The 70,585-nt window shown below is 47.2% G+C and overlaps 2 protein-coding genes and 1 long non-coding RNA gene across 3 annotated transcripts; 1 reads left to right on the top strand and 2 right to left on the bottom strand.

Moving 5' to 3' along the window:
• Positions 1–10,282: 10,282 nt before the first annotated feature.
• NEUROG1 (neurogenin 1) lies at positions 10,283–11,505 on the bottom strand. Its single transcript, XM_061457245.1, has one exon. It carries the CDS (start codon positions 11,503–11,505, stop codon positions 10,987–10,989), a length of 519 nt encoding a protein of 172 aa, XP_061313229.1. The 3' UTR covers positions 10,283–10,986.
• Positions 11,506–20,831: 9,326 nt separating this feature from the next.
• LOC133271320 (uncharacterized) lies at positions 20,832–70,364 on the top strand. Its single transcript, XR_009744085.1, has 2 exons — positions 20,832–20,999; positions 70,059–70,364. It is a non-coding gene; the product is annotated as an uncharacterized LOC133271320 (long non-coding RNA).
• On the bottom strand, positions 27,010–35,101 carry CXCL14 (C-X-C motif chemokine ligand 14). The gene is made up of 4 exons (XM_061457041.1): positions 34,587–35,101; positions 33,660–33,765; positions 29,928–30,038; positions 27,010–28,151 (listed from the first exon to the last, which is right to left on the bottom strand). Exons 1-4 carry the CDS (start codon positions 34,648–34,650, stop codon positions 28,136–28,138), a joined length of 297 nt encoding a protein of 98 aa, XP_061313025.1. The 5' UTR covers positions 34,651–35,101; the 3' UTR covers positions 27,010–28,135.
• Positions 70,365–70,585: the final 221 nt, after the last annotated feature.

Below are 70,585 nucleotides of genomic sequence, written 5' to 3'. Positions count from 1 at the left end.
GCATCAGATCTGCTGTAAATCACAGGCCAGCAGCACTGGCATCGTGTTTCCACCTCCTCTCTTGAAACCTGGGCTTCCCCAACCTGTGTCCTCCATCCCCACTTGGATTCAGGCCTTGCTGCTGTGCTTCAAGCTCAGACACTTAACTCTCTGGGAGGGCACAGGACATGTCCTCCCTCTTTGAACAGGCGCTGCAGTGGGGTGGGTGCAGCTATGATATGACAGGGATAGGGAGGAGGTAACAGTGCAACACCTTCCCCATCCCGCTGGAGAGATGGAACGTGCCCCCTCCCAGCCCACCCAGCACATCAAAGCCTGGCTCAGGTGTGAGAGCATCTTCTAGATGCCAGTGTGTGTTTAAGGGTTAAAAGGATGAGTGGAAAAGTCCATGGCATGGGTGTTCCATCCCCTGACATGGGCAGGGACACCTTCCACTAGAGCAGCTTGCTCCAAGCCCCTGTGTCCAACCTGGCCTTGAGCACTGTCAGGGATGGGGCAGCCACAGCTTCTCTGGGCACCTTGTGCCAGCGCCTCAGCACCCTCACAGGGAAGAATTTGTGCCTAAGAGCTCATCTCAGTCTCCCCTCGGGCAGGTTAAAGCCATTCCCCCTTGTCCTATTCCTATAGACCCTTGTAAAAAGTCTTTGCACTCTTAGTTCCTGCTGAGCATTTTTGGACAAATAATCTTATAAAATCTTCAACCTGCTGACAGCAAACACTCAATCGGGTGTCCCTTATAAAATGCCCTTTGGACTTCCTGCTCCCAAAGGTGCCAGCCACTGCCAGGGATCTGTTTGCCCATCGTGCCCAGGCCAGAAGCCAGCTCTCGCCATGTGCCGGTGGGGAAAGAGCAGCGCAGCCCCTCCGCACTGAAGACAGACGGAGGAGAAGAAGACTTTTATCCCATTGTTTTTCCCTGTGATTAATCCATCTAAAGTGCTCCTCTGAGCGTAGCCAAGGGCAATGTAAGAAAGAAGCAGTTTGAGCTTTGTGGGGCTTTTTTTTTTCTTCCTCTTTTTTTCTCCTCCCTTTCCAAGTGTGCTTTACAAACATCCTCTCCACTCGCCCTCTGTATTTGCAAAACCGTCTCCTTCTGCCCATGGCTCCTGATGAAGTCCTTGCAGAGCTCCTTGTCCACCTCCAGTCTTTTCAGCACGTATTCAAATTAACCCTTTTGTCCCATTCACACCCCCTTTCTTTGGCGGATATTGTGGCTTTGCCAGCAGCGATCCAGCAGCGGCTATTCTAATGTAATTGCATTCTGGCAATGCCTTGAGAACCTGATCAAGATCATCCCGCAAATTTAATCCTTCCAAATTACAAAATGTTTACTATCAATCACCTTTATGCAGCTTTATTCCGTGGGCTTTCTTCAAGGAGCGAGCGGGACGTGTGTGTTGCCAGAGATGCCCCTTCACGTCTCCAGCTGATCACCTCAATGGGACCAGAGTCAAATGGTCAAGGCCATATGCGTATGAAAGCCCGGGCTGTGCTGCCAGCTATTCTCTCTCGCTCTGCATGGATTTCACACTTTCTATCCTGTTAGGGTGCCTACCATTTACTTTAGCGATGATTTCTTTTTCCTCCCATTTCTGCGTCCTGTGTCATCTGGATTTAATCGAGTTAGCAGATTTTATGCCTAAAAATTGCATTGTTAAAGGGAATTGTTTAAATGGGGACCGGTGGAGAACCCTGAAACCCTTGAAACCGGGGTATCCCCCCGCCCAAGGGCCGGCCACACATACCTCGAGTGCTGCGGCCCTTGGCTTGGTGCGAGGGGCTCGGAGGTGGCTTTGCTTTCTTGAAAGCATCCATTGCTATTTTCAGAAGCACAAACAGATGCAAATGTCTCTGCAAACATTGCACAATGAGATGCAGGGAGAGGACAGCCTTTCAAACCCTCTGAATAGCCCTTCAAAGCAAGTCTAATTAGGGTAAGTAGAGGTAATAGGCCCACTTGCGTTTTTTACCCTCGCATTTTTCCCCCCTCAAAGCCTCCAAGGCTCTTTTTCCCCTATGGCTGGGGGGGGAGGAGTAGGTATATACCCTGCTCGTTTGTTTGCGGTGACAAATGTAGGGATGGAAAGAAGGGGGAGAGGTAGGAGAAGGGGGGGGGGCAGGAGGAAAATCAATCATTGGAAAAGTCTCCTCTGTTAGTTTTTTTGCGTGGCTTTTCCTGGTGGGATAGATAGTGGCAGAGACAGCAGCATCCCGGCTGGGGCCGGGGAGCGGGGCAGGCACCAAAGCAGAGGCTGCAGCTCGTGTCATGTGGAACTTCAGTAAGTGAAAAAGAAAAGCAGAAGGTATGGGCTGAATACTTGGGTAAATCAGTAATAGAGCTAAAGGGCATATGCCTGTAGGGAATATGTTGGCATAAAAGAGCTTTAAGAGGGGCCATTCATACTGACAAAGGGAGATTTGAATTGCTGCCTTCACAATAGCATGAAAGGATGGGCTTGGGGTGTTCTGAAACAAAGTGGAAATCATACTGCCCTGAACGGCTCTAATAAGCTTTTAACTATTTTACATTATGGCATTACCTCTCCCCCCCCCCCCCCCCCCCCCCTTCTTCTTCTTCTTCTTGTGAGCCGAGTGCCAGGCCCACTTAAAAGTGTGATTTATACTTTCTTGCTTCATGGTAACTTTGGAGGAAAATAGATGGGGACTCAAAGGCAGTAATTCAGCTGTTTCAAGGCGAGGAGGGGGAAATGCCATCATTTCTGAATGTCCCAAAAGCACACCCGTGTGCTGAGCTCCCTAACCAGAGCCAGCAGCACCCTCATTGCCTAGACCAGCGCTACCAGCCCATTGCACCTACTACCCATCCCACTTAATTGTGCTCATTAGGGGCCATCCAATGAGGCCAGTATCACCGTTCACTCCACTCGGGTTACTTCACTGTGCAACTCAGGTGGGCACTCCAAAGAACTGCAGAAATTCCTTGGCACCCCCCCATCTTTCACCATCAGCAGAGGTTCAGCATCTCCGCCTGGATCTGGGGGTCTCGGGGGGCTGATGCTCGCACTGCCTGCCTGGGAAGGAGGCAGTTGCCTGGCCTGTGTGTTGAGAAACGCACGCTGGCTTTGTGTGTGCTGGGGCTCCCTCCCCGAGCTCCCCCCAGATGGTGCGATCGCACGACTGCACTGTTAAAATAGAGCTCGTATAGACAATTAGCCAATTACTCACTCTGTCATTGCACTTTCTTCTTGTAACTGAGATGCAAACTGGACTATGTCTTCTTTGGTAGCTTCATTCATTGGCAGCATTATTTAATGACACTTTTGTCAGCTTTGGGTCTGCCCAAAGATTTCTGAACGTAGCTTTATGAACCTAGAAAGGGCGCCCTGCGGGGTGAAAGCGGACTTTGAACCTACAGACGATGCTAAAGACAATGAATTTCCAAAGTCAGGGAAAGAAATCCAGAGCGTGGCTACCACAGGGCATGTGGCTCAGCCCCTCATTGTCAGCAGCAGGGGCTATGGAGAGAATAGCCCAGTAGCCAAAAAGGGGTGAGCATATGGATGCAGATATTCTCTGCTTGAATATCTCAGATAAAATAGTATTACAAGTGCTGCAGGGCCTTTTCTGGAAGGCTGGGTGGTTGGATCAGCTGTCCTGGACCAGCATCTCACTCAAGATCCAATTTAAGAGTGGCCAAAACGAAGTTTCCTTTGCTCTGATGGGTGTCACAGCCACAGTTCAGCGTTGGTACAGCTGTGCGGAGCCGCAGCCAGCAGGACTAATGTAGTGGAAATGGTGTGTGAGAGAGAGGTTCGGTTTTGCTCCTGGCACTTTTCAGGGAAGAACAAAAACCTGCCTGCTGCCTAATGAAGGAAACTCCATCCTTCTACATATGCTTCTTTGTAACAGGATAATGCTTTTATTATCCATAACTTTTGGCACCAAGCATCATTAGCGTCTCTTATTCACTTCTGAAGTTCAGCCCCTTGCAGGTGCAAGGATGGCTCCTGAGTTATCTTTAAATACACTTAAATAAATAAAAGAAATCTTTAATAAAATGAAATAAAGAAATCCCATCTGTTTCTTTCCAGAGGATAGAGTTTCTAAGAGGTTTATCTGCTAGCTCCTTCAAGCTTGGTTAGCATGAAGCACGCACTGGAAGCACACACAGCCACCACCAGCTTCCCTCAGCTGACAGTTCCCTTCCCTGCATCCCATACGGCTCTGTGCATCTCCCGGCATCCCAAACAAGCGCTTCCCGGGAGAAGGGTGCAGGTGACAGCCATGCTGATGACAGCCACCGTGGGTCAGGTAGCCCGGACCCTCCTTTCATGGGACCACAGACCTCATTAGCTGCCACTTGATTTATCAAGAGGGCATTATGGCTTTTGGAAGCTGACATCTTTTTGGATTGCAAATAGGAGAGGAGGAAACTGTACCCTGTGAAAAGATTGATTAAATACTAATTAACCTCTTTTCTTAGATAATGAAAGCACTTCAGTGAGCTGGATAAACACGATGCGCATCAGTTGCTCTCCTGGCGAAGCAAGGGGTAATTGAGAGAGCAATATCCATTACTGGTGTTGTGACAGGAAAGGTTTTCCTTTCAGATTACAAAAGACTTGCTGCAGGAGAGATGGCACTCAAATAGGAAGGAAGAAAAAAAGCCATATTCTTTTATCTCAGGAGTTAAGTCCCTTTGGTTTGAATCACCCTACCAATGGACTAGAGAAACCTGTGCATTTATATCTAGGGAGAGACAAGTCAGTAATAAAGAAGTAAACCAAGTTAGGTTTTGGAGGAGGGATTGACTCAGTTGCACGTAGTTGAGGGTCTTTATTGGTAAGGTCTCTAGCTTTTCTAGGTTCTGGGCAAAACAATCTCTAAATAATGCCTGTTTCCCATGAAATCCAAACTGGAAAATGACAGGGCGAGAAGAGATGCTCTTTCTGCTCCGTAATTAAGATCCTGAGGCCATGTGCTGTTCTGCTGGAGAGCAGCCTTGCCAAGGATCCCATTTGCTTGCTCAAAAGTGAGTATTTTCAAGGAGAAATTCAGGTGGAAAAGGACTCTTTAGTGCAGTTTGTTCAACTTTTACCAGCCACCAGTGATTTTCACTCTTTCTGAGCCTGCCTTTGAGCCTCTCTTTTCAATACATTGTCCTGCAAGTCAACATGGAGAATCCAATGTGACTATGATGGTGCTGGGAATTTTGTCTTCCTCCCCTTGCTTTTTAACGTTTGCCTTCTCTGTTTGGCCTCATTTATCTAAACTGAGGTGTTTATCGAGGACCTTTTAATCCCTTGGACCTACAGCAGGGACAAACTACTGAGTCCACAGTGTCCCTTGGGCTATATGTGCCCTTTTCTACCACCTTCAAAGGTGAACTAACACCATCTTAGGTGTGGAATTTTGTATTGGCATCTTTCATATGGGCAAATGCTGTGCTTCTTCAGGCTTTTCTTCCCAATGGAAACCTTCAACCACAATGATGTGCCAGATTTGCAGTGGGCCACAGATGCCAAATTTCACCATAGATGGTCCTGCCAGAGGTATCCCTGGATATGATTTGGTAAAGGTTGCTGGCATCTGCTATACAGAGAGAAGCAGAACAAGTTGTTTGTTTGTAGAAATAGTCAGATTAACTCCTACAGATGGAACTTAATCCATTATTTGTGCAACAAACCATTACGGTCCGTAATCAGCTTGGGTTGCCATTAGACAGCTTTAAAGGTTTTCCTAGAAGGCAATTTTGTGAAGCCTTCAGCTTAAATAAAAAGAGATTATCCTGGAATGCGCAGAATGTAATAATCCAAGAAAGAGACAGTGAAGTCCTGAGGACTCTGCCAAATCCTTGTTTGGGAAATAGAGGCGTCAGTCCCCTCACATGATTGGGTTTGTAATTGAGAACATCTCATGGGCACGAAGCAAGAGTGGAAAGGAGGCCGTGCACTGACACAGGCTGGTCTTTCCCTGAAAGACGCATCTCCTGGGTGGAAATTCAGGGAGCAGGGGGCTGAATGGTGCAAGTAAATGGATGAGCTCAGAGCATGGTTGTTAGTGAGACACCGTAAGCATTATCTTTCCAGTTACAGCATTTGCAAACCTACTTTCTGAACTCAGTGTTGATGCTTCCATCAGCACAGTGCCTGCAAGACCATGTCTTTGGACCCTTCTTCACAAGCTTTTTACTCTGTGCAGAAGTCGGCTGCGTACCCCATCCTACTGACCCTGGGCCAAAGTCCCACTGGCAGTCAAGGAGTCCAACAAAGGGGGCAGAAACCAAGTGAGAACCATTTCTTGTACCTGCAGAGTCATGCACATGCCATGGAGAAGGGTGGCACCTCTGTCCCAGCCTCTCTAATGTGATATTTCTTTTTCCTTTTCCAACCTTCAGTCTCACAAGGTTTCTGAGCAGCGAGATGGGAGGTACGGACAGATGCTGCTGCAGAGACAGTCAAACAGAGGCAAAAGCGGGAGACTGGAATAACAACGAGTGCTGTGCCATCCGCATTTCCACGCTGGCAGAGAAAAGCATTATCCATTGGGAAGAGTCTATTCACTCCTGCCTAGTGGATCTTAAACCGGAAGACTGACAAGTGAAAAATGATACTAACGATGATGAAAACAGAGGAGCAGTGCTCAGTATGTGGAGCCCTGAGCTGGCACCATCAATCCCTCACGTGAATCATTTGCCATCTCTTCCAAGAGGGTAGTAATATCGGCAGAGAGGCGGTGGGGGGTAAACCCTATTTCCAGGGCCACATCTGTTTCACCCCACTCATTGCCCTGGTGACTAACAACAGGATCCCATAGGCCTTTTGAAAGGATCTGCTACTTCACCAAAGCTGACATGACACCTGCGATTGTTTCATGTTGACCGTTATGCCTTTTGGTTGAGGATGAAGGAGGAAAAGGTGTTAGCTGTTCATGGGCACTACCACCAAGCTACTGGGCATAAAACTGGTTTTAACAAATCAGTTAATTTGCGAATCTAGATTAAGAAATTTCATTTGGCGACTGTAAGTGTTTAGCAAGGTATCAGCTGGAAGTATTTTATGCGGCATTTTGGCATCTCCATTCTGCAGTGCTCACGGATGGTACTGTCAGTAAATCTGCTTGGTCCTCAGCAGCTCTGCCCCTCCAGATGATGTCTTTTAATTGCATACGCCACCATTAAAAAAGCTCCTCTAAATTAGTCCTCACCTGCTTCTGTTCTGATAATCTCTCCCCACTATACAAATCAGCCTTAATGGGGCATTTGAGCCCCAGAGATGTATAATTATAGTATTAAGTTTCATGTGCTCACAGGTAGTGGTGCAGACTGTATTTTACAGATCATGTACAGAGTAAAAACAAAATCTACAACAGATTGACACCCAATAATAGAAATCCTTCTGAGGATGCTGTTGTTAGCAGCTAAACCCCAAGCATTGTCTGAGCCTCACCCCAGCAGGGACGACAGCACAACAGGGCTTCGAAGTGCAGAAAATGCTTGTTACTGAAGCCTGTACAGAGCTTTGGATTTGCAGCTATTCGCTCGCTTTTTGAGCACAGGTAACTCACAGAGATTCTCTAAAGCTTCAAATCAGATGGAAAGTACTGGAACAAAGTAGCTCCAGTACTGTGAGGATGCTTCGAGCCCTGTCACGATGAGCATCTTATAGTTGGTAATGCTCTTGTTTCTCCACAGTAAATCTCAGCAGAGAGAAAGTGGGATAAACTCAGTTGTTTTGAGAAAGGCTGTGCTGGAAGCCCATTTACCAGCTAGCAGGGATGCCCTATCTATGGGGCCATCACAGACTTTCCCTCCTAACTAAAGGGGAATTAAGTGAGACCTAAGGACTTGCAGAGCCTCCTGACAGAGGGTCCCTAATGCTTGCATGCCCTGGAGGTGGCTGTTTGGTTCCAGCAAGGATAAAGGATTACCAACACCTATCAGCAGGCATGAAAGAAATGCATATACGTGCATGTAATGTAGTGCCAAGGCTCAAAATCAGTTTATTTCAGTTATTTTTGAAGGCAGAAATGGGTTTTACCGCTGGATTCAGTGGGATTGGGACTGGTGCCTGCTTATAGATCTTTTTTACCATGTTGCTATGTGGTATTTCCAAAGATTTGCCAATGATTTAATCCATCCAAGCATTTCAGCCACCTATTTTTTGCCTCCCTGTATGAGTGCTAAGAGATTATTTTAGTGCAATTAGAACAATCCGCCTGCTTGCAGTGGGGGAAGCCTGTTCCAGCTCCCTGTCAATTCACCAAACTACTCTTTTGACAGACATAAATACAGACCCCCTTGTTGTAAACGGGGGTGCAGGTTGGTCCTGCAGCCTCTGAATATAGGCATTCCATCTGTCCCGGCGGCAGATTTGTTCAACTATGTCTGAACCTATCACCGCTCGGGGGAAAAACTGTTCTCTGACTCATGTTAATGTATGAATCTAATTGTATCCTCACGCAGTTTGCAGCTTTCATTGCCCATTTAGGAACATTAACATCATACACTGCGTCCTGGTAGATGTATGGTCTTTATAGACTGCATAATGTCCACAGAGCTCTGCTCGCAGCTAAGAAAACACAAAAGAATAGAGGATATTTTGAAGTTTGGAGGGGGTTTTCTTCTTTGAGATTGAAGTCCAGTGTCTTGGGACCCAGTGACTTTAGATGACCTTCCGTCTCCATGGACTGTACTAAATTTCAGCCCCTGGAGGCTACTCCATACAAAACCTCCTGGCTTTCAAGGGCAGGTGCAAGCAAAGCTTCACTGCGTCACAGATCAAGACCTGTTACTGCCAGAATTAGATTTCACAAATCTCTTTTCTTTAACAGGACACCATTAAGCAACTGGCCTGTACTGGTTGATGGTGTCTTTAATTAATATGAGAATTACTCTGCTATTAGGGTTTCCAAATAATGCCATTTCCTTTGCAGCATTTAGACTTACTGAGGCACAGAGGTATGTGTATAGAGAAGCATGCGAAAACTATGTTAAGGAAATAGAAAGACTGCAGATTTGGGCACTCAAAAATGCTGATATTGAGGTGCAAACCTAATTCACCTCCTTTCCTTCTCATTTTTGCAACAATGATCTGATCCTATGTTATAGTTTTGATAAGAACTCCACCTTCTTCATTACATGGGAGGGTTGACTTTTCAGGCAGAGGTTTTGCCTGTGTGATGAACAGCTTCTCAGGGCTTTGCCTAACACTTTCAGTGTTTGCAGCCTGCCTTTTTTCCCTGCACAGTAAATGATAGTGTCCTAAGGACTGAATCTCTTCTTGGGCTTTTACAGCAGCCCTGAGCATCTGAGTGTTCTGAAGCTCTGATTAATGAAACCACTACATTCACTGATGATGTGAGGGGATGGTGGTGCCCCAGTTTTACAGATAGGAAACTGAGGCATATTAAAATGGAAGCCAATTCATTCAGAGTCCCACCTGAGATGTGTTAAAGCTGGCTTATTTGGGCTTGTACAGCACCATATATCCCAGCATCCACCTTCTTTCCCCACAGATACCACATTAACTGCCCATACATCTCTGATTCACCAGTGTTTTAAAGGTAGCTGGAGCACCACAGCTGAGCTGCCTCATTCTCCCCATAAAACAGGGCAGAGAGGATAAAACTGTTACTTTTAAGGGTGTCTGTGTGCCTAGTGCAGTATGGGGGTGCTGATCAATGCTGGAGAGGGGAGACATAAAGAATAGAAGCCCTTCAGCCAGGTAGGATTTTGGGGGTCAGAGGGCTCCCCCATTGCACACAAATGCAGGGGAAAGGGAAGGTTGGGGTTTCCCAGCAGTGGAGCAGATTCCCTGGAGGCGAGGGCCTTTCTGGGCACCCCCAATCTCTAGCTGAGGGCCAGAGCTGTACCAGGGCTGGTGCCAAGGCCTCTGGCCACCCTTTCTCCTCTCCCTGCATGGAAGCAAATGGGCAGAGCTTCCATCCCACCATGTGCCGTGAGGAAAAAGGGCAGCTCCTAGCAGCTGAGTTCCCCTAACACTGAAGGTTTAGGCGAAGCTATGAGCTCTGCACCCTGTTCCGGGGTCCAGCATCCTCTCCTTGCCCCCAAACCCCCAACGCCTTCCATTTCCTCTCATGAACCATGGCAAGGGCAATCTTGAATGCTGGCACTGCTCTCTGCCCGTGCACCCTGAACGGGTGTCAAATCCCTTCTCTGAGACATAGAACCAGCTGATGTTTGCACATGTCTGTGGTCAGTGCGGTGTCCAAAACACCAGCTCATACTGGGGCAAACCCTTCCCTTCCACCCCAGCCTCCTTCTGAGGAGCAAAAGCCCTTCTGACGGGCTCAGGAAAAGAAACTGCAGAGGCACTGCTGAAGTTCAGTACAAACGTTAAAACTTTTATTTACAGGGTAAAGTACAATTTCTTTTAAAAACAAAACAAAACCCCCACTTTGATAAGAGGCATAATAATAGAATAAAGCTCTTTATGTACAAAAATACAATTTTCATATGAAAGAACATCTTGAATAAATTAAACCGCTCTCTGGCCCGGTCGCTGAATACCCCGTGTCTGCTCCTGCTCTAAAGCAAGGCCGCCGCGCTGGGGGTCAGCATCTATAATGCATGAGCCCCTCCGCTTGTCCGGCGGGCGGGGAGGGAGGGGGGGAGGTCGGGGGTCCCATCGAGGCCGGTGCTGAGGCCCCCGGTTGAGGGCAGGGGGAAAGAGGAGGGTGTGTGGGATGCGCTGAGCCCCGCGCTGCGCCCCGGGCCGCATCGGCCCCTTAAGCCTTTTCATGGCATTGTCAGGGCGTTCAAACCAAATTTTCATGCTCGTTTTTCTTCGCCGGAGAGCTACAAATTGTAAAATTGACTTTTCACCTCGTCTGCGGCAGCAAATCTGTCGCTTTTCATCCCGGTTTTCGGAGGCGCACGGGAGGCGAGGCGGGGGTCGGGGGGATAGGGATGGAGACGGGAGGGTGGTGGAAAGTGCAACGGAGGGAGACCCCTCCTCCCTTATCCATCACCCGCAGCCCTCGGGAGGGGAGAACCGGGCGGCACTAGCGGCAGGGAGCGCCGGGGGCCGCGGGCAGCCCGCAGAAGCCTCGCAGGGCGTCAGCGGGCGCGTAAGCGCAGTCCTCGGAGGTGGCGGGGCTGCTGGGGCCGGAGGCGGAGGCGCAGAGAGAAGGGGCGGACGGGGAGGCGCTGGACAGCCAGGACCCGGCGTCGCTGCCGGGGCTGGGGGGCGCGGGGGCCCCGCGGAAGGCGGGGGGCTGCGGAAGGCACTGCTCGGCCAGGCGGAGGGTCTCGGAGAGGGCCCAGATGTAGTTGTAGGCGAAGCGCAGGGTCTCGATCTTGGTGAGCTTGGTGTCGTCGGGGAAGGTGGGCAGGACGCTGCGGAGCTCATCCAGGGCGGCGTTGAGGTGGTGCATGCGGTTCCTCTCGCGGTCGTTGGCCTTCACCCGCCGGCTGCGCTTCAGCGTGTGCAGCAACGCTTCGGTGCGCGCCCGAGCCCGCCCGCGCCGCCGCCGCCGTTCCCGCGGAGGTTCCGCGCCGTTGCTGGCCGCGTCCGCGGGCATCCTGCGGGAGAGAACATGGAGCCGCTGTCACTGCGCGGGACGGGGCGGAAGGGTTGGGTGAGGGGGGGGAGTAAGGAAGGGAAAGGTGCGAAGCGGCCGGGGAAGGGGTGTGGGGAGAAGGGGTTAAAATAGAGAAATAACCACTGGGGGTGGCGGTGCTTGGCACGGCGGGACCGCGCCGCGCAGGTGCCGGCGCTCCCGTACTCACATGGAAAGGCTCTCCCCGGGATGCAGTGACAGCAAATAACGGTATAAAAATACAGAGATGGGAGAGGAAAGAAAGGCGAAGGTTGACGCTGCGGGGGGAGGCAGCGCGGGCCCCGCGCCTCCGCGGGTGCGGGAAAGCAAAAATGAAAGATAAAGAGGAAAGAAAAGCCCAGCGAGCGCCGGGGGGAGGCGGGGCGGGGGGGGGACGACACGCGACCGCTCTTGTCTTTGAAGTGCTGCGGGCTGCGATCCGCTCGTGTGAGCGGCGGCTTTGGCACACGACGGCGCTGCCGCCCGTACTTATAGCGCCGGGCGGACAATGGCCCCGTGGCCGCCCCGCGGGGCCGCGCCGAGGCGGCAGGTCGGCCCCGTGCGCCGCGCCCTCCGGAGCGTGCCCGCAATTACCGCGGCCAGCCGCGCATCTGCCGCGGCCCCGGGGGATGCGGGGGGGGGGGGGGGGGGAATGCTTGGGAGGAGGGGGACACCCCGACCCCCCTCCCCGCGCTTTTGTCCCCCTGTGCGGGAGCGGAGAAGGACGGCGGTGGCCGGACAAAGCGGGACGGGACTGGGGGGGGGGTGTCAGTGCTGTGCACGGAGGTGGAGGGGTCACTGAGTTAGCCCGGACTAACCACAAGGGGCTGGTCTGCGCTAACCATAGCAGTTATCCTGGGCTGACCACAAGCGCTTGGCATGAGTTTAAAAGAACGACCCGTATTCTGTCCCGCAGCCAGAATCTGGTGCAGGATTTCTTCGGGTTCTCTTTGCACCTCGCAGTTTGTTCTGCGCATCCTTCATCAAAGTGAATATGGTCTGAAGTGATAAAACTTTAAGTCACAAGCCTTCTCCCTCCGGTGTTTCAGAGGGAAGTATTTACACCTGCTTTGGCTTTTGGGCGCTTCACTGTGGAAAGGGTTTTGCAGGTGTTCAGAAAGCTAAAAATGGCAATTTACACTCATTTTGCAAACTTCAGTGGTGTGAATGTATACCTACAACTCTTCATCTCTGGATAAAAACAAAGAACCGTGTTGTTCTCATCGTGAAGTTCTCCTTCCCTCTGCTAATCCCCTCGAAGTGCCCAGGTATCACTGTTTAGCACTTTGGGAAGCCACAGTTTCATACGTGGCTAAAAGGTTTCCTCATTCTGACACTTAGAGCATCCCACTGTCAGTGCTGTAAGTGCACCATTGTCAGCCCTCAAGTGCTTGCCTCTCTGGAAGGTTTTCAGTGTCATCATCCATCAATAACCGTTTTTACACTTCTGTACCTGAACTCACACGTGTTTATATGATTTCCCCTTGCATCAAATGAAGGTTCATTTCCTCTCCTGTGATTTCCTCCTATGCCTTTGGTAAACAGGGAAAAGCAAGAGCGGAAGTTATTGCCTGTATCTCTGTATTTTAAGTTCATAGCAGCTACTCTTTACTTTAACCCAAGACAGGAGTTTGGGATCAGCATTATTCCTTCTGCTTTCCACCCTCCTCACTTCAGGATGATCCCTGACACCAGCAAACATCCCTGGTCAACCTCCTGCGTGCCAGGAAGATCACACAGAAGTGAGCAATCCTGAGAGCTCTGCGTGATGAATATTAAAGAGCCTCAAACCAGAAACAGTCTTCCAGCATCAGCTCACTTTGTGGGTTTTAAACCTTTATGCAGGTCCAGAGCTTGGATGGACAGTATAAGCACCTAATGGGGCTGGGCTGTTGGGCGGGAGGGACTGAGCTCTCTCCATCACCAGACCTGCAATCAGGCTGATGTTTTTAGGGCCCATGCATACATAAATGACTGTGCTAAGTAGTTCCACTTCACTGAGTCACTCATGCCCTTAAGTGATGGCACGGTTAGAGGCCTCGGCCGATCAGGAGGCAGACATCAGCAGTGGAGTATCCAACATGAACCAGGAGAAAGTCAGAAGGCAGCAAACCGTACAGGTTGTGGAAGCATATGGCAAAAAGTGTTAAACTTCTGTTACCGTGCTCTTTGGATATAGTGCTATAAACTCTGGTGTCGTCTGCAGCACTTTGATTGCCTTTTGTGGAGGTGTCTTTGAGCAGTCAATAGTTTATTCATTAAAATGTTTATGATTCCCTCGAGTTCCACAGACTTTGGCACAACCGATCACTTGTCTGCAGGTTTGCAGTGAAAGCGCATTATTCATTAGTCCTTATCCATCATTTGCACTTTGTCATTTGTTATTCTCTTGTTTTAAAAGTTTGTGCTCCAATCAAGGAGGGGAGAGAGCACCATGTGTCTCCGTGATCAGTCACAGCCATGAATAGCCGGAGCTGAAGTGACTGTTTCACAAACAACCCATAGGCTGAAATTTGTTTGCATAATCTATTCACTGCGTACTTATGAATAACGAATGCATTCACAGAACCAGAATTGTTTCAGGAAGCCTTCGCAAACAGAAAGAAGTGCTAAATATCTCGGATAATTTATTCCCGATGAATAATTCAACCCGTTCTATCGCAGGCAGTCTACTAATTTTGCAGATAAATTATTCAGCCAGCACAGATAATAGCTCTTACACCTTATGGGCCTGCTCCTATGGGAGTCAGCTGCAGAAGTTCTGTGAACTTTTCTAGGGGTGGGAAAAGAAAGAATTCCCAAAATGAAACAGGACCTTTGATTTCCAGGAACACAGAATGCGTTCCCAGCGTCTCACTGATGCCTTAGTCTGATTTTTAGCCTTTGATATTAGCTTCTCCACCTTGATGTAAGTGTGGCTAGGCTCAGATGGGCTCGTGGGTGTTATTAGTTTCATGTTTTGAGCCCTAAGGAAGCTTGCCGTAAATCCCATTTGTTTTGAGACACCTCATAGAGCTTGAAAATGAAAAAGAAGAGGGAAAATTATTCAAATGGCATTTTTGACTATGGAAACTGTAAAAGCACAGCTGGATCAGCCCATCCTTCACTACCTCGGATGACAAACTGCTCATCCGAAATCAGCGAACTACCGTGGGCATGTTTCCCTGCAGCGCATTTATCTCCTGAGCCTTGGTGGGGCCTCAAGCATGAAGCTGGCTCCTGTGCCCTTGTGCTGGGACATCCTGCCTTGGCTCCTGCTCATGGCTGGGCTCCAGAAAGAGGAATTAGTAAATAAAGGTGGAGGAAAGGCTGGTGAAGGAAAGGTGCCACAAGGCTCCCAGGTGTCAGCAGTGCTCACAGTGAAGGCTGTCAGTGCTCAGCATTGCTCTCTGGATTTCCATTTCCAGCAAGGAAGAAGGTGGTCCATGAGAAGATGCCATTCCCTGGAAGGGGTTTATTGTGCCTTGACAAGGTAAATAAATCTCTACATTAGAAATCAGATCAGCCTCACGTGGAAAAACTGACCAGAATTCTGATCATTGGAGCAGTGTTGGCACCACTCCTCTCCCCAGGGATGGAGGTGAGATGTTCACAGTAGAACTGCTCATGCAGAGAAGCTAGATATACTTCATTATTTTTCAAGGTTTAAGCTGCAGGTCAATACAACTCACCAAACTCTGTGTTTTGTTACATTAGCATGCAAGAGCTTAAACTAATGTTGTGGGTGTCAAAACAACATACCAATCAGGAGAATACTGCTTTTTTTGCTCCCTTGTTGTTTGAAAGCATGGCCAGAGTAAATAAGCATCGCTGCTTGGGGAAGATGCTTTGAACTGAATCTGGGGAGGCAGTGTGGCTGGTGGCAAAGCCATCACCGTGAGAGCAGAGAGCTTGACCCAGTGCCTTGCAGGAGGAAAGGTCGATGCTCACCCCGGGTCGATGCAGCAGGAATGATAAAAATAGATGGAAAACCAGAAGGTGGCTTGATGGCAGCTTGTCCCCGTGCTTGCATGGGCACTGTGCAGAGCTTGTCCATCCTGGGCTGGGGACAAGGCAAGCACTGTGAGTGCGTGGATGGACAGATGGTGCCGTGCTCCTGGGACCCGTGGCCTGAGCAGAGGCAGTTTACAGCTTCCAGCCCGAAGCTACCGGAAGGTTCAGGGGTTCACTCCTTGGTTGCTCACTGACGGACAGCCCTGGAAGTCCCATGTTTGAAAGGGATCTCAGCCAGCACGGAGACCATGAGGAAATGCCTTGGGAGCAGTGCAATGGCTTCATCTATAGAGGATTTGGCCTATCCTCTACCTGCCTGTGGTCAGTATGAGGCTTCAGGCCACATGCCAGGAGGGGAGCATGGGGGCATCACTGGGAGCATCCCCAAGTTCCAGGATGGGTCCTGGTCCAAAGGAGATGAATCCACTCTGAAATCCCACACAAGTGCCCGGGAGCCATGGCCAGGGCTCAATCCCTCCCCGTGGGCTCTGTAGAAATAGTGGGAATGTTTCATTTCCAGGTTTTAAATGGTTGATGCAAAGTTTTCCTTCTTTTTGGAAGGGGAAGGGGGGCGAGTAGGTAACCGATTGTTCCCCGCAAGCACAAATGTATTTTGTTTGTTGTAATTAAAATGTTTTAATGAGACAACCATAAAATCAACCATTAATTATGTTTTTTTCAAACACTTCTGCTTCCTTTTGAGCCAGGTCTATTTAGAAATAGTTTAGAGAGTAGCCTGCAGTTTTATTCTTTCTGCGGTATTATACACAGGAGTGGAGAAGTCATTTATAAATAATTACACAATGTTTTGGGTCTTTGGGTTTGTATAATATATCAAAGCGATTAGTACACGCATTGTTCCATTGTAAATGGGTTTTTTCCCCTTCCTTTCAGTTTCACTTGCCTTGTCTTCTATCTAAACCTTTTTCGTGAAATCCTTTGTCTTCCTCATTCTTTTAGCTTGTTACAGTGCAGGGACATTCTTCTTATTCAAACACTCACAGCATGAGCAAAGAAAGCTACTTCTGTCGCATCTTAAGTTTTACCATAACTTTCTGGCATTTTCTTTTCTTCCCCTTTTCCCAGACTACTGATAGGGTAATGAAGAATTATAACATACATCAATTATTGGTGCTCACGGTGTATTATGCTCTTGAATTCAAGGGGAGATAAAGAGGGGCGAGAAACCCCCCCCCAGCTCCACTTTCTGTGGTTTTGAGGCACATGAGAGAGGACTCGGCACAGATTATTTATAACATCTTTCTGAGCATCAATTATGTTTGACTCCTACAACCACTTCCTTGTCCCACTGGTTTTATGGCCAGGAGGAGTCATTTTGGTGTGTGGTAGCTGCGGCATTTAACTTGTTTCTTTTATGAGGAGCCCAAACAATGCATCTTCAGGCCAAACAATCTATCTCCCCAGATAATAGCCCGAGTGTCAGTCAAGCGCTCAGGGCTGGGAAATATATGATCATGGTAAAGGGCCACGGGAAGAAAGCGTGGAGAAGGAGGCACTTGTGAGGGGTCCTCGCGTTGTCTGCTCCCCCCCCCCCCCCCCCCGGGAAGCTGGGCTGGACCCAGAGTGGGGCGCAGGTGCCCTGGGATGCATCCGGTTGCTTGAGGATTCAACAACCCTAATCCGAGTTATCCAAGGAAAACGGGCGAACCTTCCCAATGCGGTCACGTTGCTGGGGCACGCTCCCTGCCTGGCCCTTCCCCAGCCTTCTGGCTACCACATTAACTGGGAAAAATGAGATTAGGATGTCACCTCCGAGAAACAAGCCCCCTTGCCCCCCCCCCCCATTGTACAGGAGCTTTTTCTTCCCTTTTTGCTCCCCCTCCACCTTCTCCCGCCCATTCTTCCCCCTCTTTGTGTTGATTTGTATTTTGTTAATTGAAGATAGAACACTTCTAAAAGAAAGGGACAAAATTCATTGGCTGCCCTGTGGGTGAAACAAAGTGCGAAGCAGGAAGCTCAACTGCATGCTGAGATGCTCGGGTTTTCCTTTATACCTTCCGTATCGATAATTCTGCTTAGCTTTCATGTTTAGTTTGTATTCACTGCTATAAAGATAACCTGGAAGTATTGAAGCACCGTAAGGGTGGGATGAAATTGAGCCTGAGCCTCTTGTGGGGGGAGCTCTGGGTATCCCCCCCTAGCTCTGGGTCTGTGGTCAGGGGAGGAGGATGCTCCAGGACCACCGGCAGCCCCCCGGTCCCCATCGCCCCGCCACAGGGGCCCAAGGGATTTGCTGCCATTTGCATAGCAGGTGTTGGATCCTGGGCCATTCTTCCTTAAGGGAGTTTTAATACGGGATAAATTACCGGGAATTAGGAGGAGGCAGGCGACAAGAAAAGCTCTCGTGGAGTCTTCTCCGGCCACGGCAGGGGGAACAGAGAGAATGGCTAAAGAAAAGGAATAAAACCCAAACGCAGCAGCTCCTGAGTGTGGGGTGTGCAGGGGTTGGGGGCAGCTCTCACTGAATTACCCCAAATTCAGGTTAGAACTCAGGAACGCAGTAATCCCAGGGACAGTAATACGATTACCGGCCAGAGGATCTTTGAGTGAGTAGGTCTGGTAGGGGAGTTTAAAATGTTAATCCCTGGTATAATCCCTTCCCTGGCATTGTATGTACAAGGGTTGCACCCGCAAGAGAATTCCCTGTTTCCTTCCCTGGGCTTTAGGGCGGGAGAGCAAGGCTGGAGAGCAACCCCGCTGCTGATGTGCACACACAACACGTGTATGAACGTGTGCACACTTATGTGTGCCCACCACATAGGTGCTTATACTGCGTACCCATGCGCTTGTGCACAGTCCCATGTGCACGCACACATGCATGCACATGTGAACAAATGTATTTAGCTCTTAGGCAGAAGCTCTTCCCTGTGAGGGTGCTGAGGTGCTGGCACAGGGTGCCCAGAGAAGCTGTGGCTGCCCCATCCCTGGCAGTGCTCAAGGCCAGGTTGGACACAGGGGCTTGGAGCAAGCTGCTCTAGTGGAAGGGGTCCCTGCCCGTGGCAGGGTTGGGACTGGATGAGCCTTAAGGTCCCTTCCAACCAAACCATTCCTTGATTCTATGATAGGTTCATCTTCACACGGCAGAGGAAGGCTGTGTCACTGGTGTTCCCAGTGTACCCTGATGAAGGTCAATCACTGTGTTGCTCTGTCAGTTAGAGTACACATCATATCTAAAATTAAAATGAGATGCTTCATGTGTTTTTAAGCAGGTGAAATGCACCCACCTGCAGGCTTTCACTGCAGGTAGGAAACGTTTGTCATTTCTGTACTGCACATCAGTATGAAACCATCCGGATGCTTTTCACATCGAAGGAGGTTGGCTGTATAAATCTGATGTATAAATATATTATGTATGAATGGAGGCCATCCATAGTGAAATATTCTATCAGTAAGGAAGATTCAAAATAATAATAAATAAAAGCAATGAATTCACCCCAAAAGAGCCAGGCAGGGACCTCTGGTGCTTGTGGGAGTCCCAGTGCCTGGAAGAGCGGGGCAGGTGGAAAAGGCAAACAGAGAACTCCAGGCACCAGCCCTGGGCCATGCCAGGCAGGACCCTGCACTACGGCCCCTGGGTGCAGCCTTTGGGGTGCGGTTTCCACTGCCCTGGCCATGCGAGGGCCGAGGGTGACACCCCAAGGCACAGAGCTGCAACCTCGGCTGTGCTTGGCAGAGGTTTACATCGCCTTGGCCTGCAGAGAGCTCCTGTCGATGGGGTTTATTTAGAGAAGGAAACCTGATCTGGGGAGATTGAGATGAGCTCTGAGGCACGAGTTCTTCCCTGTGAGGGTGCTGAGGCGCTGGCACAGGGTGCCCAGAGAAGCTATGGCTGCCCCATCCCTGGCAGTGCTCGAGGCCAGGCTTGGAGCAAGCTGCTCTAGTGGAAACACTCAGATGGTACCCAACTCTTGTTAAAGTAACCCTCATTTTTAATGCACTAAGTCAGCTTTTTGAAGGATATCCACTGTTTTTCAAATAGATTTCATTTAACTTAGCTGAAAGCAAATGATCTGCTCTGCTTTCTGGGATTTAAAGGCATACTTTGCAGTGGCTTAAACGGCCTCTATCTATCCATTTAACTGGGCTGCTTTGCAGCCTCAGTATTATAAGTGCAATATATCCTTTTAATTCCTGTTCTTCAGGGACAAAACCACAGGTATAAGTATCTTAAATTCCAGCCTGAATCCACCCCCTGTTAGTGTAAGCAGCTACCGTGAAGGTGAGGGACTCAGTCTTGCCCTCCCTCACACTGACAGCCAAGTATCTCTTTCAGCACCTCTTTACGATAATGTCTCATGGTATAAAGGGAAAAATCACAGCAGAGTGTTAAAGTACAGGTGGAATACCCCTTGCAAGCTCCCCTGCTGCATGTGGGTTCAAAGTGCTGGGTTTGCTGGGACTGGTACCTAATGATGCAGCTGCTGGGACTGGTACCTAATGATGCAGCTGCTGGGACTGGTACCTAACAATAGAACTACTCGGATGGTACCTAAATTGCTAAATAAATACTAGTTCTACTGGTCAGGGAATTAAAAAGACAGTGGAGAAGGGAAAGTAAATGCTGTCCTAGATGAGTTTTCTTTCCTTGGGGCTGTATGCACTTACACAATAACAAGCTTCTCTGAAACAAGTCCTTGCTAATAAGGGGAGACAGGCTGGGCTGATGTATTTCAGCTGAGCCTCTGCTGCAGGGATGCTGCTTTTTTTTCCAACTTAAGCATGTATTAAATTGTAGTAAATTCTCTGTTCACAGATAAACAGTAAAATAAGTGCAATTGCTAATTGTTAAGTGAACGTACTTCTTCTTCAGACTGTGGTCTTCCCTCGCTTTTAACCCTCTTGGATAAACCCCAAAGTATTGGCTTTAATTTCACGTCAGGTTTAATGTGCTGCAGGTCTGAAGCTTGTTTCCATCTATTCCAGTGGGAATTAGAGATTATTTCGCTGGAGCTGGTGCAGTTACACTTCTCCAGGGCAGGTGTCAAAGAAGGGTCCGAGCCTCCTACCCCACTGTGCAAACAGAGAAGGGGATCCGATGGGGCTATAATATCACAGAGAAACATCGTCCACAAAGTCACATCTTTATTGCTTGTCTTGTGGGCTTCATGTATATACAGATGGCACCTACCCTAAAGGATCTTTTTGTCTTTTCTTTATGGTTTTCCCCTAAAAATAAACAGGGGATGACGTTGTTTATTGTAGGGTTTAGCGCCTGTGGTTATTTATCTTCATTAACCTGTTAATGACCCCAGCCCCACTGATTACATGCCAGGTGCTGGGGATTCAGCTCATCTCTAACTCCACCCACAGGCCTCGCCAGAAAAAGCAGGAAACTGCCTTGTCTGCCTTGTAAGTGATGGAAACAGCCACAAGATGTCAACATCTACCAAGCTGCTGCTCAGAACCAGCTCTGCGCTGCCGGGATGGAGAGCCCTGCGAGGAGGCTCGGCCGGGGAGCACAGGTACCTGCTTTACATGGGGAAAAAGTCCTCCTAGGGCATGGAAAAGCCTTTGTTTTACCACTCTTCTTGCTTTGTGGCTTTTCTTTGTTTCAATTTGATTCCTTTTATCCTTTTCCACTGCAGGCTTTAGGCAAATTCATGATTCTTGTCCCTATCTGTAGGAAAGGACTTGCTACAAGGAGTGTATTATACAAATAAGGTCAAAGAACAGGAGTATTATCAATGCCATGTTATATTTGTGTGCGTATACATATATGTGAGTAGAGAGTTGTTACAGCGAGCTCCTATGGATGTTGGTATCCTAACCAGGGACTGGAGCTATGCCCCCAGCCCTCCTCTCTTGCAGGTTACAGCTTGCTATAATTGCCCTTAAAATAGGGGCCTGGCGTTCAGTCAGCTACTTGGGTTATCATGGCACAGAGCTGAAACTTAAGGAAAACAGGAAGCAGATTGGTTTTCTCATAGAAAACCCCATCTTTCAAATTGTGTTTCAACTCCAGGTTTCAGAGCTTGCTGCTTTCCAGCTTCTTTCATCAGCTTTTACTATAGAAGCAATTGAGCCCCTAGCAATGGCCCTTTTTAGCATGTGTGGCTGTGCCCATGTGCTGATGTGGGGCCAATAGGACCAGCAAGAGTTTTTCTTTGAGCTGGGACCCTGATGGACTTGCTCTAAGGTCAGACACAGTTGCTCTGACCAGTAATGCTGCTGGCATTGTGTTTTCCCTTTTGGGCACTGTGCTGGTTTTGTCTTTCTCCATCTTTCTCTCCTGATCTTAAAGAACATTTCCCAGATATGACAAACCTAAGATGTATTTTTAATTATTATTATTTTAAGGCAATATTTGACATTTTCCCTTTATTGATCACCATTTCCTGCCGTCATTCTTCAGGATGTTGCTCTGTGCAGTGGAAGTGTTAGGATTTCAACTGGCTAAAACCAAACCTCTCCCCCTTCCTTGTAGGGGCTCCCTTTAGGGATACAGCACATGGTGGTCCTGCACTCAGGTGTGCCACTCTTATCAAATGTCTTCAAAACATTGTCCCAGGTGCCTTCAGATTCAAAGCAGTCCCAAGGATTTGCCTCTTTTATCCCTTAGCTTTGCAGAACCCATGCAGCTTGGGCTGAGTGTAATGGCTGCGGTAGCTGGTGGCGTTTCTTGGAGTCAGGTGCAGTGATTTGACACTGATTGCTGTAGTGAAGACCTGGGTTTCCCTGGCAGAACTGCGTACTAAAAGGGTGAGGGAACACCCTGCCAGTCACTTTCAGTTAGAATTTAAGAGGCAACACTCAGCAAACTGGTTCTTGCTGGGGAGAAGGGCACTTGGCTGGGAATTACTGGCCCAAGGAGGGAGCTGAGGAGCTCCAGGGTAGTTTGTTTTTCCTCAAGTGGTTGCAGAAGTGTCGAGTTCTCTAGACTTGGAGAGGAAGCTGAAGTAAACCCAAATGGTGCAATTCTAAAGGTAATAGGAATGGAGTATTTATATGCAACACAATGGAATGGGCCGTAATGAGGCAAAAGTGCTGAGGGGCAAAGACAAAAGGCATTTCTTCCGGGATTAGAACTGAGCTAAAAATTGCCAAAGCCTACTGGAAAAGGAGGGGGGAAAAGAAGCCGGTTGTAGCATTTCTTTCCCTTTAATAAGCTTCTTTTTCTGGGAGTCCCGAGTGTTCAGATGGAGCACACTTAGTGCCTAGTAACCAACAAAGCTTCGATTGGTGGCTCTGCGGAAAGATTTGCTTTCCCTTGCAGGTTTGTAACCATGAAGAAACCACTGAGATCAGTTGCTTCAGAATCCTTAATTAAACACCACAAAGAAGGGCAATTAGAGCCGTGTTTTGCTTCTGTCGTCCAGCAAATCTTGCGAACCTCGGACCCCTTTTCTTGCGCTGAGATTTATGATGGGACTAAATCAGAATTATCCCTGTAATTATCAGCCTTAAGCGAGCACCAGCAGGATTTCTCTCCCCCTCTTTTTTGGGGGTCGGCTCTGAAGCCCATCCAAGAGGAGTTTGCTCCCCCCTTTTGTTGCACAGGAAGGGAAACAAAAACACAGGAGTGGTGATTTTTTTTCCCAGGCCTTGGCTGCCTGCCTCCCTGTCACTTCATGTCGTGTCATCCCTCCCTCCCAGGTCCTGTGTGCCCGCTTGCTCCTGTTGTGCTGGAGGCTCTCCATGTGTGTCGTCAGGCTGGTCTCTGCCCAAAGAGCTGGTAATAGGAGCAGGCAGAAGATGAGGGAGAAATCCAAGAGGATTTGAGTGCTTCAGAGGTTGGCAGAAGGACCAGAAAATACAGCCTGTCAGTCAGTGTTTGGAAAATGAATGCTTTGTACATGTTGCATCTCTACAAAGCATTTCCTCCAGGGATCTTGGCTTTGATTCCATGGTTGGATGAAGGTGTGCTCATACCCAGCAAGAGAGAGCAAGTTCTTCTCTCGGGCACTGAAGGTGATAGTGTGTACCTATGGCTTTTCCTGCTGGGAAGTCGGCCTGAGAACAGGACCTGAGTGCAGTACCTGGGGACCAGCAGCTGTGTGGGGTCCTGGGCCTGCTGGTGGCAGGAGGGAGAGCTGCGGGGCAAGAAAGCCACGTGGCTTGGTGTATTGGGCAGTTTCTAAAGGATTTTGGGCTTGGGAATCAGTCTTCCCGGGTTGTGCTGCAGCTCAGTTTCCGTGGAGGTGTGATGGATGCGTGACTCCTGTAGACACGCTGGCAGCTAGGGATCCTCTTTGCCCTTAGTGTGCATGCTCTGTGTTAATGGGATAATACAAGGAGTAAGACTCTGAGAAGGTTTCCCAAAATACAGCTGTTTGCTTTGGGAGGTTTCCCATACCCGGGTAAGGAACTACAACCGTTAAAGTTTTCCTTGCAGCGCTGGGAAGAGCATTCCCAGCATCAGCAATGCAATGAGCAGGCTCCACGCTGATTTATAGGGCAGACAGGCTCAGAGGGCTGCGGAGGTGTCCCCAGGCTGTCTGAGAAGGTTTTTGGTTGCCACTAGATGTCCTTTCAGCCCTGCTTTCCCCCACTGCTCCTCCAGAGCAGTCATCTGGGCTGGGATCGGCTGGCCATGGCCCAAGAACTGCTGAGCACCAATGTACTGTGAGGTTGAGGAGGGCAAGGAACAGGGCTGAACCCTGCACTGCTGCTGCCTCCCAAACGTCCCTTTGATCTCGTACAGCTTTGTCTTGTGTAGTGCTGGCTAATGGAAATGAGGATGCTTTGGATGCTCAAAACCCAACTTCTGGATCTGTGCTGGGTATTAAATACTTTAATTCCTTTGGTATGAATTGGGGGCTGTTAATGCATTGCTGTCTGTGCAGGGCTACTGATTAGTAGAGGTGATGGTGTGAGAAGGCAGCCTTTGAGGGTGAAAAAGGTGATGATTAACACAGTTTTGTGTTCACATTTGTTCCCATTCTATACACGTGTGGGTCCAGAAGGGACCTAACTATGAGGTTTAATTAGCTCAGGGAGCACTTGTGCTGCTGTAACACTGCCTTCAACTTCCCACCCAGGGCTCAGGGGTGACCAGTGCAAACCCTCAGGCCCCTCTGATGACTTTACCATAGAACCCAACATTTGGTCCCACAGCCCTGATGAAACCTCATTAGTGCAGGACCAGCTCTTCCACCTCATGGATGTGGTCAGGAAAGGTCCCTATGAGTGTAGCATCTGGCATGGCCTCATGCCTTGATTTAGGGTGGCTGGGGGGAGCTGGGGCACAGCAGGCAGCTGGACCTGCTGAGAGCGCTGCGCTGTCTCGCACAGACCACAGCTATTGCTGCTTAATAAACTTTCTGGCCATTGCTGACCTGGACCGTATATGAACAAGTGAAAGGCAAGTGGTGAAAGGATCTGTGTAACATTACTAATCCCACGTAACACTCTCACTGAAAAGGCAAGGCAGGTCTCCCTGCTATTGTCCCCTTTCACTGCAGCTGCTTGGGTCACCCTTATGCTGTTATTAAAGTCTGATAGTGATTGGGGTACAGCCTGTGTATACCCAATACCCAAAGTGTGTGTATGGGGGTCTCCTGTGCTCTGTCTGTGTTGCTGGATGGGGGAAAGCAGTTGCCTGCTGCTCTCCTTGAAGGCTCTGTAAAGGGTTTGCATCATTGTGGTGTAGCATCGGTGTGCGAGTAAAGGAACAGTGGGGTCTGCTTGCGCTGCTTCTACACCCCAGGATGAAGCAGGGCTCTGGCTCTCTGCAAATGTTCAAGCCCTTAAGAAGGGGAACTGGTAACTGGTGAGCAGTTGGGGCTGGCTGGTGCGTGCTCAGACCATGCTTCAGCGGCTTAATTCTTCAATCTCAAAGCACAGATGTATGGTCTGTATATTAGGGAGGTTGGACTGAACGGTCTCCTGTGGCTTTGCAGCCTGCAATCTGCTGGGGAAAACAAAAGCTAACTGTAAGGTTACTGCCAAATCTAGGTGGAGGAGGTACCTACTTATATGTATTTAAATGCTCTAGCAGAGATGTTTCCATCTGAAGTGAAGTTTTGTGTGGCAGTTACCTTCCAACACAGTATTTACCTTTACAGCTGCCGTATGGGTGATGGCAAAGGATGCTCCTCCTGTTTCTGGGAACAGCCCTGCCTGGAGATGCCGTTCAATAGCCCTGGGAAAACCAGCTCCGTGTCATTTACTTTTCTCTTATTGTTTCAATTGCTGTTTCCAGCGGTTGTTTTGTTTGGAGCACAGATTTCATGTCAAAGGGAATTGTGTATCAAAGCAAACGGCTCTTTTCTTCCTTCTTTTCCATTCTAGCAAGTGGAAAAAACCAGCTGCAGTTGGTTCCCTCTGTGCCCAGTTCTTGCTGGTGGTTTTGGTCTGGCAGATGAACTGGGAGTCATTTGTCCAGACTATACCCTGCGAGGTGTGAGTCACAGGCTACTGCGTTTGGGCAACTGGAGCCGTGCACAGCATTCCCAACGGAGTGTGAGCCACTCTTGTGCAACTGTGTCAATACTTTCCCAGGAAATGCATTGCCCAGTAGTCGCTAAATAAGCATAAACCATTTCTTGCAGCCTTTCAGCGTGTTGAAATCCAGTATCCTCAAGAAAAAAACTACTGGTTTTGTTAAAGTGTGACTTGAGAAAGGAGAGGGGCAGCCCATGGGCTAGGGTTTGCCTGGAGGTCAGGTTCAGATGCTCAGCCCTTGTGGCTGATATCCCCAGAGGTTTAATTTGTTAAACATTCTGGGATCTTTCTCAATGCTTTTTACTAATGAGCATCTAAAGTTTGTAGCTTCATCCTTGTGCAGAATGGGAAAATACTTGGAATTCCTGTTTCTCCTTCAGCTCTGACAGGGCATTATCACAGCAAATAATTACATATAGCATGTGTGTATGCAGATATATATGTGTGTGTGTATATATATATATAATTCTTCTGCCTGGAGGAAACCCTTGAGCTGAGGCTAGGCATGGCCTTGATTTTATCATACAGGGCCACTGTCACAGCAGTTGTGCTGCTCATGCATTTAAACTCTTGCTGGCTTTGTCCTTCCTATCTCTTCCTTTCCTTTTTAGCTGGGAAGGGGTTTAGGAGCCTTGTTGGGTGTAAAGTCCCTACCTTTGGGGGATGGCAAAAACTGCACAGAAGGAGAGGGTGGCTTGAAGGCCTTTGGTTGTGTGGTTTTTCACTGGGCAGCCTTCCCTCATCTGAGTGAGATCTTGTCTAAATCACTGCATTTTACTTGTGTTTATACGGACCTGGAGTGGTTGATTTACATGTATTTAATATAACACCAGACCAGTGGCATAGTCCTTCTTTATGTAACAAGATTCCTCAGTGTCTGGGTGCAATTCAAATTCCGAAATGAGAAAGGGAAGCAAATTAGTTCAGAATAACATTTTCTAATGTCCATGTCACCAAGAAGTTGTATTTCTGAATCAGCTTCTCTGACTCGGTGTTTTTTTCCCCCCAAACCAATTCATCCGATGAAAAGTGATTGGAAGTGGCTGAAGCTCCCTGATGGCTCCAGGAAATTCCAGAGAAACTGTCAGCTGGTTTTAAATATATTTTTTATTTCCTTTTTTTTCCATTTGTCTTAGAAAGAAATATGAAATCTGCATGCAACCTTCTAAATATTTCAACCATTTAAATAGCATAGGATAATTTAGCAGTACAGTACATTATACAGCGAGATAATATAGGGAGACTTCCTAGAGTATATTTACAAGTGGGAAGGTAGTTTTGTTATATTAAAAAGAGGAATGCACTGCTTAATGTTGAAGTATTACATTCAAAATAATGAATATGTTGTGACTAAAACATAGATAGGTATTTATATGTTGGCCCTATCATATTGTTCATAAAAAGGTACCTTTTAAAGGCTTTTTTTCATTGCTACAAATCTAGGAAATCATACACAATAGTCTTGAAGCTTAAAATGTCTTGGTACTGAAGCCACAAACCCCCTGTAAGAGCTTCAGGTGGAAACAAAAACCCCCAAATAAACATTTTCTTAGTAACAAAAATGAACTAGAACTGCATGGAACGTTAGATGGGAGATCTGGTATGCTTCACCTTGCAGCAAGACCTCGAGTCCATTGGAGAGGTGCACGGTGATGTTCACAGTCATTGACGATGGGCTGAGGGACCTCACTTCTGCTGTTACAGCTGTGGCATTCCAGTGGCATCTTCCCCAGCAAACTCATCTTTGGTCCCTGCTTTGCCTGGCTAAATTGGAGGCTGCAAACATGACAAAGAACCCAGCACCGAAGCTTTCCCACTGCGAAAGGGTGAGGGACATGGCTGTAGAACACCTTTACAAATGTTACTGTTTGTCTAATGAGCTTATAAAGCTCGATTGCAATCATAGTGAAGTATGAATGAATAACAATAAAAAAACCAACAACCCCAAACCCAACCTCTTTCAAATGAAAAGCATGAGGTTTCCCCAGTGTCGGTACAGAGCGGATGGGTAGGAAGCCCGAAGCGCGAGAGATGCGTGTGGAATCTGGGAGCCTTTTGCACGTGGCTATAAAATGTAAAAACTGACCCTTGGTAAAAAGTGCTTTATAATAATATAGAATTTGTGTCTTATGTCTGTGAGAGAGAAGTCGCCTTCTGCAGAGCCCAGTCCTATGCCAGCCAAGGGAGTCTGCTCTGTTCCTCATGCTGCTTCCTCTTATTCTTCATAAACCCTAAACAGAGGGAAAGCCAAGAACCAGGTGTTTTAAATAAGAATAAAACAAATCCCTTCCAACTCATTGATAATAATAATGAAAAAGCCACAAACAGCAGAACCCCAGACTTTAAGCCTTTGCTGAAGTAGATTGGAAAGTGAGTTATTGACTCCAGCAGTGATTGCTATCCATGAAGCATTTGGGAGGATGCTGCAAATCTCAGTCTCCTATAAATACATTGACATTTATGGTGAGTTGTATGTAAATAATAAATTCACAATATCTCTTATGTTTGGAATAATATTGGACTCAATGTTGTTTTTCTAACTTATGGTCTCCTGAGAGGACCACTTGATAGGCTTATCTGCTGGTAAACCCTACCTATGCAGGCTCCTTGGGTGAAAGCACGGCATGTGAAAAACCTTGGTAGGTGCTGTTCTGTGGAAGAGAATGAAGTCTGCATGGCTGAGCCCTGGCTTTTTCTGAGGAGCAGTGTGGTGGGATTGCCATTGCAGACACTGAAATATTGCTTATTTATTGTGAGGACTTGATTTAACTCTGGTTCTTTCTGTCTGAAATATTCACTTGGTGCTGCTTCAGCTGCAGTTTGGCTGCACTGCTTGCCCAGGAAGCCTTGAGCTGACCCTTATTTTGGGCTGTGGAAGAGAGCATGGGCAGCGCCGTTGTCTGCAGACAGGAGCCCTGGTCCTCAGCCTCGCACAGGGCATCCCTCCCCTTGGTCTGCTCGGGGAGCCCTGTGCGTTTGCTGCATGCACGAGCCTGGGGCTGAGCATCCCGCGTCATCTGAGCGACAGCCTTGTGAGAAAAACAAACCAGCACCAAGGGAAGAGTGTAAATATGTGGTTGTGCAATAGCCAGGGCTGCTCCCTGTGCTCTGCTTGGGAAGCAGCCGCAGGGAGTCAGGGAAACTGGCTGGGGGCTCAGCACCCACTGTGGTATCATCCCAGCCACCAAACACTACATGGCTCTGCTGGAGTCACTGCCACCCTTGGGCCTGCTGAGACATGGGGCTTGCTGGCCCCATTTGAGCTCAGTTTTGGGGAGCAAATTCCCCATCAGGTGAGGAGGATCAGGGTTTGGAGGGGCTGGACTGCTCTTTATGGCCACAGCTGCAGTGGTGGTAGGATTTGGGCAGCTCCCCTGTATTGCAGATGGGGACCTTGCCACTGGCCATCAACTATCAGGAATTCTTGCTTTTTCTTCTGTCTATGATGGATGCCTTGCAATGAAAACCAAATCCTTCTTGCAAGGGGGAAGGTGGCAGAGATTTGTACTAGCGAGTTACTGTTTTTCTGGGAATGATGCACCAGTTAAACTTGGCAAATATCTGCATCATGGGATATTGAAGATTTTGAGGTGGTGTGATTGAAGTGTGAGACAGGGAACTGTCTTCTCAGCTCTGCTGACTGCTTTCCTTGTGCCCATATGAAAGTAATTTAGCTTTTCATCTTGGCTTTTTACCCGTAGAAGGGAGATGCGTATGTAAATAACTGAGAATAGCTGCTGAGGAATAGTTTAACAGAAAATAATTACTTTTAATAGTTGGAACAGCCTAATCCTAAAATAGAAGTGAGGCTGCATGTGGCAGGAAAGAAGTACCGTCAAGAATGTTAATTTCTAACTGTGATTTTTTGGTAAGGAAATGCATCCTTTGTGCTGGATGGAGCATTTGCAGTGTGTGCATTTTCCTGGCCTCTCTCTCTCTGAATGCTGCTGATTGCCCGAGTTGTTCCCAAGATTTTCCCCTCACCCATTCAGGAAATGGGTACTTACCTGCCTTTCTCTTTCCATACTCTGTACCACTTGAGCAGTCTCACTGTGTTCTGGCGTTTGGGGTTTAAGCAGTGCTGCTGCTCACCTCTCACCCGTGTCCACAGAGTCACGCTGCAATGTAAGACAGCACAGGTTACTGGGGTCATAGCTCATGGAATGCTTTGGGTTGAAGGGACCTTAAAGCTTCTCCAGCTCCACCCCCTGCCACGGGCAGGGACACCTTCCACTAGAGCAGCTTGCTCCAAGCCCCTGTGTCCAACCTGGCCTTGAGCACTGCCAGGGATGGGGCAGCCACAGCTTCTCTGGGCACCCTGTGCCAGTATCCCACCACCCTCACAGGGAAGAACATGGGAATGCTGGCCCTCTTCTCCCACTCCAGGTAAATGCCCAGGTTGGTCAGGGCACTCTCACCCAGGTGGGCAGTGGAAGGGTTTTCATGCTCTGTGTTTTATAGCAGATACTTGAGTTCATTGTAATAACACCAGAGCAGATCTTCAGCTGCCATCACAGCAGTGCAGTATTGTCCACCGTTATACTTGGGTGTACCAGATGAAGACTTATGCACTGTTTTTAATCAATTGGTTTGCTCTGCCTGTTAGATATTATCTTTTGAATTTAATAGCCGATTTCATTAGGGCTCATTCAGACAACTGCATGTTCTTTGCATGAGGATATGGTTCCTTTAAGCTCGACAATCCTGCATCAAGAGGAAAGATCACACCCTCTTCATTTTCCTTTAAGGACTTCTTATTCCTTTAAGTCCACATTATTTAAATACTTGCATGTAGCAGGCTGCCTATGTGCCCCAGACTAGCTTGCTTTGTTGCCTGCATAAGCTTATGTAAAGGTCTCACCACCGTTTCGAGGTTATACAGGGTGTTCAGAGAGCTCATTCCATTCAGTTAACCTTCTTCCCTGCTCACCTTTCTGCTCCACCTCTACCAGGTGTCAGCTGAAGTCACAAAAAGATAAGATGTGATTTTCAGGTTGTTTCTTGGGGAGGATGTGGCCCTTTCTCCAATGCATAGGAAAGCAGTGGGAGACTTCCAAGAACTTCTGTGGCTGCATATGCTGGAAAGGGAAGGATTACTGCTAAGATCTGTGGACTGCCTCTGTTCTCAGGGTGTTCTCGGCTTCTGGAGATCAGTACATATGTAAGAAGAGGAGTTTTCCTGTAGCTTTGAGCGGGAGTGGAATCTGTGGCATGCAAGTTTTAATGGGCTTGAGGTTTGTGCAGTTTCTCCATCTAGCAGCCACTTTCTTGGCTGCTCCGTCTGATGCCAGACCTTGCCTGGGGCTTATTGTCTGGATCACAGAGGGTATTTCCAAGGGATGGACAAGCTGATTTGCAGGAGGAGAGGAGCAGGAGCACCTCTGAAAAGCAGCGAGCTCTGCACTGGTGCTGCAAGCAGTTGAAGGACAATTTTGGGTTTACTAGAACCTGCAGTTTGAGGAGAAGATGCATGGTTTGTTTCTCAGATGAACTGGGTCATTTCTCAGGCTGAAACGTGTTGCTTTGACATCACATGTAGGTTTTCAGCCTTGATGCTGGTGGCTGGACAGCAAAGAAAACATTACCAAGGCAGCCTCACGGTCTTCTGTGGTTCCTGTGTGGTTTCTGCACAGTCCCTGATGCTGTGGATGGATGGTGGCATTTTTGGGTATCCTAAGCTGACCTGGCCCTGCTCCTGGGGATGCTAGTCCAGCACATGTAAGGGAACATGCCTAAGCAGCTGTGGGAGCTGATGCCCTGAGTGAGGAGTTGCCTCAATGGGCTGCAAGAAGAGGTTGAGAAGGAGGGAGAAGGGACTGAATCCTCCTGAGTACAGCCATGTCTCAAGCTGTGACAAGCACCCTGGATCAGTCTATGACCTCCAGCACCTCATGCCCCCATGTATTTCATCTGCAGGCTTCTTAAACTGTGTCCCCATACCTACTACTTTGCCAAACATAGTTTATGTCATGTTTCTGCTCTATGCAAAGATATGAGAGCTTTTGAGAAGGGCAGGAGGGGACCCAGCTTCAAGAACTCATTTTAGATGGTCACTGCAGCAACAAAAACCCAGTTGCAGGAATTTCGCTCCTCTGCGCCTTGTCCCGACATTCCTGGATCAATTTGTTCTTGGAATATTAATTTCCGTTTGTTTTCAATGCTGACTTCAGACTGCATTAGGGGAGCTGTAAGGGCAGTGACAGCAGTGGGTTCACCCTCCCTGCCCCGCAAGCAGCAGCAGTGATGGGACAGCTCTGTCCCTGCAGCGAAACCCCAGGGCAACCCTCCAGGCTTGAATAGCATTGCTCGGGATCTGCATAACTATCCAGCTGGGAAAGCAACCGCTCTGCACGGCGTTCCGGCTTTCCCGACTTTCACGTTGGAAGTGAAATGTTGTATTTATCAGGTTTATTTTATACCCCGAAGCCACCAGCTGCTTTCGGGCATATCCATAGAGTGGGATGTGGAGTGTTACTGCTCGTCTACACCACAGTTTTGCTGTTAAAAGGTCAAAGTAAAGCTGAGAGGAACTGATTTAGGCAGCGACGTTCTGCAAGCGTTTCCGTTTAGGTCACCAGCAGCTTATTTGGGCTTTAAAGAGGTGGCTCCCCCTGAGCTGAGCACTGCTTACAGAGATGCTGGTGTAAAGGTGGAGGAAGCATAAGGAAGCTTGGCTCTCCGCTCCTCCTCCATACACCCTCTGCTGAGCCTGGTGAGGCATTTCTGCACAGGCAGGATCAGGCTCCTGTGGTATCTCCTTGTTTGTACCAGTCATCTAGGCAGGATTCAGCCCTGAGGGCATTACAGAGGTGGTGCATGGCAGGACAGGACTCGGATCCTGCTGTTAAAGCATCTTTCTAAGGTTAAGCGAATGGCAAATATTCAGTGGGGGTAGCACAAACAACTGCAGTAAATCAGTCCTTGGTGCTCTGGGGATGTGGCTGCTGTTGGGACCTTTTTCCCCCCTTTTAGGGGGCAGAGGGGCCCCGTGCAGTCTGCTCAGAATCTGACCTTCTGGTCCTTATATCCAGCCCCATGTGCCAGTTGGATGGTGCTTTGCTGGGAAAATCTTAAGATGCATCCAAAACTGGACAGAAAAAGTCCACAAGCCACCCCTATTTGAACTCTAGAAACCTTTCCTTTGAGCCAGCCATCAGATGTCAGACATCCCTGTGCCTGCCTTGGTTCAGCTGGTCACTACATCACTTTTTGGATCTCAAGGCAGCAATGGTCACAGCTTATGGTGAGGTGGGGAGAAAAGTGTTTTCTTTTATGCTTGGTAATCCCGTTGAATGCAAGGGGTGGCTTTGGTACGGCACAGGCAAAAATCTACCTCTGCTTGGGGTAACTTCTTCCTTGCAGAAACCACCATGGATCAAACTCTGCTCCTGCTCTTACTGTGCATGCCCAGAAAAACCTGAATAAATAGTTCTGGGGTTTACACCAGGCAGTGTGGAGTAGGACTTTATCCCTACCTTCAGCTGCACTAAGGATTATCCTTTTATTGCTTCTGTTCCATAAATACTCCTTTGAGCCAAAAGAATGTTGTGTCAAATGATAGCGGGGAATTTTTGGTCAGAATTGCATAATTTATTGCATCTGAGTCAGCAAATGACTATTCCTAGAAATTGGCATGCCAGGGCATGAGGAAAAAGAAGAACAAAGAAGGAACATGCAGTATAAGGTAAAGCAATTCAGCCGCCAGGGAAAGAGAAAGCAGTAAATGAAGGAAAACTTACATAATCATCTCTTCCACGCAGAACGGGTACCTCGGTTTTATTTCCAGCTTCCTTACATTAGAGAATCTTATTTTAGGACCTTTCCTTGAGCATTTGCACTTCACGCCTACAAGAGAAAGCATTTTCTCATGTGCTTGCAAAGCCTCCTGCATACCAAGCGTCCCTTCCCTGCGCTCATCCAAACTTCTCTTTGGGCTTTCGTGCCCTGGTGGGAAAAGCTGGGTTTTGCAATGCTGTTGAGCATAAAAAGTGTAATGTACCAGGAAAAGGTAGTGACTCCCTGGGAAATACCATTTATGTTCTGTGGCTTCGTAAATATGAGAGGTTCTAAAGTGCACCTGCTGAGATTTAATGTAATTGTATGTAACAAAAGGAAATGAAAGAGTCAGAACGCTCTTTAAGCAGAGCGAAATGCACGTCTGAGCTACTTTCTCATTCACTCGCATCTCTCCAGGACTTTGTGGGACTTTCAGTCATTTCTCTTCACGCGGGTGCTGCGATGTTTTCACAGCCAGACAAAAGCTGAGGGTTTTTTTAACCATCATCTTTGTGCACAGCAGAAAATACAGCCTGGCACTCAGTGCAATTCGTGCTACCACATCAAATCCAGCTCTGCTCTCTTTACCCTGTGGAAAGCACCCTCTGTTTCAAAGGAAGCATTTGAGCTATGTTCCTAAATAACAAGGATTGTGGCATGACACCGCGAGCAGAGCTGTTGGCCTCGCACTGGAGGCACAACTTTGGTGGATTTATTTTCTCTCTCCTTCCACCTTTAAAAACCTCTCGGTTACCCTACGCACAGATTCAGTGCATCACTCCTTCCCAACCTGCGGGGCACAGCTTAATCCAACCCAAGGCTCTCAAGATACAAATACCAATTACGAGAAAAGAGGTTTACACGGGAGAAAGGAGAATAAACCGATTTACCTTCTGCGCTGGCCAAGCACATCGCGATGAACAGCAGAAGCAGCGCTGCTGTCAGGAGCTTCATGGTGCGGCAGCAGGTACCTAAAGAGACGCCGGGGGTTCTCCTGCGTTCGGTGGCTCCGCGTTCGTCCTCCCGATTCCTCCGTCCCTGGGGCTGGAATTCACCAGGGAGGGGACGGCAGAGAGCGGCTCCCGGCGGTGCTGGCGCTGCCCTGGCGCTTTGCGCGCTGCCTGCGCTCTGCTTGCGCGCTGCCTGCGCTCTGCCGCTTGCCTCCCCTTGTCCTCTTTTAAGACGGCTCCCGCTGCCCTTGCTCCCGGCTCATTAATATGCAGAGCAACTCCACGGCTCCCTCCGCTTCCTCAGCCCCGGCGGGGAGGGGGGGACGGGACCGGCACCCGCTGCCGCTCCTGCCCCTCGGGGGGAGCCCCCCTCCCCGAGCATCCCGGGGGTGGGAGCGCAGCGATGGGGCGGCTGCCGCTGCCCCTGCCCAGCTGGGGCGTTCCTCAGCGGGAGGAGGTTTGCGGGGGGGGTGCTTGTATGAACGGAGCTGGTAGGGTGGGGAAGAAGCCCGTGCTCCTCGGAAATGGGATTGGGGGAAATCTCATCTGGGAAGCGGTGTTACCTATTGACTTCGATATGAGTTTATTAATACCAATGAGTTGTTTTATCTGTAACGGGTTTCTAAACCTAAAACAAAGCTCAGTGAGTTAAATGGGGGGAAAAGATATTGCTAAGAACATTGTTAAGTGGGTTTAGGATGCGGGATATTTTGGGAAATAAGATCAGTTTAGGGTTGTTTCAATGAGCACTCCCAACAACGTTCTGCTCCATGAAGAAAAGGGTGGCAACACACGGGAACTTCATGGGTGTAAATGTATGTTCCATCTCCCTTGCAGAGCCTGTTTCTGATTTCGGGAACAGCTAAAATAGCATCTTTAATACCCAGATTCCAAATTTTCACCTGTGTCACTGGAAGTGGGTGAAGATCAGAGTGAGGGCTCCAGTCTCCTTCCTAGTGCTGTATTCAGAGCACATGGTGGACGAACCCCTCTGCTGACCCCCGGTTCATCTCGGCCCCTTTCCAGTACACCGCTGCCACGCTCCCTACTTGCGCACCCATCTACCTTCTCAAACCTACCCGACCCCCGCCATCCTGCCAGTGCAGGCAGCGCTCGGGAAGGACGCTCCATGCACTCCCAAGCTCCGCTTGCATTTTAAGCTTCCCACATGGCTTCGTTCCTGCCTGCTCCCATTGGCAGCGGCCATCCCCGCTGCGTTCCCGGCCCGGGTGTTGGCAGGCTGCGAGTACAGCCCTACCACACACAGCCTGCACGTTGTGCACAGGCAGCTGCCTTGTTCATGCGAGACGTGCTGACACGCCGGGAACAGCCTGCCTGCCTCTGCTGCCCTGCATGGGATGGGGGAGCAGGGCTGAGGATAAGGGGGGGGGGGTGGCTGATGTGGCAGGGATCTTTTGGGGTGAAAGACCTGATTTTAAGCAGGCTTGTGTGGCCGGTGCAATGGGTTGGGGAGGATGGTGTGTTAGTTTTTACTGTGGTTTGGGTGTTTGTGCTGCACAGCTCCTGAGGCTTTTATTGCATCCTGGTAGGGATGTTTTGAAGTCCGAGAGGACTCGATGAACAGTTTGGTGATAAAAGCAGGGAGCTGAAGTACGGCAGATCTCAGCTCAGACCTTGGAAATAAATCACCATTATCTAATTCCAAGGGAAAACCACTCTGCAGGAAAGTATAAAAGGGTGATTTTGGGTGCCGAGGGTGCCTGCTGGGCACTTGGGAGAGTTGGCTTAAACTGATCCGCATCCCATCCGGGACTGCTGCACCTTGGGGACATTCCCTCCTTGCAGCCTCCCCTGCTGTGTGGGCAGGAACAGTCCCAGGGGGAGCTGTGGGAAGGCAAATGCATTTCCCCCCCTCCTCTGCGAATAAAACTTCGGGTGCAGCTTTAGCTGACGCCGATTTGAACGTCCCTCAAACCAGGAAACTCACGTCCAGGCTGGAGAAAAATGGCAGGAGATTCCCAAGCTTTCCAAAAGCAAATCCCCTCTTCTTGTATGCCCTTTGCTCATGTCGAAAGAGCCACGCTTATTAGCTAGTGAATAAGGAAAGGGCTGCTTTAATTGCGGTTTACACGCGGAAACGACCCTATTTGGGGCGTGTGTGAATACAGGAACTGCTCACTCTGTGCCTGAGCATTTCGGTGTCTTCATGCCAAGCGTTGGCTTTGATGGTAATGATTTCTGAGCGCTTAAAGGTGTCTCTTGCCTGGTGTGACAGGTTTTGGTGGCCTTGTACGGCTGCATGTGATGCCTGCTGTACCTCAAAATGACAGTGATGGAAGAGGGATAAGTTTTAGCAAGGAGAAAGGGAACGCATCTGGAATTCACCACAGTCTGCTCTGAAAGCAAACCTTGATAACCCAGATATATCTTATTTGTGTAAGCACGTGCTGAGCTGGGTGGCATATGCTGGCGCTTCATGTGCCTGCAGTGCCTACAGCAGGTCTGCTCAGCCTCAGCAAGCGTGTTTTGGCAAGCAGGTGATGATTCATGGGGCTGGGGAGGGCAGTGCTGGTGGAAGCATCTATTTCAGCCCTCACAAAGCTACCTACCACACAGGAATTAACCGGGGCTCGGGTTTTGCCCTGCACAAAAGGAGCGTTTCAGAGCAGGGCTCTCACCGAGGTCTAGCTGTTATCCTCGGCTCTGCAGATGGGATGTGCTCAGAGAGCTGCGCCTGTCCTCAGGGGAATGGAACCATACCTGTGCGTGCATGCAGCACCCGCTTTGTCAAGCTCATTAGGGGGCCATTGTCCCTGGTGCTAGGGCTGTCGGTTCACCTCATTAACCATTCTTTTCAGCTCTCTGCCCCAGCATAAAGCTCCTTGACAAGCTAAGGCTGAAGCCTGGCTTGGCGTCTGAGGGTCGGATGTGGTGGGACCAGGGGTGATTTGCCAGCCCCAGGAGGATGGTTTGCAGCACAGAGGATGGGGATGAGTGCTTTCCTCCTCCTGAAATAAGAAAGAAGAGGTTTAGCAATGGGGTTACCCTTTGAAGTGAAATCTTCACCAGTTTTTGCCACCTGGAAGCAGAAATATTCCAAGCTGAGCACAGTGTGTAGCTGAGCTGGAGCAAAAAACTTGCGCTTTAAGACATGGAGACAACCCCCAAATACTCCAAGCAGGAATATTGGAACAGAGCAGCTCACCCCCAAAATAGGTAGTGTCAGTGTGGAAAAGGGAGGGCTCCAGATGAGCCGATGGGCCTTTCAGGGAAAGGACTTTTACGTCTATGCCAAAACAAGAATTGGATGGGGTCCATGCCCTGACCTGTCCTTAGGTGAGGCTTTTCCTCCTTCTGTGGGTGTGTTCACGACATCCTAAGGCAGCACACAGAGAATCCCTTAGGTATTCCTCTGCATCCTAGGGATAAGAAGATATACTATTCCAGTTGTCACCATTATTGGAAGTATTTCAGTACTGCTGCCTTCAGTTATGCAGGTTATTTCGAGTGCGGGGTGAGCTATGGTTTGGATTGACTGTCCTTCAAATGTCAAAGTGTTTCGTACAGGGAAGGTGAAGATGCCAGTCATCGTGAGAAATCTTTGTAAAACGGCCTTGAAACTGAAGCTACTTATTCCTGCGGAGGCAAATGATGTGAATGGCTCATCTGAATTTAATGTATACCTCAATCAGCCCATCAAGGAGAAGATTAAGCATCTGAAGTGACGTGTGACGTGCCATAATCCCTGCGTATCACGTCAGGAATTTGGGAGAGGAATTAGACCGAAATGCTCCCTAAGAAATTCAGCATTAAGGTGGAGGTGCACAGATGCAATGCATGGTGTAGGTAGCTGCTTTTTTCCTGGATGCCTTTTCGGTGCTGTGACCATACAGTGTTCAGCACCAGTTGCAATGTGTTACATGGGAGGGATGCTGTGAGCCTCCTGTAGTGCGTAGACCCTCAGCCCTTGCAACAGGGCATATATAAAACTCTATTCCAAGCTTGGAGTGAGGGGAAAATTGCCTCAGATTGCGGGTGGGTGTCACAAGTCTACTCCCATGGTGCTGTCCTTACTCAGCAGAGGATGTGCTGCAGGCTGTGCTCAAACCCCTGTTTTCACCTTTAGCTCGAAGCGGCCTTTTCCTTTCCTCAATAGCCCTGCACAGTAGTTGTGTCACCTTTGCATGGGTTTGTCTATCGTAAGTTGAAAGTCAAAGCTTTGGATTTCATCTTTGGTCTCTGGAAACACAAAATATATTTCAGGGAAAACAGCTGTGTTCCCTTCCGTGGGGTTTCACAACAGATGAATCCTGCAAAATAAGGCTCATATTGTTATTACAGTCACTGCTTGCTTTTGATAGCTTCTTTTTATTTCCATGATGAGATTAAATTCTAGACTCTGCTCCTTCTCCTGGGAATAGCTTTAAGGCAGCTTTCTTCATAGGCCTAAATTATTCACCAAGAAGGATTTTCTTTTGCCGAGATGAGGATGAGTAGGTCAGATCTGGGACTGCTGTTGTGGTTTGGAGCCCTTTGAAGCTCTTTGTCATGAATCATTAAAAAGGGCGGCAATAACATGGCAAAACAGAGCTCCAGCTCTTTGTGTAGGTGATCCGAGAATCACCTTTAGATATGCACAAAAGGATTAATCCTGCCTGTGGCTTTTTACATTGAGAAAGTAGCAAGTTGTGTTTCATTTCCTACTGACTCATTTCCTTGCGTGCTACAACTTACCATTGGTTTTCATGTACAAGTACAGTTTACACTTCATACCATTGTCTCAATAGGCATCTGAGAATGGTTGTAGGTATTTATTTTGTGCTTAATCACCCAATGAGTTGGGTTTTTTTTCTCTCCACTATGACGCTTGCTGTATTCCAGAGGGAATAATGCGAAGGAAAGAAAGGCAATTTGCTTGATGTGACTCACTCAGATTACTGATAGTGCTGGCCAGAGCTACGAGAAGCCTCCACTGTGTTAGGTGGGTTGAGAGCTGCTTGGCACAGGGATGGAGATTGTGGCAGCCCTGTCCTTGCCATTGTGCTCTCCCTTCCCCAATTGCTTTTTAACTAAAAGCTCAAGAAGGGATGCTGAGTTACTCCCTAGATGTGCAGTTAGAACATTACCCTGGCTGAATAAACCAAAAGCAATTGGATGGAAAACTTTCCTTATTGCCCCAGGATTGGAAACAAATTGTGCTGTCCTGATTTGCTCATCACATCTCTTTGTGTGGGTAGTTTTGGGTAATCTGTGGGTGCCAGGGCTTTTGGGACAGAATAGGGTGTTTCTGTATGTAATAAACTACAGGCAGCCTCTCTGTGTGCTATTAGTGCTTTTCAGAGAAGTGGCTCTGCTGCCAACCCATCCGTATTCAGGAGCTCATGGAAACTGAAAAGTGACCCCTAAGGTGTTTTATTTTAGAGGAGAATAGGACCAAATGAGATCAGCACCTGCAGTTTCTAACCCGGTCCCAGGTGAGCTCTTACAGAGATGGAGGGTTGTGGCAGCAAGACCCACATCCAGGCATGAGAAAACCCATTCCTGACACTTCCCCTGTTTACAGCTTGGCAGAGCTGGGCATAATTCCAAACCCTTCCAGGGATGGCAGGAATGTGCTTCAGCATCTGCCTCAGGGCCTTAGCATCTCCACCTTTAGTGCTTGTCCCTGAGTGATGAGAGTCCCTGGGGAGAGAGCACGGTCCTGCTGCTGGTACCCACATTGCACTGGTTTTATGTGCCTTCACTCAAGGAAATGGAGATTGTGTGTGTGTGTGTGGAGGAGGACAGTGATACTTTGAGCCCTTTGTGATGTAAGGGGCTGTTTACCATGAATTACAGTGGCAGGAATTGTCTTCCTGGGCAGGAGGTGCAGTGCCTGATGCAGAGGTGACAGCCCTGTGCCAGTGATGTGGTGGCTGGGATGCATCTGCATCTCTTTGGGGTCTTTTGCAAAGCTCTAGAAGTCTGTGGCTTTTCTATTGTCTTTTAGGAGGGCTCTTGCGTCAAATATTAAGGCATAAAATGATGGAGAACATGCAAAATCACAGAAGCAGAGTCATGCAGTGATGTTGGATCCACCTCACTGCTGCCTTCCCTGCCTGCTGCCTGCACCCCTCTACTTGCAAGGGGTCTGTCCACATCTCCCCTATGCTATGCACATCTCTCTATGGGCTCCCAACCTGCACCAAACCCCTTTGCAAGGTCACCCTGTGCCATTTCCATGCAATACTGGTCTGTGATGGGGCTGGTGGCATGCAGGGAGGGAGCTGCCCTGGGCACCCCATGTACAAGGGATTGCTTAGGAAGGGGGTGACTTCCTTGCTGCGATGTGTTTGATGGTTATTCTGTCTCTGGTAGCTCCTGGCTTCTTTCCTTGGACTTGAGGCTTCACCTTTCCAAAGAATCCACCCCAAATCTCTGTGTGGGTGAATACAGCCCTCAGTGGAGGGTGTCTGCAGGCTTAGAGGGGTTTCTGTTAGAGCTTGCTCCCAGGTAACCGTGGGCTGTTTAAACTTGTCCAGTAACCACAGCAACCAAAACTCCCCAGAACCCAGAATTAAAGCCATTAGATAAAAATGCCCATCATTTGGGGTGATCAACTATGGAGACAGAGGATCTCACAGCATGCCCTGTGATGGCAGGATGAGGAGGTGTGCAGGAGTGCCTCAATGCAATCAGAGGAGGGTGCATGGGACCAGGCACTGTGATGGCACAGAATTTGCCTTGAGCACAAAGCCACAGCATCTATAGGTGCCTACAGGGCTCTGCAGGGTTTCTCCCACCTCCTTAGTGCTCGCTGCAATGTGCAAAGAGCCCTTGCAAGCTTAAGGAAGCTCTTTCTCCTGCAGGCAGGATGGGAGCTCCCCATTTCTGTTTTCTGATGAGCTGTGTGTTGGTAATGATGGGAATTTTTCATATGCTGATTTCCACCTCCCCTTTGAGATAGAAAACATATGTAATGTCTTTAAAAATAAGTAAAATGAATGACTTAATGCGGGCTTAGACTATTTGATGGAAGATTAGTAGGCTGCAATCAAGCAGAGGGTTTTCTGAGTAGTAAATACGTTATTTACTCTGATAGAAGTTTAATTACCCTATCACTTGGGAGGGGGTATAGTTATGCCTGGTTTTCCTAAGAAAATCAGTTCATTATGGAAATCAACCAGCCAGCATTCCTATGAGTAAACCAAGTGATGTTCCTGCTGGCACAGCCCTAGCCTGGCTAAAGCGGATGCTCCTCTCTCTGCATCTTCCACCTCCACCCATCCAGAGGGCTCTGTAACGTTCCCCTTCCCAATTTAACCAGGCTGTGCTCCTCTCGCAGCAGTGGAATAGCCAGCAAGGACTTGGTGGAGAATACTTCAGTGCTCTGGCTGGATTTGCTCACTTCTCACAGGTTTCCCACCTGGTTCCATGCTCAAACGTGGCTCTTTCACACCACCGCTGTCTCCACCATGTATGGTGTAGGTAAGCGGCACAAAAGCCTGGCCAAATGCCTCACAGCCCAGTTTGCCAGAAAATCCTCCCAAGTCCATCGTTCCCTTAAAACACAGTGGTTTGGCCAGGCATGCAGATCACCACATGGTGAGACTGGGAAGGGATACAGCAAGAGCCACTGTGCAGCATCCTGCTTGGCTGGTGCTGAGGGTGCCTGCACCAAGAGCTGAAGCACAGAGAGCTCACCTTGTCCTTTACTGCACTGTTATATCCACGAATAGGTAGAGCTGAGCTTTTTATTCCTTCATCAAAACCAGAAGGATGGCACATTGCAGAACTGATGTGGTGAAGAAGCACTTGGTTTTGGTGTTAAGCTTATATGTGAAATCAGCTAGAGAACAAGGCAGGGATGATGAAATCTATAACAATGCCATGTTTTGGCATGCAAGGCAATGTCGTGGGTCTGCACATCAGCAACAGGACTGGAAGAGGACCAGGGGCTGGCAAACTGGTGATGCTGCCGCTGCTCTCTGCAAAACCCCCCTCCAAATTCAGGGCTTTGCTGCTTTCACTCTCAGGGACAAAAATATGTCCGGCTCATGGTTCTTTCCAAAGGCCTTTGGCAGCCTCTCCTGGCAGTTGGCTGTTTGTGAAAGGCAGGCAGTTGTTGCTAAAGCGATTTGGAAGCAGAAGTGGTGCTCTGGAGCCCTATGCTGCAGGAGAGGATTAGTGCCGAGGTTATCCCCATTGTGGATGGGGCTGGCTTCGTGTTAGCAGCTCATCTGTGGAAGGAGAAGGTGGGAGGCTTGTGGGTGTGCAGTGCCCTTCTGCCCTTCATCCCCTGTGCTAGAGCATTGCTCTGTTACCAGGAAAACTGGAGAGACTCAGTAGCCAGCACCTTTGGTACATGTTAAGGATTATCCAAGTATTCTTCCCATTCCTGAGAGATCTCCAGACCTATTTGGCTTGAAAAAGAAGTGTCAAAGCAGCTGAATTTTATAGAAGTGGTAGTGGATTTAGGGATGCTCTCAAAGATGAAGGTACCAAAAACTTAATGTGAATTTCAGTCAAGAAGATATTAAGAAGGGCAGAGGGAAAAGAGATTAGCTGACCTCTTATCCTGCTCTAGAAGACGAGACAATGAGCGAATGTGATGAGATCAATGGAAAAATAAAAGGAAATGAGAAATCAAAGGAAATGCTGCTTTACAGGTTATTTCATATGGTGAATTGGGTAATTTTCCCTTCAACTCGTGGCTGCAAAGGTGAAACCCGTGATAGAGGCTGGTCCCCTGCAGGGGTTCAAAAGGAAACAATCCATTCCAGGTACAAGCAGTGGGATGCTACTGGATGCTTCCTCCCTTGGTGCTCTTCAGAAACCATGCAGAGCCACAGCATCTGCCAAAGGGCAGCCTCCTGCAGTGTTCAAGGTCTGGGTTATCAGAGCTGGGAGTCCAGGCACATCAGCTGCTCGATATCAGCGTCTCCTAGATGACTTCTTCCTCAGGCCTGCTAACAAACAGCATTGCAGATGCTCAGAACCAAGATAGAGGAAAGATTTCATCCTTCCCTGTCAGCATTTCTGTAACAGTTGTGGGGTCACAATCCTCATGCCTTTAAATGCTTTCTGTGACTTCAGATTAGCCGTGGGCTTTGGCAAGTTGCTGAACCCAGGACAGCATCCTAACCAACTTGTCCTCAGAAGTACTTTCCATGAGGTCTCCTCCCCTGCAATAGCTGTGGTCCCCACATTTCTCCAGAGGCCAGATGTGGGTTTGTTTCCTTTTCTTTTAAAGCAGATTACTGTGCCCACTCCATAGCTCTGGGGCATTGCTGTGCATATGTCCTACACTCCCACGGCTGCTTCTGCAGCCACCAAACCTCTGCCCAGCTGGAAATCAATGTGAAAAGTCTTTCACTGGAGGCTGGTTTTGCCCCTGCCCCGATGTACATCCCCTGGCCTGAAGTCTCAACCACTGACTGGCTGTGGGCTAGTGCTGCCGGAGGCCAAAATGAATGATTTATCTTTGTGCTACTGTCATGGCTTCCCTAATTAACCCCTTCACTCTCATAAATTCTTCATTAGGATTTGTATCCCTGCTGCTTTGCACGTGTTTGCTGCTGACAGCAGCTTGATTAGGTGTAGTTTCCCTTCCTGGCCTTTTGGTGGGCTTTTCTTTTCCCCCAGCAATGACTTTGCCTGTGCCACACAGCATCTCTTCCCCTTGCCATAGTGAGTTTCCCATAGATACAGCACTTTGAGGACACAGTCGGCAGTAAGAACACCCCGACTTCACCAACAGCCAGTTAAAGCTCCAAACCAGAAACTCCCCACAAACACGGAGAACACCATGGAAAGCTTTTCACCAGCATTGCTCTCCGTGCCTGGGTGCCAGCAGAAAGGAGGCCAGCTCCAAACAGCCCCAGCCTTGCTCCACGCTCGGCTTCCAGCACTCGAATGTGTTTCGTTTCGATACCTTATCCTTGGGTTATTCTGTTCTCTCTAATTGCATTTAGTGCCTGGCTTGGGAAAGGCTGTTCTGCTGCGCATGCAGCTGTGCCCCCGCTCCCCACAAGCCCACCCCTTGGCTCTGGAGCTGTCAGGTGGGCTGATTGCCTCGCAGGCTCTGTGTTTGCCAAGGAGACGTCGGGATTGTTGGCTGGGTCTTCAAAGGTCTGCAGCGGCTCTTGATGTTCCTCACCGGAGCAAGGGCAGCGGAAGAAAGTCGCCTGGGAAACGCTCTCCGGAAGTGGAGATTGGATTCTTTAATGCTCTTGAATAGCAAAATACAGTGCCGAAGTATGAGAAGCAGCCCACACAGCCTGTAGACATGTTTGTACCCAAACAAACCCACGTTGGACCCAACATGCTGATTTCTTCAGCACGTAAACGGCCCCGAATAAGGTGTCGGGTAAGGCTGGCTGCAGAAGGACATAAGCCAGGATAGGTTTGACTTTCCTGCAACACCAGCTTGAGCTTGCGTCCCTGGTCGTGCTGGTGGTCAGGAGGGTTATATCAGCAAAGAACATGATTATTAATTTGACCAGTAAGCGTAGGACAGGGTGGCCTTGTTTCTCCTGAAGAAGCTCTTAAAATGGTCCAATTCAAGCTCAGTGATGGCTTCCCCCCTTCCTTTTACCCCCCTAATTATATTTAAGGGTATTTGCGGTAACAATAAGCTTCTTGGGAATTCCTCTTTTATTCCTTGTGTAAACTTTGGATGCAGCAGACAGCTGAGGATATAGCACACCAGTGTCGCTTTTAAAGCCCCTTATATTAACCTGTCCACTGTGTACAACTAACATCTGGATTTCCATTCCAGCCCTTTTGTTTCATCCCTGGCCTTATCTGTAATTTGCTTTGGTGTTACAATTGGAGGTGCAGCAGTGACTGATGAGACCAGGTTGGAAATGTGCTGTAGTTGTTTTCTCGATGTCAAAACCCTGTTGTTTTAAGGTATAATTTGTGCCTCTGTCTGCACCAATCCATCTGCAGCTGAGGCATGATAAGACAAGTTGATCTTTGACATTCTTTATCTTCTGTTTTGTGCTGCTAGGAGACAATTGCCAGGGCGAGGCAGCTGGTTTTTGCACATGGTCTTTCTCTAGCAAATGCAGCAGTGATGAATGTTGGGGCCAAATGTAAAGGATTCCCTGTCCTTGTGGGGAAAACCAAGAAACTGGTAGAGGTTTGCAGCAGCCTTTAGCTTAATGCCCTTTGCTTTAGCCTGAAAGGGCAAAGAGCAAATGTTTTCTGCAGTGAGTCGGTGTTTCCTGTGCCTAAACCTGTACAGAATCCATAACATTAAATATGAAATGAAGTCTGTAGACAGCCATAGTTCAAGCATTTACAGGATTCCTATCTCCATAACAGCCCAGGGAGCCCACACGGGATAGGGGAGGTGTGTGTTTTAATGTCTTTATGCTTCAACAGCATCTTTCGGCTTTGGCTGGTGGAGTTTGCTGGATGTGGGATTGATGGAGTATAGCACGTCATTTGAGGAATGCCTTCAACAGAGTAAACCACGTATCAGATCTTCAGGACATATAAGTCAGCACAGCTCCATCAACGCTATGGAACATTCTGGTTCTATTCAGGGCCTGATTTAACAAAGTCAGTGGCCAAATCTTGTGTCTTTCCCTTATTTGTTCAAGGCGCATGTTATAAATCATCCCTGATTTTGACCCATGAAGGAAAACTAACTTGACAAATCCCTTTCTGTATTCATTTCTGCCAAACATTCTTTATGACAATGGGTAGGTTGCTGATAGCTCTGGCTTTTGTTGCCCAGGACCTGGTGGGTTTGACATACATTCAGCCTGAGTCCATACAGATGCCTTTCCTTGGCTGTTTGCTTCTCATGTTAAGACTTGTGTTGTATAGTGAAGAATTTGATTTATTAAGAAATGCTTTATAATATAGTAAGACAGATGTCAGCGATGTTTAATAGCTCCATAAACTTTGCCTTTTGAGCACATTAAATGTGCAGGGATCTGAGGCATGATGAAGGCATCCTGCACCAAGGCAATAATGTGAGCAGTTCTAGCCATGCTCTTATGGAAATGAAGTTATATGATTGCACTGTCTCTCCTCTCCCAAAATAACTGTTTAAACTTGATATCTACTTCCAGCTAGGCTTGAGAGGGTTTATAACACAGTTTCCGACAGGTTGCAAGTGATGGCGCTGGTCACCTGGATGGGCCTGATTTTCTCTGTGGCATGTGGGAGGTGGGAAAGGTCTGAAATCGATGTTGTGCTCTGCCTGTGGGTATTCACCTCCACAGGAGTCTGAAGTTCAGCCTGTGGCCCTGCCTGGAGCGTTCCGTTAGAGAGATGGGGGCTGCAAGGGCTAAATAAAACCCTAAGGACCTTTTCAGCATTCATTTATGCTTTCCTGCCCTACAGAAAAGCTTCCTCCTTCTATTCCCAGGGAGGTGTCATTGTGCTTGTCTGTCTTTGCTTGTCACTGACAGGTTCCCAAAGCTCCTGGGGCTGTTTCCAGCCCGCACGATGCTCAAGAGCCAGGCCCCTGAGCCGGGAGCACAGAGCCTCGGGACATGCCCAGCTTGGGGGACAGCCCCAGGCGATGGCTTCCCATCCACAGCAGCTCAGTGTGGAAGTCATGAGCTGTCCTCTCATCTTGTTCTCCTCATCTGTAAATCAGCAGTGCCAGTTTGCTTCCAGAAGCAGGTGGAGGGTTAATGACTTCAAGCAAAGGGTGTAAACTATTATATGTATATATACATATATATATATAAAATTCAATATAATTACTCAGAATTAACATAAACCTTCCTTGTGCTAGTAAATATTTGTTTTCCAAGGTGTAGACTCACAAAACTCTAATATTAAGCATATATATGAAAACATATATGTAAATATACATGCATATATATATCTAAACATATATATGTTTAATATTAGAGTTTCTTTCTAATATGCCTGAGTTTCTTTCCCAGTGAAAAACAAGGTGCATAGAGACAGGGAGGCAAAGGTGACATGTCCCTATGTGGGGCTGGGGAATGCTCCTGGATCCTGTACCATGGCCTTGTGGGGACAAAGTCACACAACTGGTTGTTCTAAAAACCTCATTGTGGATTTTTAAGGCTTTGAAATCATTTGAACAGGGTGAAATTTGCATAATCAATGCAATACCCCCATTAAACACCCTTTGGCCCTCTTGGCATGCAGGAGTTAAGCATGCTATGGGTCCGCTCCCATGAAAGGCAGCAGAGGCAGCTCATGTTTGCAGGGCTGCGGGGCAGGCACTAGCTAAAGGGAAAACCTAGTGAGGGTCACGGGGAGATGTGCTGGCCCTAGGGCCTGGTGCGTGCTGACAGGCATAATTTATCTCTCTCTATTTCAGGTTGAGTGGGACTGGCCCCACATCTCTCTTTCCATGTCTCTAACACAACCTCATCCAGCTTTTGCATTTTGTCCCATTGCCAAGCGCTATGTAAACCACTGCAGTGGCTGCCATTAATCACCAGAGCCTTTTCCTGGGCTGCGCTGTGCTTCCTTATAGGCTGTAACCTCCTTATCATTCACACATAATCTTGTTTCGGCTTTATACCTACTTGCATGATCCACTTATCAGCCAATAAATCTGAACAAGACCGAGCAGTGGGTACAGTGCTGGGTCCTGGTATTGATTTCCCAGGCGCTATCCTGGCCTGTGTCACTAAGGCAGTTTCTAAACCTATTTTTGCCACGATGCTTAAAGCAAACACGCTCACCCCAGCTCTCCCCCCATGATGAACAGGCTTTACTTTTATTCCCCAGCCATTACTACTTGCTGTTTTCACCTTGAGACGTTTCCTGTACAACCATCCTCCTTGCATAAGTTGTGTGAGTAATAGAACACTCTGCCCTCTCCTTGAGCCCTGCGGGTGCAGGCAGAGTGGTCAGAGCAATTGGAATTCCAGATCTGTGTTTCTGAGCCTTCCTGCTTTCCTTTGCTTTGATGTGTGTATATATATATTTATATACATAAATATATATATATTTGTGCTGGATTTCAAGCTAATGGTAGGATTTTAGGAGAAAGCAGAGTTTGAATCTATGGTTTTAAATATCCAGATTAGGGAGTGCTCTCCATCACCTTGGTCAATGTGTTCGTGCCATGGGATCAAAAGGAATCCCCCGAAAATCAAGCAGCTTCAAATCAGAGTTTCCTGTGGGTTGGAGGTGAGCTGGCAGCTAAGATTTAAAAGGCAGATGACAAGGTTCATTGCAGTACTTTTGAAATGTGGACCTATAAATCCCCAATTTTCTCCATGCGCAGCCAAGCGTGTCCCTGTCTGTTTATTTTGCTGAATTTAAGTGGATCAATTTTATGGAGGTTGGCTTGATATTTTTTTTTCCAGTGGAATTTAATTCAACATAAACCCTCCTACTTATCGTCTTGTTCGTATTTCCTCCTTTGGATGCTTGTGCAAGGAAAGGTTGGGAGCAGTCAGAAAATACTGGGAGCAAAATAAATGTTCTCTAATCTCACTTCAAGCCCAGACTGAAATGTTATTAGTGTTTTTGGGTTTGTCTGGATTAGTTTCTTAAGAAGCTGGAGTTGAGCAGATCTAAATAGACTATTAATTTAATAAAACACAACCTCTCCAGGGACTGAGCCAAACAAGTATTACGTTGCTTTGCTTTTCTCCCATGCACACACAGGCTTCTGGGGTAGATACATCCCTCCTTTAAACAGGGAATGACGTGAGCAGAGCTGTGAGCACCAGTCATGTTGGCTTGCCATGGCAGCAATGGGTGATGCGCACCTTCAGTCTCTCTTCCTCCTCCTCACCATGCTCCTCGCTGCATGTTTGGTTTAAGAAATGTGGGCTGGAAACAGCTAATATCTTATTGCCTCAGTTGGAATCTTAGCTTATGGTGATGACTATTATTACCCTTTTCAACCAGAGTAATTCCTTCATTCCTCTAAAATCTGCTGTCTTACACTTTTACCCAGTGAGGAGATGCTGACATGGGAAAAAGGATGTTTTTCTGGGGTGTTTGATTAAGGAAAGGGGACTCGTTTATTCTTGTTTCTTTTAATACAAGAATGAGTATGGGGCACACAAAAAACAATCTTGTTTTAATTGGAAAGATTTGGTTTAGCTTTGTACCTGGTGCATAAATAACTGAGATAAGTCATGGCCACAAGCATATAATTGGGTTGGAAATAGACCTGCAGAAGATGGGGTTATTGGTTATCACTAATGTTGGTCTGGTCCAGATTAAAGCTCCACAAATTGCTCAGTGAATGATGGCTGGATGCTGAGAGAGTGTTAAGCAGTTATCTGCCTCCCTCCCTTCTCCCCTGCCTGGTCTCAGCAGTGTCCAGGATCCTCTGCTTGAACAGGCAGCTCAAGCCATGGGGGAAAAAAAAAAACATCTGAAGGGGTTGACTTTGGGCATGGAGGCTGAGTTTCCAATGGGACGGCGCTGACCAAAGCGGTTCAGTGTTGTGCTGAAGGAGCCCATAAATAAAAGTGATGTGGCTCAATGGCCTTCCTCTTGCTGTGGGAGATGAGGCCAGCTCCTGCTCTGGCATCCTTGGTACTCCTCTAGCATACCACAGGGCTTCTACCAGAATCACTGCGCTGGAGTCACTGGGAATGAGATCTGGCTCCCTGTGTCCTCTGCTTGAGCAAAGGGATGTGGTGGGTCCTTCCTCCTGCTCTCTGAGCATGGTTGATTGCAGCATCTGGTTGTAAGTGTGAGAGTAATTCCTTGTGGGCTTTAGTATTGGTGGTAGGAAAAAGACTGTGTTTTGTGAGGTTTCCATAAGTGACACCTGCACTTCAGCAGCTGAAATGCCCTGAAGCAGCTCGCTTCTCATTACTCGAGGGTTTTATTAACCCTTTCCACAAGGATGGCTTCTGTGGTTGTTGAATGATGCCGATGTTTAGCTTTCAGGGCTGTCTTTACATGGAGACGAGCAAGATCAGACTGAATTATGGCCCATTACCCTCCTTTTCTCCCATGTAACTCATTTAGGATGTATCAGGTTTTGGAGGTGTCTCTCTCCCCATTGCCTCTTGAAGGACTCTGTAGGGACAGCTCAAATACAACCATGTCCTTGTTGAAAAAGTCTCATCTTGGGTTCCTCTGTAGCCAATACAATGGGTCAAAATCTCAGGGGTTTAGGTCACTGTTGAAAAGAAAACCTGCTCGCATCTAGGGACAAAATACTTTCACAATTGCAATGAATCTGCCAAAGAAAATACATGTAAGCTATTAGGGAGGAAATCAGAATGAGCTTTCTTTCTGAGATCAGGTTAGTAAAGCCTGGAAACATGAAGCAATTTGTCTCTTGTATGAGCCACATCCAGAATCAGCAGCAAGAAGTCTCAGCTTAAGCAAACAGCAGATTTTTTCTCAGATCTTTTTCTGTTTCCATAGTTTTTGATAGGAAAATGGAGTTTACACATAGCCCTGACATTGTTAGTGTTCTTCCAGCTGCTTTCGATTTGTGAGAATGTGTGTCATATTTACTTGTACTCTTTAAATAACCACAGCTGCATTAGTACCTCCTTATAACCTCCCTAAACATAGTACTATTTTGGGAGGAACATGGCAATTTTGCAGAAGGCATGGATTGTTGTAGAAAATGGCAAAGAAAGGGAGGGCGATGCTGAGAAGTGGAGCTGAACAGAATGGTGACGGAGAGTTTGCAGAAGAGAAGGGTCCCTTTGCAGAATCAGTGTTTGCAATGGGCATATTTCAGTGCTGTGAAGCACTTTTAATTTCCTTTTGGAAAAATGGAATGGAGTTCCTACTCTTACCAGAAAGGCACTTCTCAATTCTCTCTCTGCTTACTGTCGGAAGCAATGTGGCTGAATGCCTTCTAAGTGAGCATGTAGAAAACAGTTAAAGAATCACCTTCAGTGCTCCTAAAATGGAATTGGTTTATTATACCTTTTTTCTTCATGTTTTACTTAATGTCCTAAGGTGGGCTGATCTTGTTTTAAATGCTATACATTTTTGTGGGAAAGGAGTTCCATGTTCTCCTGCCAAAATAAACATTGTTTTAATAATGCTCCCTCTATATGGTACCCGGGGGGTTGCACCCTGCTCTATCCAAGCATTCAATCATCTGTACACCTTTGAGCGGCTGAATGAGCTTAAAACTATTTCTGTGCTTAGAGCATCACAAAATACAGGGCTAATTTTAACCCCTGTCAAGTGCTTTTTTGGCTCAGACTGAAATGCCCAACTTGATGTATGGAAAAAGTGGTTTGACTTTTGCCTCCCCCTGATATTTCTAGGCATAGTAATGGGGCACTGATACGATTAATGCAGCAGATTATTGTGCATTTTGGGACTTTTCAGGGTTTTTTTCCCACTTGTTTCTAAACAAGCTTCCAGGAAAAGGCATCTCCATTGCTGAAGGTATTGCTGTGATTCATGACTCCTCCATATTTTCCAGTAGAAAAAAAGAAGGGCTTAATCCATTTAAGTCCCTTCCAAATTAATTGCCGTGTTTAGCAGTTCCCAGTAATAAATATTATTACATCTGTTCCATTGCTTCCTGCTGAAAAGTTGTTTTGATTTTAATTTGTTTCGGATGATTCCCCCCAGCCTCCATTTGGGGAAATAATTCCCTTTTAATTCATTTCATTTGGAGCCTGACTATGCTGTTGGTGTTTCCCTGTGCTCGACTGCAGCTGCCTGCACGGCACCTGCAAGAGCATCCACCTAAAAATGCACCTTGGTAAATATAGTCATAGAATCACAGAATGGTTTGGGTTGGAAGGGACCTCAAAGCTCCTCCAGTTCCAACCCCTGCTACGGGCAGGGACACCTTCCACTAGAGCAGCTTGCTCCAAGCCCCTGTGTCCAACCTGGCCTTGAACACTGCCAGGGATGGGGCAGCCACAGCTTCTCTGGGCACCCTGTGCCAGCGCCTCAGCACCCTCACAGGGAAGAGCTTCTGCCTAATGTCTAAGCTGAGGGTTGTCATCAAAACCTGATGCTGTTGGAGTTATTTTTGCACACAGCAATTTGTGGAACTTTCCTGTGTATGGCACCTTTTGTCTTCCCTGCATCCCCTACTGCAGTGATTGTAAAATATTCCCGAGTTTTCTTTAAATGACAACCACAAGGTATTGCTCAGTGTTCTCTGTATGAAATATGGCAGGATGGAAGCTGTATGTGCTGTCCTTTGGCTGGTGGCTGCAGGGTTTTTGATGGTGTGGAGGCACGCTCATAAATCCAGTAATTGATGGGCACATTTCTTATGTCGAGGATCACCACAAATCTCTTGCCAGAGGAAAACAAGTCTCTGGTTGGACACAGCTTTCAGTCCCGACAGCTGAGGTTTGATTACCTGAAGCTATTCTTGATTTATTTTTTAATCACTCATATGAGCATGTTGCAAATAACTGAGTGACTTTGTCAGCTTCTTCATCCATATGAAAACACAACTGCAAATCTCAGTCACAAATTGATTAACTGTTGGTTGTGATTGCTTTGATTTTATCACTTTGCTGCCCAGGGCTTTTCTAAACTCACCTTTGGTGACCTTAGAGCTGGAGTTAAACACATTGCATGGAGGTTTCCTCCTTCCAAGTTAACCTTTTGATTTCCCGTGAACACATCCTCCCGTGGAGCTCATTTTCATCTCATGATTTCTTGTGGAATTCTGAATTGCTGGGAATGTGCTTGGGATGTTGTGGACTTAGAATGTCCCCTCTGCTTTGCTAGTGAGGAGCATGGGGGGTCCAAAGACACAGCCAGGCAAACCAATATTCCCTGAACTGCAGAGGAATCGGATCTTTTCCCTAGGCTCCCAGTCTTAGCACTGCAGCTCTCGCTGTGATTTATTTTAGGTCAATTCCTGCTGGTGGTGACAAGTGGCTTTGGGTGATCTGTGTGCTTAATATAACGAGCAGAATCCACAGGGAATGTTATTTATCTTGAGTCATGGGTTGGTTAGTGACTTCTATGTCTTGTGATGCACAACTGCTATATGGATTTGAGCAAAACCACATGCACATGTATTGTCAGCAATCCATTCTTCAGAGTTTGGTTGTATTATCTTCCTTCACAAAGTGCCATTACACCTCGAACTATTGACAAGGCAAAAAATTGAAGCATCTATTGAGGCTTTTTTAATTTCTTCTGGGATCCTTGGAATAAATTAGAAGTTTATGGGGAGGTATCATGTGGATTACAGACTCCTACTCGCACGGATGACTGTTCAGTCAATGCAGTGTGGCCCACATGCTGCCAGGGCTGCGCAGAAGATGTTTTGATTTCCATGCAGAGCTGGGGAACTAAGGAGTAAAGAGACCTGGGAGCAAAACACAGTAGTTTCTTGTCCATAAAACCAGGTTTTCCAATGGGACTAAACACCCTGAAGACATCTGCTCCAGTGGGCACTCTGGTGACACGCCGGTACCTTCTAAACTCCATTAGTGCATCTGCACGCAGGTGAATCTACCCAAATCAAGTGAATTGTTTCAGCAGTTTTGGGACTCATGTCTGCCCCTGTACATCTCCACCTCAGGATGAGCTGCACTGTCCTTCCTGGCTGCTCTTCAGCCTCCTGTGGTGCAGGGCTGAACCCTGGATGCTAAGTTACAGAGGTGCATCATTAACCTTCCTCACTAAACATCTGGTCCTGCTTGATGTTACTATCCTCCATCCAAACTTTGCAGATGTCCTTAAGTATTTTGGAGCGCTTGTCACTGTGCAGAAGGACCAGCACCTTGATGACTAACATCTCCTGCAGTGGAGCAGCGGAAATGGCCAGTAGATGAGGTGCGTTTCAGTGGGGAAGACAGAAGCAATCCGGATGAGGAACTGGAGGGATGGGATGCTTGCAGATGCACATCGACGCCTGTCGAAGAGCCGGGGTAGCCTCTTGCCATGGCTGAACTGGGAGAGGTTTCTAGGACAACTGATGGGCTTTGGGAGCAGGGAAAGAATGGAGCCAAATCTTAAAGTCAGATGAGCAGAAAATGAGTAACATCTGCTGAGATGTGTGAAAGAGCCATTTGTGCTCACTGCAACCCAAAGCATTTCTCTAGCAGCCACCAAGGGTGTGGGCCAGGCTCGCTGTCCCCACACACATGCTGGCCAAGGGTGTCATTGGGGATGATTTATGTGCGCATCACAGCCACAGCTCTGGGCAATGCCCTGTGCTTTACTGCTGTATTCCCCAAGGCCTTGGCACCCATACCGGGGCTTTTCATGGAGAAAAGCCTCTGTCCTGCCCAGAGGCTACAGAGAGGTGAGGTCCTGGGGATGCTGCTGCTGTACTTTTATTAGTTATATCCATGGGTGATGAATGACAAGTTTCTGTCATCCTTTCACTCCTGTCCCATCAGTGCACAGAGCTGCACATCACCCCCATTTCCCTGTGGCTGCCTTCTCCCTGCTGATGAAAAGGTTGAGTTTCCCCTTGACTTTGATGGGGGGGTGGAATAACATTCTCTGCTTCTCCTGACGGCCCCTCTGCTATTTTAACAGCTCAGCTTTTTGCCTCTGATTAGGCTGTTTGCTGCGATGCAGAATGTAGTTGGGAATGTTGGAGTTGGAGGTAGTGAACGGTCCAGAAGGATTGCACCTGTGGTAGCTCATCAGCGGCCGTTTCACAGAGCTGAGATTAGGGAAGCACACAAAAGAGGGAGCAATTTGGAAAATGAGGATGAGCGGCCCTCCATTTCTAAGAGCAATTATGTTTTCACAGCTGTGCTGCTTGCCCCAAATGCATAGAAATCAAGTCAAAACCAAACTCTGTTAGCTCAAAGAAAATTAACCTTCATATCTAAGCTCAGTGAGCAATAAACTCACTTTTCCTTTAGATGAATAATGTAATCTTGACAAAAAACCTAGCTGCAAGTCATGTTGTAATTACGTTCTTTGAATTAAAGTTTGTCAGTCCAAACAAAATAAATAGAAACACAGGCAGGGCAATAGATATATTATACTTGGAATAAAGTTTGGCCCGGGTATATTGTTTTCATGCTGAAGCTGTGCCAAAGTTAATCTACTGTAATTGCGTCTATCGCCAGCTCCCAGTCTAAATAAAGGAGCCAACCCAAGGGCTGTTGATATAATTCTTTCACTAACATGTTGTTGCCACCATGGAAGGACTTGGCCAGATCTCATTTCTCATGGTTCAGACCAAGAGTTACTGAATTACTCAATAAATGCAGTTTCTGCTTTGAAGGCGGCCGGTGAATGTTTCCCTGCAGCTCCCACTCTGCCACTGCTAATACTGATTTGTGAGGAGGAGGAACACAGAGTGGTTCCCTTCTTATCTGCAAGGAGCATTTGGGGTGAGCAATGGGTGCTGCTGAGCCCAAACTGGGTGGGATGGGAATAAATCTGTGCCAGGAGGCAGGGTTTGCTCTGAGGGGCTTATGAGGAGCTGGGGGGGGAGGCCTAGAGTTAGGCTGAGCAGTGGATGCAGCTCTTCTGTACCAGGGCTCAGCTTAGGCTGGGAGCTGGGTTTAACTCCAGTTCTTCCTTTAACCTAGCAGCATCATTTTGGCTAGTGGATACTGAGGATTAGTTGGTATTTCTGATAGATAAAGCCCTCCACAGAGTGATGCCAAGGGAGAGAAGGACCTATTTCTTATAAGGGTGGGATTTAATCCTCTGTGCTTAATCTTTAAGCATGTTTTAAAGGGACTCACTTTCCATCTGGCTCTGCCCTGCCTGCCCTTACAGAAGGGAGGCAGCCCGTGGCTTGCTCCATCCTGCTCAGCACCCTTGGGTGCCTGGTGTACCAGCACTAGTGTCTCTGAGATACCCTCTGCACCCTCCCTGAAGTCAGGCTCTTCTGCTCTCTTTAAAAGAACCAGATTCTTTTTCATTTTGCTGCATTTCCATGAGTTTCTTCTGTCCCTTTCCTTCATTTATGCTGCTTTTTGGATGCTAAAGGGTTTTCTCTGAATAAGGTGTTGAATTACAGTGAGGCAAAATCCATGCTGGCCTCACGATTAGGAAGGGCAACTGGCTGGTGATGAATCAGATTCATGGGATTCTTCTGGCATAAGGGTGGCAAAGAGCTTTCCAAAGCATGATCTAATCCTGTGCCAGGCAGAGGAAAGCACTGGTTTGGAGGTGTCCCCAGAAATCTTGCTTTAAGTTCATGCAATTGCAGAAGATGCTGGGGGAGCTTGGTGAATGGAGCTCCACAAACTACATGTGTCACCAATGTAATAGAAACCGAGAAAGAAATAGTTGGACCCACATTCCTAAAGTTATTAAGCAGCAGAAGTGAAAAAAAACCCTCTCCTATGTTTGATACATTTTTCCCTAAGTGACTATTACTTGTTTCTTTGCATCCAAAATAGGAAATTATCAAGATGATGAAATCCAAAGGAAATAAGAGAAAATAAGTAGGTAGGACAGGGTACTGAGGAAAGGTTAAATCCTTCAGCAAACCTTGTCTCCTTCCATATAATGTGAAATAGTCCAGGTTTCATCACACACAGTTTATTTATGTTCTTTACAGTTCATTGTTTGCTCCACTGGAAAAAGGTTTAATTGTTCTGCTTGTCCCTGTGTGAGATCAGATGTTCCTCAGTGTTCTCCCCTCTCTTTTCAAGGGGCTGAATTCACTTGGTTATTTCCTGGGAACAGTATTCAGGGGAGAGCCATTCATTTAAAGGCTCTCTGTGGTTATAAATGAAGGGTTAAAAAATACTGCCTTCCCCATTAGTTTTTTTATGCATTAAAGTAACTGGTTCTCTAGGACATTGCCTAGGTCACCCTGGCCTGTGACAGTAGGCGCATCCCTGTCCCCCAAGGACACGTTGCCTCATCTCCTTGCTTAGCATAGCCCATACCCATCGCTTGGGGTAGTAAAGCTGAGATCTGTGAAAACATCTGGCTTTGGGAAGGAATCCCAGAAATGAAAATGTTGATGGTTCAAGAAACAATTGTCCATGTGTGGGTTGATCTCTGCTCCTCATTCTCCCTACATGTTTATTTGGTTAAGGTATAGCAAGCCAATTGTATCTGCCTCCCAGCCTTTTCCTCCAAAGGTTCCAAAGTTCTTTGCCTTACCAACAGACTCGGAAAGAGGGAGAGAAACTAACAAAGCCACCTGGCATTGGTAAGGACTTGCTCTTGATTTAGTGGTGCCATCTCTTGCTGTCCCACCGATGGATCTCCAGCTTCTTTGCTAAGCTGGAATGAGGAGCTGGGTCCTCAGGCTTTTTCCTCCTGTGAAAAGGGAGAGGAAAGCAGGGCTGGCTCCTTCTTCCAGGGGCCCAGGCTTGAGGGATTGCTCATGGCATGAGCCAGAGGCTCCCAAGGAGCCACGTTCACCCCAGAACCTCACTTCCATAGCCAGGCCACACAGTGCACATGGAAAATATGTAAGCTGGGAACTGTCTGCTGGCGCTGGCTCCATTTATGTTCTAGACCATTATTGTTGTCCACGTTTAATGCATAAGCACTTGATGAAAATATCAAGAGGATATGGTCCTGCCAATGAAGACCTTCTGGTCTGCTCTGAAGAACTGTGATGTGAATGTAACATAAACCCAAAGAATGCGGGTGGGTAAAGCTGGAGCTGTACATAACATTTTAACTTAATATATGTGCAACTGGGAGCCTTTATTGCGCTCGCATTGCCACTGTTGGGAACGGTCCATAGCTCTTTGCTGTTAGCAAAGTCGTAGACTCCTTGAATTCAATTCAGGGGAATCAAACTGACTCTAACTAAACCCAGGATTTGTCACTTCAAGGACAGATTTTCAGCCAGTGAATGCTGCATGTGCACTTAAAAATTCCTTAATTCTGAGTGCTTTGCTGTGCAGTAAACAGATTTTCTGCCTGTTTTCCTATATAAATATTTATAACAAAGTTGGTAACTACTGGTCAAATGCGAATGTTTGTTGTTCTCAGCATTTTTGGACATAATCTGCCAAGGATTTACATGTGGTTTTAATACACAGTAACTTTCTACTGCTGGAAGGCCTTGGATTAAGATCAACTTCAGGAACTGCTTCTAGAAGAAGAGAGTTAGAGTTTGTCATGTAGAAGGTTTTACATGGCTTTCAATCAGAGGCTGTTCTGATAAAGGTGCTTGGAAATAGGCAGGTTGCACACAAGGACATGGCTGTGATGAATTCGGACTGACTTGGGTCTGTTCTATTCAGTGGGAAGGTCACAGTTTCAGCTTTCTTGTGCAGCATTGACCCTCCCTGGGCATTTTGAGGGATGGCAGTGTTGGAGAAGCGATGTTTTAAAAGATGTGTGAAGCTTCTCTTGAATCATTCGGAGCCCAAGGAGCCTGGCAAAGCTATACGGTTACATCCCTAGCATTTGACTTCTGAGAAAGTTCTGAGAAGGGCAGGATGTGGAAGAAGCAGTTTTGGTATTGCTATCCAAAAAGAGGGTGAAAAGGGGCTATAACTCAGAGCAAAACATGGCCTTGATCTCACTGCTGTCACAAGCAAGAATCCTTGTTATGTTCAAAGAAACCCAATTCATCTCTACCGCAGTTGTTCCTCCTTCCCCACACCTACACTCAGGACAAGTTGCTTTTTAGGACTGCAGCTTTAGGACACTCGGTACCGTGGGTGATATCCTACTTGTGTGGCACCTCCTTATTCCTCCTCCTCGGCTGTGACAGACATAATCCTGCCACTGGCAGAACGCAACAGGTAATAAATCACACTGTGTATAAAAGCAGTCCTCACAGTTTCCATAGCTTGTTTGGGCTTGTTTTGACTGTCCACAACCTCTCCACTACATTGGCACGCACACAAAATACCCTCTGCATTTTAAAAGGCGTCTCTGGAGATGAGAAATGAGCAGCGTGGGGAGGAGAATTAATACATCATGTGTGAGCTGGCCCTTTTTGCTTTGTTTGTGTTGCTGTTTGTTAATGGACCAAAGAGGTACCCTTGACAACAGATGGAAAATTAGTCCCAGTATCGACCAGGGGCTCTAGTGAAGATCATGGCCCATTGCACAGGAAGGATGTGTTCACTTCCACAAGATCTTACAGTCTAATTTAAGCCAGGAAACAGAAGGAAGGTAGATGAGGAGGAGGAGTGGGGAGGGGGGAGAAGAGATATAGCCTCCAGGAAAGTCATTAAGGAACACATGCCTTCCTGACTTCATGTCTTTTGTCTTTTTAGAGTATACTTTATCTCTCTCTGTTGGGCTTTGAACCTTTCAGAGTTTATTTAAGCTATTGCAAACTTGCTGACTTAGGGAGCAAATAAGCCTTTGGGATCAAAGCAGCTGGTATTGTCAGTGGTACTGAGGGTGAAATAACACATTAGCAGAAGGAGAGCTGAGAATAAAAATGGAAAGAAAATCCAGCTTGGTATTTTGTTCCTTTTTGCTTTTAACCTTCTTCCCAGCTTGAGCCTTTTAATTTGGACAGGTATTAATTTTCTTTGCATGTGTCCCAACAACATAAATATTTAATGGTCCTAGATTACAGAGATGAAATATGAGATTAGCTCCAACCTTAAAGATTTGTGTAGGATTTCTGCCTCACATTTAGATGACTCTGACACTGCAGGGAGGAATATCACCCATCTCTGCAGGAGGAGCATCTCAAGCTCTATTTTGAGTTCGTTTTCTTTTCTGGTCTTGTTTGAGGCTCAGAGGACATAAACACCTCTCCCACTCCCAGTCTTTCCATTGCTATTTTCTGGTGACATGCTATGACTAACCAAATGATAGCTTCAGGTTATTGGAGGCCAGTGAGCTTGAATGCTGTTTCCTACCTGTAGCAAGCAGGCTCATGGCTTGGAAACCATGTGTTCAGCTCAGAAAAGTCCATGCAAGTATGGTAAATATGGCTAAGGTGTGCGATATGGCAGGGTCAATGCAAGGATGGTGAAGCTACCTGCACCAGTTTTTGATCCACCAGCATCCTCAACTTGCCTTTTAAATCCATCTCTCCTTTGGGAACAAGTGCTGCAAATGTCAAAGGAGCTTAAAATATTCATTACCAAAACTCATCATCCCAGCCCCAGAGTGATTTTCTCAGCTGGTTTCATTAGGGTTTGGAAAGTCATCACCCGCATTATGGGATAAACCACAGTTCATCCCATATCACTTACCACTATTGACAGAGATGTCAAACACAAAAGAGTAAAGGTCTGTCCTTTCTCCTCACCCTTCAGACAAAAGCAAGCTTTCAAAACTTGTCCCAAAATGCTTTCACCCAAGCAACGTTTCAATCTGCAGCTCACAAGTGTGATTTCACAGCATTAATCTGACACTGCCATTACCATGTGAAAGAGTATGTGACATTCTAGTGCACGTATTTATAGCGCAAATGGGACAGATTCACAGCTCGTGTAAACCACAGCCTCCCTTTTTACGGCTCTCCTTTGATTTAAGCAGGCTGAGATTTTGAGGCAAACTCGGTAGTTTGGTTTTCAGCCCCTTTTTATAATTAATGATATCAAAGTACATTCTCTGCAGAGAGTCAGAGGGAAGATAAAGCAACTTTCCAGTTAGCTGAAAGATCTAAGACATTGCCGAAAAAATAGTTTCCAGGCATTTAAATGATAAGGTCTTTTTTTCCCTTTCAAAAAGGAAAGAAAAAGTATTTTTTTCACTTAAAAACTTAATCTATTTCCTCCAGAAAATGCTGAGAAAAACCCCCATAGTCAATTCTGGAAATACTTTTACTGCTTTTTAGAAATACTGCCAAAAGGACATGAATGTGTTATTTGCACATATTAATCTATTTTAGAGAACCTTTATGGAAGAGCCCAGGAAAAAACATCCCCCACTGATAATGAGAGGTATTTACTGGCTGTTTCAGATTGCTTTGGGTTGAATTATGGATATGTTTGTGGTTTGGATTTACTCAGTATTTTAATTAATTCAGCTCACCTGAAATAGGCTTAAATTGCAGCTTCCAGCAAGTTCATTTATTGTGTCTCAACAGACAGGAATTAATTACTTCTGTAATTAAGAAAAGAAGTATGTGAGGACTAAATATGCCTTGAGGTCTACTGAATGCTTAAAAATACCTTGAGATGCTGTCAAAGCTTGGATCTGTCAGTGATGTGATGGAGGAGTCCCTTGCAGCCCAGGGATGCTGGTGGATGTGCTGCTGCTGCACTGCCCTGTGCAGGTGGCACCACCTGGGATGTGGCCTCAGCACATGGGAATTGTGACTGTCATTTAAAATAAACAGGCATTTATGTCAATATTAAGAAATCCTTTGGGGAAAATATAGCCCAGATCCGAGTTCTGCTGTATGAATTCAGTCCCTTCAGTGTGTTTTGCAGGTACCTATTAGCCTTGGTCTGTAAATGACAGCAGTAGGAGCCAGTGATCCACAAGCTTCTCCTTCTCTTGTCCTGTTAGAGTTAAACCCTAACTATGGACTTAACAACTGTGAAAATAAATGGCAAGGGTCTTTTGATTTCGAGCCCTTGGGCTAATGAAGTCTAAAATTCCACTGTTCAGCTAAAATGGCTTGAGAACACAGGATATAATGTAATCTCCTTACTCCAGATTGAGAAATTAAAGACAACTCTAATTGACTGCAATAAGAGCAGGGTACAGCAAAGCAATGCAGCTTCCTATGAGCGAGGAGCATCCGCCGGGACCATGCAAAGTCCTTGTTGCAGACTCTTTGCCATATGGGAGGGAACTAGCTTAATGTGGCAAATGTGAGGAGCAAATGGATGTCACGAGTTTCTGTTTCTGTAATTGAATTACATTAAATTACTAAACAATAAAAACATCACAGGTACTTGCCATGGTTTTGGTGGCAGCTCAAAGCACCATGTCCCTGTGAGGACCATCGAGGAGATATAAGGAGAGGAGTGATGGACTAAAGGAGGGTATGAACCTCTGCACTAGACTCAGCACCTTGCACTTGGAGCAGAAGCTTGACTTTTAATCAGTGCTACCCCAAGTGACTTCATCCCATGAGAGAAAAGGAACCTGCCCAGCTCCAGGGTCCCTCCTGCTCATGAGCGTGGTCTGTGCTTGAATAGAGGAGCTATTGGTGATTTTTAGTCTGGTCATTTACCCCTTCTTTGCTCAGGCTCTGCAGTACAGATGTTAGGCACAGCTGTTTACCATTTTTTCTGGTCAGTCATGTGAATTGTCCCCTGGTAGGTTGCTTTGTTTTTTTCTTCAAGTCCAAATTCTGCTGGCAAAATCTGTGATTTATCTTTATTTTTTTTTTTAATTCTCATAATTAGTCACAGTGCCTGAGAACAGACGTGAAATGCTCCAGCAAAAAGATGTATACATCAGCTGTGGGTTCCTCCCCATCACCTTTGCAGTGAGGAGGTGTCTCAGCAGCTGTGCTAGAAGCGTGGGCTTCTCGGCTCTGTGGTCCCACTGCTGTCTCCCACATCCCAGCTTGGACCTGCGTGGTCATTGTTAGCAGACCCTCACCTCAAATGAAACCCCCAACCTGGTTCTTCCCCTGCACTCATCCTGGTCCTGTAAAGGGGTCCTGGTGCTCAGCATCCCATGCTGGAGCAAATAAGCACTATTGGAGCGTGTGAGGTGGGAGTGGGAGCGGGAGCGGGAGCTTCTCCAGGAGCTTGAGGCCATGTGGGAATCATCATTTTCCAGGAAATATGTTTTGAGTGTGGTCCTTCCACTAATGTGCCTCCTCTGATGGCCTGGGCTGCCGGCTCCCCAAAGCCATGGGGAGAACCCGGTGCCCTGTACAAAGAAACTCTTTTGTGGGTTATGTCCTAAAGCTGTTAAACCCTGCTCATTTATGAGACACCACAGTCCTGCCTCAGGCTCCACAAGTTTCTTGGATCCCTTTGGTTTGGGTAGGTTGCAGTGCTCTTCCTTCCCTTGGCTTTCCATGCCTGCTTTTGGGATGAACAACAGAGGGGCTGAATTAGCTGGGAAGGAGACCTGGAGCAGGGGGCAGAGCAGAGGCAACTGCCTAGAGCACATCAGGGCTCCCCCAGCACTGCTTGCTCTGGTTTTCCCAGGGGATATCAGCCCTGCAGTGCTGCTGGGGGAAACACTCCCATAGTGTGTTTTCCGTGCTCCCAGTAAGCCTCTATCTGTAAAGTAGCGAAGGGCTGAGAAACAGGTTTCTAAATGCTTGAAAACCCCAGGTCCTCTTGCAAGTGGAAAACCCTATGGATGTGAGCAGCTCTCCTGGGTCCTAGGGCATCACTCAGGGGTTTTATTGATGTTTGGGTTTGAGATTCTCTACCTCTGCCCTTACAGGCTCCCGGCAGGTCAGTGATAGCTGAGGGATTTTGTCAACTCAGGAGGAATAATACAGCCCAAACGGGTTTGTTTTGGAATATTTCAAGTTGTTAAGAAAACGTCAGATATTTCCACTCTGACATTCAGGCTCTTTGGCTGCTTAATAACAGTGACTAATTGAGCTCCAAGTGATGAAGAAAACTTCAGCAGCTCAACTAGAAAAGCACTGTGAGATTTAAGAGCCGACTCTCACTCACAGGCAGGACACACTCTGTCTTTAAGCGTTTCTTCAATGTCAAGCCTCAGACTAGTGAAGTGCAGGTGGCTTCTTCCATCCAGGTTTGGGAACAAAGATGTGCATGCAGGCAATTCATTTTTCGTCAGTAATTTATTTGCAGAAAATCAGATTTACATCAGTTTGACAGAGAGTAGAAATTTGGCTACTGGTCTACATGATATATCTACAGAAAATCATAGAATAGTAAGGGTTGGAAAGGACCTTAAGATCATCCAGTTCCACCCCCCGTGCCATGGGCAGGGACACCTCACACTAAACCATCTCACCCAAGGCCTCGTCCAACCTGGCCTTGAACACTGCCAGGGATGGAGCATTCACAACCTCCCTGGGCAACCCATTCCAGTGCCTCACCACCCTAACAGGAAAGAATTTCCTCCTTATATCCAATCTAAACTTCCCCTGTTTAAGTTTGAACCCATTACCCCTTGTCCTGTCACTACAGTCCCTAATGAAGAGTCCCTCCCCAGCATCCCTATAGGCCCCCTTCAGATACTGGAAGGCTGCTCTGAGGTCTCCACGCAGCCTTCTCTTCTCCAGGCTGAACAGCCCCAACTTCCTCAGCCTGTCTTCATACAGGAGGTGCTCCAGCCCCTGATCATCCTTGTGGCCTCCTCTGGACTTGTTCCAACAGTTCCATGTCCTTTTTATGTTGAGGACACCAGAACTGCACACAATGCTCCAGGTGAGGTCTCACAAGAGCAGAGTAGAGGGGCAGGATCACCTCCTTCGACCCGCTGGTCACGCTGCTTTGGATGCAGCCCAGGATACGGCTGGCTTTCTATCTCTGAGATTTCTGTGTAGGCTGATACAGTGTCAGGTAATCTGGTATCAGAACACTGGTATCCGTAGCCACACCAAAAAGAGAAAGGTTTCGGAAGGCTTTTTCTTGTGTCCTTTTCTCCTGCGCCCTGAAAGTGAAAACGAGCAGATAAAATCAAACACTTCCGGTCTGCCAACTCTTCCTGAAGCCAGAACACTTCCAAACAGGAGTCGGTCCAGGCAGGGAAGATTATCTCCAGATCCCAACTGCTCAGATGGCTCACAGGGATACTGGCTTTGGGAGCTGCTTCTGCGGCTGTGCAGAGAGCAGATGACTTCAAAGCAGGGGTGGGAATTAGTTCCCATTTGGTGCCAATAAATCTCTTCTCCATGGCGTGGCTGCGTGCAAATGGGGAAGGGTTCAGTACTGGGCCATGGTGAGGCTTTGTTGATAGGGGTGAGAGGAGGGTAAGAGCAAATTCCTGGGTGCTGCTGGGGCGTGTGTTCACAGTTCCTCATTTCCTACTGTTTTCACAGGTTGCGTGCATTTACTCATCCTTTATAGAGTGATAATCTCCTGTTGCCCATTTTCCAAGGGTTTGTAATTGGAATCTGTTTGTTAAGCTATGATAGCCTTGACCAGAGAAGGGATTTATAAAGAACTGCTTGATTAAAAAAGTCCTGCGTCAGACAGATGATAAACAGGTGGTAAGTCTGGTTACCAACAAGAATAGAAGTGTTCCAGGATTCCAGTGAAATCCCCATTATAGGGCTGGGGCTGAGCAGGGCACCAGGATATGGGTAAAGATCCTTGACTTTTCTTTAAATCACAGCCATAAATATATTACAGAGTCAATGGGATTGTCTTTTTCATGAGGAAACGGGTGAGGATGGGATTTAGCAGTTACTTCATTTAAATGAAAGGAGGCACCCTGGCTATTATACCAGACTCCCTGTATCCACACATGCTTCTCTTGACTGCTTTTGCTCCTCATTGCTCTCAGCTATGGGGCTGGAGGTAAATTTACACATCTTTATGATGCCTAAATACTGTACTACTGACCCATGCACTCATAGGGATCAAACCCTTCCAGGGTTGCCCAAGATACTTATCCTATAGCTTACTACTTCTCCTTAAAACAGGCAAAAGTTTCTGTCCCTGCCCAGCTCAGTTTGCTGTTACCACGTAAGGCTCCCCAGTAAAAGCAGAGACAGCAGCAAGTCCTTGTGTCCTTCCTCCCGAGTCATCCTGGGTGGTGCTCAGCCCCTCTGTGTGTCCCCATGGCTACAGCTGAGCCTCTTTGTTCAGCCTTGGGTAATTTTTCACTTTCCAGACCTACTCCATGCAATAAATTAAGTCAATCTGGCTTCCCCACTGAGCCCCTCGCTGGTGTAGGCACTGGTTTAGTGCTCCTCACTCTCGGCTCCCAGTACAGGGGATGAAGGTCTTCTCTAGCATGGGAGATCTGCATGCTCACACCAGGGATATATCACATTTCCTAGGGTTATGCAAAAAACCCAAGCAGAAATTGTAAGCTGTATGGGCTTTTATAATAGAAGTTGTATGGACCCGTTTGTCTTTAAGAAAGGAACATCAGGCATCCCAGATGTGTCGCTTCCAAACTGTTTATACATCCTAAAGTCATCCTCTGTTATATGCAGCACCTTATGTCAAAGAAATTGCTAGTAATAACAGCTTTTAGCCCTTAGGTTCCCACTCAGTTTTAGTTCTAATCTCCAGTCTAAAATCTCTGCTTAGATTCCCTACGCCAACCTGGCTGGAAGTTTCAGGTGCTGCTGAAATCACCCAGTTATTTGTTCCACTGAATCAGGGCATGCTCCTGGGACTACTGTAAAGAGCAAACGAGGGAAACACTGTGGGCATACAAAGGAAGAAAAATCCTGGAAAAAATTATGGCAACGAGCAAATCTTCTGGTACCCATTAAAAGGTAATAACTCTGCCCAAAGGAAGGGGGCTTTTCCCGTTGTGAGATGAAATAAACATTCAGAAATGATTTGTGTGTGTGTTTAGATTTAAATTTAGACTTTTATGAAGTATGTTGTTCAAAGGCCCTTTTCTTCCCAGGCTAGTTTGGGTTACAATCTTCTCCTAAGAAAGAAAAATCTCTGCACAGAACACAGCCTCTGAAGCTTGCTTTGCTCGGCCCTCAGCGTGCAAATAACACCACGCTGTGGTATTTGGCAGCAGATCTTTCACTCTTTTAATTACTGCCGTGGTCCTGGTAGATGCACAGCATCTCAGAGCTGAGATTTGAGTGTTTCTGTGCTGCAAATAAATATGGATAAGTTTAGATAAATAGATAGAGGGTTGATTTAGATTAGATATAAGGCAGTTCTTCCCTGTGAGGGTGCTGAGGCGCTGGCACAGGGTGCCCAGAGAAGCTGTGGCTGCCCCATCCCTGGCAGTGTTCAAGGCCAGGTTGGACACAGGGCCTTGGAGCAAGCTGCTCTAGTGGAAGGTGTCCCTGCCCGTGGCAGGGGTTGGAGCTGGATGAGCTTTAAGGTTGATTTAGGTCTTTTAGGAGGTCACGTTTCAGACAAAGCTGTCTCTGTGGCAGAACTTAGGTTGGATACATGTTTTTGAAGTAGCCACATCATTTCTTGTACAACTATATTTAAGGACGTATTGCAAAGTAGTTATTTATGAGAGGCAAGCTATCACCTAGACACAGCCTTTTATGTTCCTGGCTTCTTGACTAAAACAGGTACTTTCGTGCATCTTGAAATACATCCCTGAACAGAGAGGAATTTACACTAAAGCCATGTGTACATGAGGTAGCGAGGCTGCAGTCCATGCAATTAAAAAGATGGTGCCATTTGTTGAAGTGTTTGCTTTTGCTGAGCACAATAAAGACTCTGTGCTGTTGTTAGAGTCTCAAAAGTAACCATTAATATTATCCTGGCCCCACTCCAACAGTAAAAATCAACTCAGGACTGTGTCATTAACTCAATATTATGTCACCTGAGTAATTGCTGGGGTCTCAGTTTTTCTCTGTTCTACACAAATCTCTGAGATTTAATATTCAGGTACATTAGACTGTAATTTCCTATTGATTTTTAAGCTGGGAAGATGAAGAGATGTAATTTTCAGAAGTGTTATCAGTTATTTGATTAAATCAATTGCCTCCTTTCACATACAGTAGTCACATTAACAGCCTTAATTTGACAGTAGCTCAAAGACGTTATCTGTGTTTTTGAACTGTGGTTGCCTACACGGTGTGTCCTCATCCTTCCCCTCTCACAAGTATCTGGTGGGTGTTTTCATGGAGAGGTCAGCTCTGGTTTAGGCTGTGAGGATTAAACATCTACTCTCTGCAGAGGAATTAAGCGGTAAAATGAAAGCCAGACACCGAATCAGCTCCTCTTCATTTGTTGCCTTGGAAGGAATAACATCTTTCCATAAAATCTGTGTAGCCAGCTGGGTTCTACCTCCAGTCATGCAGGTTTTACTGGCAGACCTGATTTATTGGGTAGCTTGGTGCCCAGAGCAAAGTGCTCTCCTGACCTGGGAGGATGCTGCTCTGCAGCCTTGGGCATGTCTTCAGGAAAAGGGTCAAATTCCCAGCTGGAGGCTCTTGCTTGCAGAGCTCACGCCTGTGCAGCTCTTCCATTCCTCTCTCCATCCCTCCATGAAGAATTTCTTCAGGCATTTGTTAATGTCAAATATCCCGAATGTCAGGATTACTGTAATGTGCTCAGAAGCCTGATGGGGTAACACTTGTCCTGTCCCAAATTGGCTCATTTCGTCGTTTGACTGAAAAATCACAGAACACTTTCTGCCTTCTGCTAAGAGGTTCAAGTGTTTTTCTGCACAAGGAATCACATAAAAGGGTTTTTCTTATATCTATTAAAAACTAAGTTACTCTAATAAAAGTAATACAAACTATAAGGCCTGTATACAAACCATAGGGCCTATAAGGATGCTGGGGAGGGACTGCAGTGACAGGACAAGGGGTGATGGGTTCAAACTTAACCAAGGGAAGTTTAGACTGGATATAAGGAAGAAGTTCTTTCCTGTGAGGGTGGTGAGGCACTGGAATGGGTTGCTCAGGGAGGTTGTGAATGCTCCATCCCTGGCAGTGTCCAAGACAAGGTTGGACAGAGCCTTGGGTGAGATGGTTTAGTGTGAGGTGTCCCTGCCCATGGCAGGGGGGGTTGGAACCGGATGATCTCAAGGTCCTTTCCAACCGTAAGTATTCTGTGATTCTATTCTATGATTCTATTTGTTGTTGGAAACAGCTCAGTGCTGCATAACCCACTTTGAGCATTTTTCATCTGTGTGTTTCAAAGGGCTTTGAAAAATAAGACAGATTATCACTATCCCTATTTTATATGTAGGGGGAGACCATGAAGTGAGGTGTTCTTAGGGCACTGATAGCACAGGGAATGGATCCTAAACACCATGAGCTCTCTTCCAAAATTCTGTTGCCAACGTTCCTGTCCAGTATTAAACTGTACCACGGGTGGCCTCTCTCACTGAACAACAGACACAGTATCTTAACCATGCGTGAGCCTTCATAACTTCGCTTAACTCCACTAATAATGCAGTTTCTCTCTTTATTTCCTCCATTGATTCCTTGCGCTGACAGGGAAGGGTCTGAGTTACCTTTGCTTATAAACCCCTCTGCCACGTGGGCACATGCAGAGTTCACTTGTATGAAATTCCCCTGGGAATTCCAGCTGCTGGTGCTGGCAGTGCAACCATGGGCCCAGCCCTCTGCAGGCAGCCATCCCGTATCATCTGAACTGCAGCATAACCTCAGAAACGAAAACCTGGCCCCACTGATGAGGATCCAGATGGATGAATTCAAGTCGGGGGCCCAGTTTTGACCCATGCCTGATTTAAATGCAAAGTATCGTAAATCGTTTAAAGCCATTCCTGAGTGTGTTTAAGCTTAGCCATGCGAGCACTGTCATTGAAGTCAATTATGAACAATGGCGTTTCTTTCTTCTTTATTCACTGCTGATTTCTGGTACAGGGTGTAAATGACTCTTTTATTGCCTTTGACACCGAAGTCCCTTAGCCAGCCACTAAAGAGGCATCGTACTAATTGATAAATGCTGCTTGCCTAGGGAGGGGGACTTTTAACTTCATAATCCTATTAAAAATGATAGATATGTCAAATACTTGAGCCTACTGGACAGAAGATATTATTCTGCTCTAAGGTTTCCAGTTTAATTCTTTTTGTGGGCAATTGGGCAGAACCACTGGTGGAAGACAAGCAGATGCTCTTCAACTGTACTCTTCCATAAATGATTTTGTCCTCTTTTTGTGTTCCCCTAGCAGGCATATCAAGTTCAAAAGAAAACGTTGCCTCTCGCTAATGAGAAGATTAATCGCATTCATATAGGCAGCAGACTTTGCCAATCCTGTTGAAAGTTTGATGACCTTTAAGAGACAAAGTTTTAGTGTGCCCAAGATAAATAATTCATCCTTCACAGATCTGCCCTCTGTATCCATCTGCTTAATGCTGAGGCATGTTGATTAAAGCGACTGAGTGCAATTATCTTCATACTTCATCGAGATAATAATATCTATTTTCCTATTGTACTTCAAAGCACAATTGCTCTTTTAAAGATATCAACAGCCCAATAGATTCAGGGTCCATTTTCACTCTGACTTATTCCCAGCTCTCCATAGCACTCTTCAAAACCTCACTAAAAGCTCTGAGTTCCTCTTTTCCATATGAGCTCCTTTTCCAGCGCCGAAAGCTGCAATGTGTAACTAATCCTCTTGGAAAATCTCTGAAACCATCATCTTCAAACACCACCAGAAAGTTCATCTCTGTTCGCACGCACAGGCAGAAAAATGTC

This window comes from Pezoporus flaviventris, unplaced genomic scaffold (assembly GCF_033815535.1).
Source record: "Pezoporus flaviventris isolate CSIRO_AGI_PZ_B2104156 unplaced genomic scaffold, CSIRO_AGI_Pfla_v1 ptg000023l, whole genome shotgun sequence".
Lineage (NCBI taxonomy): Eukaryota > Metazoa > Chordata > Aves > Psittaciformes > Psittacidae > Pezoporus > Pezoporus flaviventris.
The sequence above is the reverse complement of the archived record's forward strand: the minus strand, read 5'-3'. Positions and strand labels throughout refer to the sequence as shown.

Coding starts and splice junctions, on each gene's coding strand:
- NEUROG1 (XM_061457245.1), bottom strand. CDS start 11,505: ATGCCCGCGGACGCGGCCAGCAACGGCGCGGAACCTCCGCGGGAACGG.
- CXCL14 (XM_061457041.1), bottom strand. CDS start 34,650: ATGAAGCTCCTGACAGCAGCGCTGCTTCTGCTGTTCATCGCGATGTGC. Junction 33,766..34,586: donor GTGCTTGGCCAGCGCAGAAG/GTAAATCGGTTT, acceptor TTTCTCTTGTAG/GCGTGAAGTGCAAATGCTCA. Junction 30,039..33,659: donor TGCGTGGAAGAGATGATTAT/GTAAGTTTTCCT, acceptor CTTACATTGCAG/CGTGACTCTGTGGACACGGG.